This window comes from Diceros bicornis, chromosome 20 (assembly GCF_020826845.1).
Source record: "Diceros bicornis minor isolate mBicDic1 chromosome 20, mDicBic1.mat.cur, whole genome shotgun sequence".
NCBI lineage: Eukaryota > Metazoa > Chordata > Mammalia > Perissodactyla > Rhinocerotidae > Diceros > Diceros bicornis.
In genome coordinates, this window is record NC_080759.1 from 33,106,263 (window position 1) to 33,178,351 (window position 72,089).

The following is a 72,089-nucleotide window of genomic DNA, read 5'->3' on the forward strand; positions in this document are numbered from 1 at the left end:
TAGATTGTTTGGTTTTTGCTATTGAATTGTATGAGTTCTTCATATATTTTCGACATTCACGCCTTAACAGGTACATGATTTGCAACTATTTTCTCCCATTTGGTAGGTTGCCTTTTGATTTTGTTGATGTTTTATTTCTACGAGCAGAAACTTTTTAGTTGATGAGTCTCGTTTATTTTTACTTTTGTTGCCTTTCCTTTTGCTGTCAAGTCTGAAAAATCATCACCAAGACCAATTTGAAGGAGCTTACCACTTATATTTTCTTCTAGGAGTTTTATGGTTTCAGGTCTTAAATTCAAGTCTTTTCTCTGCCTGTTTTAGAGTTTCACTGAAAACCTTTACTACAGCCAGTCTTGTGCTGAGGATAGAAAATGCCAAGATGATTTTTGGGGTTTGCATGCCATGTGCTTTGCAGGGCTGACATTACAAGGGGGCAGAATTGTAATGTGTTCTCACCTTGTGCCTAAGGAAACTGTCAAAAGATCCCCAGTCCTATGTTATGATGCTCATTTAGAATTACAGACTTGGCTTTAGACATGCAGTCCTCTGGGTAAAGACATGAACTTCCATAGTTAGGATCCTGGCACCTCTATATGAACAAATTACCTTTTTAATTGGCCTTCAGCTTTTGTACACTGCAACTTTACTGTATTTGTTAATTATTTTTAATAGCTTTTGGTAGATTCTTGAGAGTTTTCTATATAGAATTCTGCCATCAGCAAATAGTGACAGTTTTACTTCTTTTCCTATTTGGATCCCTTTTATTTCTTTTTCATGCCGAATTTCTCTGGCTAGGACTTCCAATAGTATGCTGAATAAGAGTGATGAGAGTGGGCATCCTTGTCTTGCTCTTGTTTTCAGTAGAATAGCTTTCAGTTTTTCACCATTGAATATGATGTTGGCTGTGCTTTTGTCAGATATAGCCTTTATTATGTTGAGGTACTTTGCTTCTATACCCACACTAGTGAGAGTTTTTAACATAAATGGATGTTGAATCTTGTCTAATTCTTTCCCTGCATCTATTGAGATGATCACATGATTTTTATTCTTCATATTTTCAATTTGGTGTATCACATTGATTGATTTGTGGATATTGAACCATCCTTGCATCCCTGGAATAAATCCCACTTGATCACGGTGTATAATACTTTTAATGTATTGTTGTATTGATTTGCTAATAATTTGTTGAGGGTTTTTGGAACTACGTTCATCAGCGATATTGGCCTGTAATTTTCCTTTTTGGGTTTTCATTGTCTGGTTTTGGTATCAGGATAATATTGGCCTTCTAAAATAAGTTAGGAAGTATCTCGTGGTCTCCAATTTTTTCAAGAGTTTGAGAGGATAGGTATTAAATCTTCTTTGAAGTTTGGTAGAATTCACCAGAGAAGCTGTCCGGTCTTGAACTTTTGTTTTTGGGGAGGTTTTGATTACTGTTTCAATCTCCTTCCTTGTGATTAGTCCAATCAGATTTTCTATTTCTTCTTGACTCAGTTTGTGAGGTTGTGTGATTCTAACAATTTATCCACTTCTTCTAGGTTATCCAATTTGTTGGCATTGAGCTTTTCATAGTATTCTGTTATAATCCTTTGTATTTCTGTGCTATTTGGTGTAATTTCTCCTCTTTGGTTTCTGATTTTATTTATTTGAGTCTTCTCTCTTTTTTTTTGTTAGTAATTCTGGCTAAGGGTTTGTCAATTTGGTTTATCTTTTCTAAGAACCAGCTCTTAGATTCATTGATCCTTTCTATTGTTTTTTTAGTCGCTATTTCATTTATTTCTGCTCTGATTTTTATTTTATTTTTTATTTATTTATTTTTTTAATTTTTTGTTTATTGCAGTAACATTGGTTTATAACATTGTAAAAATTTCAGGTGTACATCATTATACTTCTATTTCTGCATAGATTACATCATGTTCACCACCAAAATACTAATTATAACCCATCACCACACACATGTACCGAATTATCCCTTTCACCCTCCTCCCTCCCCCCTTCCCCTCTGGTAACCACCAATCCAATCTCTGTCCCTATGTGTTTGTTTATTGTTGTTATTATCTACTACTTAATGAAGGAAATCATACGGTATTTGACCTTCTCCCTCTGACTTATTTCACTTTGCATTATACCCTCAATGTCCATCCACGTTGTCACAAATGGCTGGATTTCATCGTTTCTTATGGCTGAGTATTATTCCATTGTGTATATATACCACATCTTCTTTATCCATTCGTCCCTTGATGGGCACTTAGGTTGCTTCCAAGTCTTGGCTATTGTGAATAACGCTGCAATGAACACAGGAGTGCATGTACCTTTACAAATTGGTGTTTTCAAGTTCTTTGGATAAATACCCAACAGTGGAATAGCTGGATCATATGGTAGTTCTATCCTTGATTTTTTGAGGAATCTCCATACTGTTTTCCATAGTGGCTGCACCAGTTTGCACTCCCACCAGCAGTGTATGAGAGTTCTCTTCTCTCCACAACCTCTCCAACACATGTTGTTTCCTGTCTTGTTAATTATAGCCATTCTGATGGGCGTGAGGTGATATCTCATTGTAGTTTTGATTTGCATTTCCCTGATAGTTAGTGATTTTGAACATCTTTTCATGTGTCTGTTGGCCATCTGTATATCTTCTTTGGAGAAATGTCTGTTCAGGTGTTTTGCCCATTTTTTAATTGGGTTGGTAGTTTTTTTGTTGTTGAGATGCATGAGTTCTTTATATATTTTGGAGATTAAGCCCTTATCAGATGTGTGGTTTGCAAATATCTTCTCCCAATTGTTAGGTTGTCTTTTCGTTTTGTTCATAGTTTCCTTTGCTGTGCAGAAGCTTTTTAGTTTGATGTAGTCCCATTTGTTTATTTTTTCTATTGTTTCTCTTGCCCGGTCAGACATGGTGTTGGAAAAGATGTTGCTAAGACCGATGTCGAAGAGCATACTGCCTATGTTTTCTTCTAGAAGTTTCATAGCTTCAGTTCTTATATTCAAGTCTTTAATCCATTTGGAGTTAATTTTTGTGTATGGTGTAAGGTAAGGGTCTACTTTCATTTTTTTGCATGTGGTTATCCAGTTTTCCCAACACCATTTGTTGAAGAGACTTTCTTTTCCCCATTGTATGTTCTTGGCCCCTTTGTCAAAGATTAGCTGTCCTTAGATGTGTGGGTTTATTTCTGGGCTTTCGATTCTATTCCATTGATTTGTGTGTCTGTTTTTGTGCCAGTACCATGCTGTTTTGGTTACTATAGCTTTGTAGTATATTTCGAAATCAGGGAGTGTGATACCTCCAGCTTTGTTCTTTTTTCTCAGGATTCCTTTAGCTATTCGGGGTCTTTTGTTGTTCCATATAAATTTTAGGATTCTTTGTTCTATTTCTGTGAAAAATGTTGTTGGAACTTTGATAGGGCTTGCATTGAATCTATAGATGGCTTTAGGAAGTATGGACATCTTAACTATGTTAATTCTTCCTATCCAAGAACACGGAATATCTTTCCATTTCTTTGTGTCTTCTTCAATTTCTTTCAGAAATGTTTTATAGTTTTCGGTGTACAGATCTTTCACCTCTTTGGTTAAGTTTATTCCTAGGTATTTTATTCTTTTTGTTGCAATTGTAAATGGGATGGTATTCTTAATTTCTCTTTCTGCTACTTCGTTGTTAGTGTACAGAAATGCAACTGATTTTTGTATGTTGATTTTGTATCCTGCAACTTTACCATATTCGTTTATTACTTCTAAAAGTTTTCTGGTGGATTCTTTAGGGTTTTCTATATATAAAATCATGTCATCTGCAAATAGTGACAGTTTCACTTCTTCCTTTCCAATTTGGATCCTTTTTATTTCTTTCTCTTGCCTGATTGCTCTGGCTAGGACTTCCAGTACTATGTTAAATAGGAGTGGTGACAGTGGGCATCCTTGTCTGGTTCCTGTTCTCAGAGGGATAGCTTTCAGTTCTTCACCATTGAGGATGATATTAGCTGTGGGTTTCTCATATATGGTCTTTATTATGTTGAGGTACTTTCCTTCTATACCCATTTTATTCAGAGTTTTTATCATAAATGGATGCTGTATCTTGTCAAATGCTTTCTCTGCATCTAATGAGATGATCATGTGATTTTTATTCTTCATTTTATTAATGTGGTGTATTACATTGATTGATTTGCGAATGTTAAACCATCCCTGCATCCCTGGAGTAAATCCCACTTGATCATGGTGTATAATCTTTTTAACGTATTGTTGTATGTAATTTGCTAGTATTTTGTTGAGGATTTTTGCATCGATGTTCATCAGTGATATTGGCCTGTAGTTTTCTTTTTCTGTGTTGTTCTTGTCTGGGTTTGGTATCAGGGTAATGTCAGTTTCGTAGAATGAGTTGGGGAGCCTCCCCTCCTCCTCAATTTTTTTGGAAGAGTTTGAGAAGGATAGGTATTAAGTCTTGTTTGAATGTTTGGTAGAATTCACCAGGGAAGCCGTCTGGTTCTGGACTTTTATTTTTGGGGAGGTTTGTGATTACTGTTTCGATCTCCTTACTGGTGATTGGTCTATTCAAATTCTCTACTTCTTCTTGATCCAGTTTTGGAAGGTTGTATGATTCTAAGAATTTATCCATTTCTTCCAGATTGTCGAATTGGTCGGCATATAGCTTTTCATAGTATTCTCTTATAATCTTTTGTATTTCTGAGGTGTCTGTTGTAACCTCTCTTTCATTTCTGATTTTACTTATTTGTGCCTTCTCTCTTCTTTTCTTCGTGAGTCTAGCTAAAGGTTTGCCAATTTTGTTGATCTTTTCAAAGAACCAGCTCTTGGTTTTATTAATTTTTTCTATTGTTTTTTTGGTCTCTATTTCATTTATTTCTGCTCTGATTTTTATTATTTCCCTTCTTCTACTGATTTGGGGCTTTGTTTATTCTTATTTTTCCAGTTCCTTTAGGTGCATTGTTAGATTGTTTATTTGAGATTTTTCTTGTTTGTGGAGATAGGCCTGTATCACTATAAACTTCCCTCTTAGAACTGCTTTTGCTGTATCCCATAAGTTCTGGCATGTCGTATTTTCATTCTCATTTGTCTCCAGGTATTTTTTGATTTCTTCTTTGATTACTTCATTAACCCAGTCGTTGTTCAGTAGCATTTTGTTTAATCTCCACGTATTTGTGGCTTTTCTGATTTTCCTCCTATAGTTGATTTCTAGTTTCATACCGTTGTGGTCCGAAAAGATGCTTGGTATTATTTCAACCTTCTTAAATTTATGGAGACTTGTTTTGTGGCCTAATATGTGATGAATCCTGGAGAATGTTCCATGTGCATTTGAAAAGAACGTGTATTCCTCGGTTGTTGGGTGGAATGCTCTGTATATATCTACTAGGTCCATCTGTTCTAGTATGTCATTTAAGGCCAATGTTTCCTTATTGATCTTTTGTTTGGATGATCTATCCGTTGGTGTAAGTGGAGTGTTAAAGTCCCCTACTATTATTGTGTTACTGTCTATTTCTCTTTTTATGTCTGTTAATAATTGCTTTATATATTTAGGTGCACCTACATTGGGTGCATAGATATTTACAAGTGTTATATCCTCTTGTTGGATTATTCCCTTGATCATTATGTAATGCCTTTCTTTGTCTCTTTTTACAGTTTTTGTTTTAAAGTCTATTTTGTCTGATATGAGTACTGCTACCCCAGCTTTCTTTTCATTGCCATTTGCGTGGAGTATCTTTTTCCATCCCTTCACTTTCAGTTTGTGAGTGTCTTTAGGTCTGAAGTGTGTCTCTTGTATGCAGCATATATACGGGTCTTGTTTTTTTTATCCAGTCAGCCGCCCTATGCCTTTTAATTGGAGCATTTAGTCCATTGACGTTTAAAGTAGCTATTGATAAGTATGTACTTACTGCCATTTTTTAACTTTTTTTTTTTCTCAGTGTTTTAGTAGTCCTTCTCTGTTCCTTTCTTCTTCTACACAGAATTGATGGTCACTTTAGTTTGACCTCTGTCTGAAAGCTGTACTCTTTAACTCCTCTCCTCCCTCCTTTTATGTTTTTGATATCATATCTAACCTCTTTTTTGTGCATTTGTATCCATTACACTCTTATCATGGAAATAGATAATTTTTCTTATTTGTGGTCTTCTCTTTTCTGCTTAAATCAGTCCCTTTAACATTTCTTGTAGGACTGGTTTCTTGGTGACAAACTCCTTTAATTTTTGCTTGTCTGGGAAAATTTTGATCTCTCCTTCCAGTTTGAATGATAACCTTGCTGAGTAGAGTATTCTTGGCTGTAAGTTTTTTCCTTTTAGCACTTTAAATATATCATGCCATTCTCTTCTAGCCTGTAAGGTTTCTGCTGAGAAGTCAGCTGATAGCCTTATGGGGTTTCCTTTGTATGTAACTTGACATTCTCTTGCGGCTTTTAGGATTCTCTCTTTATCTTTAATTCTGGACATTTTGATTATGATGTGTCTTGGTGTGGGCCTCTTTGGGTTTATCTTGTTTTGGGCTCTCTGTGCTTCCTGTACCTGGATGTCTGTTTCCTTCCTTAGGTTAGGGAAGTTTTCATCTATTATTTCTTGAAATAGATTCTCTGCCCCCTTGTCTTGCTCTACTCCTTCCGGGACACCTATAACACGGATGTTAGTGCGCTTGATGCTGTCCCAGAGGTCCCTTAGACTGTCCACACTCTTTTTAATTCTTTTCTCTTTTACCTGTTCAGCTTGGGTAATTTATTCTAGTCTTTCATCCAGCTCACAGATCCGTTCTTCTGTATCCTCTGCTCTGCTTTTGAGTCCCTGTAGTGAATTTTTAATTTCCAGTATTGTATTCTTCATTTCTGATTGGTTATTTTTTTATATCTTCCATTTCTTTGTTGACATTCTCACTGAGTTCATCTATTCTTCTCCCCAGATCAGTGAGCATCCTTAACACTCTTAGTTTGAACTCTCTGTCGGGTAGGTTGCTCATTTCTGTTTCACTTAGTTCCTTTTCTGGGGTTTTGTCCTGTTCCCTTACTTGGAATGTATTCTTTTGCCTCCTCATTTTGCCTCCTTCCCTGTGCTTGTGTCTATGTATTAGGTAGGTCAGCTACGTCTCCTGCTCTTGGATAGATGATGTTATGTAAGTGATGCCTTAGGAGGCTTCCAGTGTGTTTCCCTCAGTTCTCATTGTTCCAGGGGTGACCCCTATGTGGGCTACGTGTGTCCTTCTGTTGTGGCCTGTTTGCTCTCCCTGTATGCGCCCAGGGAGGCCAAGTTATGCTCCCGGGCAGCTGTTGTAATGCTCAGCTGCTTGTAGTTGTTGTGGGCCCTTCAGTCTCTTTATCAGGTGTGGGGAGCCCCAGCACAGTTGGCTGCAAGTTCTAATACCACATTTGTGTTGCAGTATTTCTTTTAAGTGAGTTGGCCCCCAGTGTGGAAGGTTGTTAGGCTCAGGGCCTTACAATTGCTGTAAGCCTCTAGCCTATTAGGTCTCTTGTCAGCTCTCTGAGGATTGCAGCTGGGTGGGGCTGGCCTCAGGCACGGGAGCACCCAATTGTTTCAGGCTTTGGAAGGTGGGGCAAACCCCCTATGTGGGTCTTTGAGAAGCACAAGTCTTCTGCAGCTGACAAACCCTGCCACCCACAGGTCCACACACACACAGTCAACACAGTCCTGCCCCCTGTGCGTGCCCCAACCTCCCCAAGCAGACCCAGTCTCTCCACGGCGGGAGCCCCACACACTCCGCCACTGCCCCACACTCTCAACCCGCTCCTTGTGCACACCCTGCCCCACTGAAGTCGGCTCAGTTGCCAGGCTGCAGAGAATCCAGTCTCCAATCTATGCAGGCTCACAAGTTGCCTGAGGGCTTGTTGTTGGGTGGGGCCAGTGTCTAGGGTGGGCTGCCTGCCTGGGCTGAGCTGGATTAAATCGGTGCTGTAGCGGGTGGGGCAGACCCTGGGCTAGCAGGCCTCAGGGAGAACTCCAATGGTGTCTGTGTCAGCACACCCACACCAGGCCATAACAATGGCCACCGCCAATGTCCCAGTCCCTGGAGAGGTCTCACCCCTCACCGAGATGCACTCAGGGCCTATTAGGTGAGTTTCTTTTCACCACAGCACTGTGCACCTTTCTTTCTGGTGATTTAAAGATGCTTTCTGAAATGGGTGAGTTTGTGCGCTGGCCCTGTAAGAGCCGGTTTTAGTTTCTTTGTGAACTGGGTTTTCTTGGGGTACTCCTCAATGTTTTAGTAGCAGGCAAAGTCAGATATTATGCTGCTGGTCTCGATTGTGTGGGTCCACAAAATGCCCACAGCGGGGGCGCTCCCGGCTCAGGGCCCCGCGCCTCCAGGGAGGCTGCGGACCTGTGAGCTGCTCCCGGCGGCCGTGAAGCTGGCGGCTTGTGAAGGCGGCGTTTTTCCTCTCCAGAAGGGAGTTTCTGCCTCTTCTATCTCAGTTAGGATTGTCCGTTGTTGCAGGAGTTCCTCTTATCCAGTTTTCAGTTCTGTCTCAGGGGTAATTTTTCCACGAGTCGTTGTAAATTGGCTGTGTCCACGGGAGGAGGTGAGTTCCGAGTCTGCTTACGCCACCATCTTGACTCGAGACCTCTCTGATTTTTATTATTTCCTTCCTTCTACTGCCTTTGGGCATTGTTCTTCTTTTTCTAGTTTTTTAGGCATATTCAATTGCATTTCTATACACTTACAAGGAACTAGCAGAAAGCAAAATAAGGAAAACAGTCCCATTTACAATCACAACAATAAGAATAAAATACCTAGGATTAAATTTAACTAAGGAGTTGATAGACCTATACACTGAAAACTGTAAGACATTATTGAAAGAATTTGTATAATACATAAAGAAATGGAAAGACATTCCACGTGCATGGATTGGAAGAATAAACATAGTTAAAATGTCCATACTAACTAAAGGAATCTACAGATTTAATGCAATCTCAATCAGAATTCCAAAGATATTTTTCACAGAAACAGAACAAAGAATTCCAAAATTTACATGGAACAACAAAATACCCCAAATAGCTAAAGCAATGCTGAGAAAAAAGAACAAAGCTGGAGTTATTGCACTCCCTGATTTCAAAATATGCTACAAAGATATGGTAACCAAAACAGCATGGTGCAGGCAGAAAAACAGACACATAGGTAAATGGAATAGAATTGAGAGCCCAGAAATAAACTCACACATCTATGGATAGCTAATCTTCAGCTATGGACCCAAGAACATATAATGGAGAAAGGAAGTCTCTTCAGTAAATGGTGTTGGGAAGTCTGGACAGCCACATGCAAAAGAATGAAAATAGATCATTATCTTACACTCTACACAAAAATGAACTCAAAATGGATTAAAGAATTTAGGACCTGAAACCATGAAACGCCTAGAAGAAAACATAGGCAGCACCTCTTTGACATGGGTCTTAGCAGTATCATTTTGAATACCATGTATCTTCAGGCAAGGGAGAGAAATGAAAAAATAAACAAATGGGACTACAGAAGACTAAAAATCTTCTGTACAGCAAAGGAAACCATCAACAAAACAAAAGGACCACCCACTAGCTGGGAGAAAATACTTGCAAATCATATATCTGACAAGCAATTAATTTCCAAAATTATATAAAGAACTCATACAACTGAAGAACAAAAAAATGGACAACTCACTCAAAAAATGGCAGAGGATATAAACAAATATTTTTCCAAAGAAGATATAGAGATGGCCAACAGACACACGAAAAGAGGTTTAAAAATCACTAATAATTAGGGAAATGCAAATCAAAACTACAAGAAGATATCACTTCATGCCCAACAGAATTGCTGTAAGTAACGAGACCAGAAATACCAAGTATTGGAGAGGATGTGGAGAAAAGGGAATCCTCATACACTGCTGGTAGGAGTGCAAACTGGTGTAGCAACTATATAAAGCAGTATGGAGATTTCTCAAAAAATTAATTTAGATATACCACATGATCCAGCTGTTCCAATTCTGGATATTTATGCAAAGCACATGAAAACCCTAAGTAGAGAGGATATATGCACCTCTCTGTTCATTGCAGCATTAATTCACAATAGCCAAGACTTGGAAGCAACCCAAGTGCCCACCACTGTATGAATGGGTAAAGAAGATGTGGTATATTTATACAACAGAATACTACTCAGCCTTAAAAAAGACAAAATCATGCCATTTATGACAAGATGGGTGGAGCTTCAGGGTATTATGCTCAGTGAAATTAGTCAGAGAGGGAGAGACAAATACTGTATGAGTTCACTTATATATGGAAGATAAACACAAAGAAAAGGAGAGCAGATTGGCGATTACAAAAGGGGAAGGGGTGGGATGAGGACAGAATGGGTAGGGGGCTTCATATGTATGGTGACAGATGGAAACTAGACTTTTGGCGGTGAACATGATGCAGTCTATACAGATGTCAAAATAAAATGAAATTATGTAATGTTATAAACCAATGTAACCTCAATAAAATAATAAAAAGTTAAAAAAATAAAACAAAAGAGGCCCTCAGAGATATAATCCAGGAATGGTAGATCGATTTGACTTGGGGATTTGCTCCCTGAGGGTAGAGACAAACTACTCCCTAGGAGTAGACACTACTTCCAGGGAGTAGTGTCCCTTGAGCTTGGGACACTAGAAGAGATTATAAGCAGGTCCCTGGGGAAATGGGGCGTGAGGATGGTGGTATAAGGTAATTAGAGCAGTTTGACTGGGGGTGGAGCACTGTAAGTTTGGAAAGGGTCAATGAAACTGAGATAGTTTGAGTCACTTTGAGGTGGAGCTGTCATCGACGTGATTTCCTAAGGTTTCTATCACTCCTGGTTCAGAGTATTTTCTATGTGGGGAATGTGGTGATTACCTGGACAGAGAGGGGTTAAGGTTCAGCTCACTAACCCCTCCTTCCCATTGCCCATGGATAGGAGGGTGAGGGCAGAATATCCAATGGAGCAGGAACCTAGGGAGGAGGGGGCAGAGGGCAAGTGGGGACAGAGAGAAGAGAGACAGGCAGGATCCATCTCTTACCACCTCCCAAGCTCCCAGTAAGCACCAATCCTTCAGTGCCTGCCTGCCACGTGTTTGGGGTGCACACAGTCCCTTTTCGTGGAGTAGGGCACACGGCTCCCAGCACAGGAGCAAGCATGGCAAGGCCATGGGCACTGCTTCTTATCTGCTTTCTTCTGCCTGGAATCCCGTTCTCAGAGGCTGCCAAAATCCTAACTCTGTCTTTGGTGGGTGAGTGCTTGGCCAAAGAATGCAGAGACAGGAGTGTCCTAGGCACGGGAGCCAGCGCTTAGGCAAATAACCCTAGATCAGAGGGTCATTCCGTGTGGTTTTCAGACTGGACATGTTTGTTTCCCTGGCTGGAGGATGAAGGGGTGGGTGCTGATTTGTGGAGGCAGAGAGGGGCCTCTACCACCACTGAGGTGAAGATAGTTGTGGAGAATACAGAAATACTCTTTCCTCTCTCTTCTTACCCAGAACCAGCTACCTATAACACAGGGCTGGGGCCAGAAGTTTAAGATCCAGCCCAGTGCAGGAGACCCAGGCCGCTTCCTCATGGCTGCTGGTTGGACATTCAGAGGCTCCACCTAAACACTGGGGGGTGCTTACCAGTTGGCAGTAGAGATTGTGGCTCCTGTTTGCAGGCTCATGGAGGCCCAGAGAAAGGTGCTCCTGGGGGCAGCAGCACTAATTTTCTCAGCTACATGGGAGCCCAAGGTGGAGAAGGGAAGATATTTCAATGACGATTAGGACATTGGCATGTTCTTCTCCAGGAGAAAACTGGAGAACTGACTGGGGTGAGGAGTGGACTCTGCACATTCCAGTCTCTCTGGGCCCCTCTTCCTTTCAACCCTGTTGCTGGAAGTGTTTGAAGGACTTGTGCAACTGTTAACTGTGCACGTTGTGGCCTTTGTTTTATTTCCTTTACTTTTGCACTGCTGGGAATAGAAGATGGAAGGGTAAAATACATCACAATGAAGTGGTTTTGATAGGAAGCAGTTTCCTAAAACTTTATTTCAATCCACAGTGGGCTCTCTTAGATCACTTTCAGATCACCGAGAATCAGGGGATCTTAGAGCTGGAAGGAACCATAAATCATCTAATTCAGCCTCCCCTGTGTTTTCCTCAGCAGGAAACTTAGGGTCAGGGAAGGGAGGCGCCTTTTACAAGAGCACACCAGAGCTCCATAACGGCGGACACCATGAATTTACTCAGCGTTTTTTACAGCAAGACCATCCTCTCCACAGCTCCCACTCTCACCCTTCTCTGTGGGGAGTTTTTATAATCACTCTTTAAGAAACCTGGTAACACCATTAGAAAGACTTTTCTTTTTTTCCTTTCTGATTGTTAGCAGTGATGAAGCAAAACAGCTTCTTCATCTCTTGAAAGTACTTTGTTCTCCAGCCTCAGGCTGAGAGGGAGCTGCTGTGGTTTGTGAGCTGCTGGAAGACCTTCTCTACCATTCTCTGCACTGGGGCTTATCAACACCCTCCGTGATTGGATGCTTGTATGGTCACCCCTTCTTTCTGGCTCCCAGGTCTAATATGGACTAAAATGTGGGTATGAGATGTAGGACATTTGTACTTTATACTTCCCTTGTTGCTTCAGACTGTGCAAGCCTGGTTGTAAAAAACTGAGAAACAGCTACACACCTTTTCTCTAGCACTACAGCCCTCTAACGCCCGTCTCCACACTCATGGAATTCCCCCTTCACTTCTCTCCTGTTCTGGATTTCTCTGCTCCTGAGACCCTTAGATTCAAGCAAAGGTCCCATGTTGGAGCAGGGTCTAAGAGAAGACATTAGTGTGATGGAACTGGTACCTCCCCACGATCAAGCTTCTCTCTCTTTAAGATCCCAGTATTGTCCTAGGATAAGTGATGTCTCAGTCTTCATGCGTATAGGATTCTGCTGACCCATTCCACAGGCCCCAGAATTATCCTGAATGTGCTAGTTTGATGTTCTGCAGAATTCAGGACACAAGTAGGAAAGTTCTGCCAAACACGTTTGCATCTCAAGGATTGGGGTCTAAGTGGTGGCTCCATGTCCTTATGCTTCAATGGCTGTTTCTTAGACTCATAGTTAAGCTTCTGTATTTCTGGATCCTAGAGTAGCATAAATTTCCAAAGTGAACGATTCCAGAAATGGCTGTGATTGATTGTTCATTAGGACCCTTCACACTCACATGTACAGCACTGTGCCAAAATTTCCTCCAGTGCATTTCTGTGTCTAGTACACCATGTCTCCATATGGCCCCAGCTAAAATGCAGCATGCAACTTAGGATCAGGAACTCTTTAAGGCCTAAGCACCAAGAAGCTCATCACATTGACATAGAGACCAGTGTCACAAGAAGGGATCTTTGATGGGGGTTTGCCACAGGAAACGGATTTGGGCCAGCAGGCTCTGGGTGAGTGGGCTAGGGTATAGCCAGATGCATATGGAGAGAGAGACTGATGAAGTCCATCTTTCTCTACTCACCATCAGCTTTCTGCTTCCTTATCCTTCCTCTTCTGGATTTATCACCCCATTGACCTCAGAATCTCTGTTCTCATCATTACAAAAATGAAGTTGTGCCTTGTTCCTAGGTGGAAGCCATTATCTCCTAATGGACCGAGTGACTCAGATACTTCAAGATCATGGTCATAACGTCACCATGCTTCTCCACAGAGCAAATTTATTGACATCAGGTATCTTTTCTCACTAATTCTTGGTTTCTTCTACTCCAGGCAAAGAGCAATGTCTTTTGCATAGAGAGGTTTTAAAAATAGTTTTAAAAATCTATTTGGATTGAAAGAGTGAAAAAGGTGAGTGTGTGTGTGTGTGTGTGTGTGTGTGTAAGTTGTTGGAAACCTTCTGGGCTCTGTCCACTAGGACTCCACACTCTGTCGTCCCGTATTCTCCTCCCTTACATGGACTTATACTCCATCCCAAGCAATCCTCCTCCCTTTAGTATGATTATTTTGTAAAAGCTTCTTCATAATGTGGCTTGAAAATATGTTGAAAAGAAACGTTCAGCTATAAATAAGGTTTCCAGTGGGTAAGATTCACTATTCCTCTTTTATAGCACTGATTAAGTTCTCCTCTTATGATATCTGAAATTTAAGGAAGCTTTCTCAGGCAGTTCTTTATTAATGCAGCTAAGATCAGGATCTATCTTTGAGACGATCTGCTTTTCTTGAAATATTAGTGACTTCCCATGTGTTTGTGCACAGTGATTCGAAGGTTCCTGAGTCATAGAATCCAAAGAAGTTTAGTTAAATGAGCTCATAAATGCTATCAACTCTTTTCTGCTGACGGACAAGGGAATGGAGGGTCAGAGAACTGAAATGATTTGCTCAGTGTCACATGAAGGCTGATAATAGCGTTGGGTGGACTTAAGACTTTAAGCTCTGGATTGCTCAATGTGAAGTATTGCTCAGGCTTTGATTTTTCAAAAAATAAAATCCAATATTAAGCTGCATTTTTGGGAAACAAAATTTTGAGAAATTATAAAACTTACAGGTGACTTCAGCCTTTGTTTTTTTTCAGATTTTTTTTTTATTGCCATAACATTGGTTTAAAACATTGTATAAATTTCAGGTGTACATCATTATACTTCTATTTCTGCATAGATTACACCATGTTCACTACCCAAATACTAATTACAATCCATCCCCCCACACACATGCCTAATCATTCCTTTCACCCTCCTCCCTTCCTCCTTCCCCTCTGGTTACCACCAATCCAATCTCTGTCTCTATGTATTTGTTTTTCTTGTTGTTTTTATCTTCTACTTATGAGTGAGATCATATGATATTTGACCTTCTCACTCTGACTTATTTCACTTAGTGTAACACCCTCAAGATCCATCCACGTTGTCACAAATGGCTGAATTTCATCGTTTCTTATGGCTAAGTAGTATTCCATTGTGCATATATGTCACATCTTCTTCATCCATTCGTCCCTTGATGGGCCCCTGGGTTGCTTCCAAGTCTCGGTTATCGTGAATAATGCTGCAATGAACACACGGATGCATGTATCTTTAAGCATTGGTGTTTTCATGTTCTTTGGATAAATACCCAACAGTGGAATAGCTGGATCGTATGGTAGTTCTATCCTTAACTTTTTAAGGAATCTCCATACTGTTTTCCATAGTGGCTGCACCAGTTTGCACTCCCACCAGCAGTGTATGAGAGTTCCCTTCTCTCCACATCCTCTCCAACACATGTTGTTTCCTGTCTTGTTAATTATAGCCATTCTGACGGGCGTGAGGTGATATCTCATTGTAGTTTTGATTTGCATTTCCCTGGTAGTTAATGATGTTGAACATCTTTTTATGTGCCTGTTGGCTGTCTATATGTCTTCTTTGTAGAAATGTCTGTTCAAGTCTTTTGTCCATATTTTAATTGGGTTGTTAGTTTTTTTGTTATTGAGCTGTATGAGTTCTTTATATATATTGGAGATTAACCCCTTATCAGATGTATGGTTTGCAAATATCTTCTCTCAATTGTTAGGTTGTCTTGTCATTTTGCTGATGGTTTCCTTTGCTGTGCAGAAGTTTTTTAGTTTGATGTAGTGCCACTTGTTTATTTTTTCTATTGTTTCTCTTGCCCAGTCAGACATGATGCTTGAAAATATGTTGCTAAGACTGATGTCGAAGAGCGTACTTCCTATGTTTTCTTCTAGAAGTTTCATGGTTTCAGGTCTTACATTCAAGTCTTTAATCCATTTGGAGTTAATTTTTGCGTATGGTGTAAGATAATGTTTTACTTTCATTCTTTTGCGTGTGGCTGTCCAGTTTTCGCAACACTATTTGTTGAAGAGACTTTCGTTTCTCCATCGTATGTTCTGGGCTCCTTTGTCAAAAATTAGCTATCCATACATGTGTGGGTTTATTTATGGGCTTTTGATTCTATTCCATTGATCTGTGTGTCTGTTTTTGTGCCAGTTCCATGTTGTTTTAGTTACTATAGCTTTGCAGTATATTTTGAAATCAGGGAGTGTGATACGTCCAGCTCTGTTCTCTTTTCTCAGGATTTCTTTGGCTATTCGGGGTCTTTTGTTGTTCCATACAAATTTTAGGATTCTTTCTTCTATTTCTGTGAAAAATGTTGTTGGAACTTTGATAGGGATTGTATTGAATCTATAGATTGCTTTAGGAAGCATGGTCCTCTTAACTTTGGTAATTCTTCCAATCCAGGATCACGGAAAGTCTTTCCGTTTCTTTGTGTCTTCTTCAATTTCTTTCAGCAATGTTTTATAGTTTTCAGTCTACAGATCTTTCACCTCTTTGGTTCAGTTTATTCCTAGGTATTTTATTCTTTTTATTACAACTGTAAATGGGATTGTATTCTTAATTTCTCTTTCTGCTGCCTCGTTGTTAGTGTATAGAAATGCAGCTGATTTTTGTATGTTGATTTTGTATCCTGCAACTTTACTGTACTCATTTATTGCTTCCCAAAGGTTTTTGGTGGAGTCTTTAGGGTTTTCTATACATAATATCACGTCATCTGCAAATAGTGACAGTTTCACTTCTTCTTTTCCAATTTGGATCCCTTTTATTTCTTTTTCTTGCCTGATTGTTCTTGCTAGGACTTCCAATACTATGTTAAATAGGAGTGGTGAGAGTGGGCATCCTTGTCTGTTGCCTGTTCTTAGAGGATAGCTTTCAGTTTTTCACCATTAAGGATGATATTAGCTGTGAGTTTGTCATATATGGCCTTTATTATGTTGAGGTACTTTCCTTCTATACCCATTTTATTCAGAGTTTTTATCATAAATGGATGCTGTATCTTGTCAAATGCTTTCTCTGCATCTAATGAGATGATCATGTGATTTTTATTCTTCATTTTATTAATGTGGTGTATCACGTTGATTGATTTGTGGATGTTGAACCATCCCTGCATCCCTGGCATGAATCCCACCTGATCATGGTGCATAATCTTTTTAATGTATTGTTGTATGCGATTTGCTAGTATTTTGTTGAGGATTTTTGCATCAATGTCCATCAGTGATATTGGCCTGTAATTTTCTTTTTCTGTGTTGTCCTTGTCTGGTTTTGGTATCAGGGTAATGTTGGCTTCGTAGAATGAGTTAGGGAGCTTCCCCTCCTCTTCAATATTTTGGAAGAGTTTGAGAAGGATAAGTATTAAGTCTTCTTTGATTGTTTGGTAGAATTCACCAGGGAAGCCGTCTGGTCTTGGACTTTTATTTTTGGGGAGATTTTTGATTACTGTTTCAATCTCCTTACTCATGATTGGTCTATTCAAATTCTCTATTTCTTCTTGATTCAGTTTTGGAAGGTTGTATGATTCTAAGAATTTATCCATTTTTTCTAGATTATCCAATTTGTTGGCAGATAGCTTTTCGTAGTATTCTCTTATAATCTTTTGTATTTCTGACGTTTCCATTGTTATTTCTCCTCTTTCATTTCTGATTTTACTCATTTGAGCCGTCTCTCTTTGTTCTTGATGAGTCTAGCTAACGGTTTGTCAATTTTTTTTATCTTTTCAAAGACCCAGCTATTGGTTTTATTAATTTTTTCTATAATTTTTTTTAGTCTCTATTTCATTTATTTCTGCTCTGATTTTTATTATTTCCCTTCTTCTACTCATTTTGGGCTTTGTTTGTTCTTCCTTTTCCAGTTCCTTTAGGTGCACTGTTAGATTGTTGCTTTGAGATTTTTCTTATTTGTTGAGATAGGCCTGCATTGCTATAAACTTCCCTCTTAGAACTGCTTTTGCTGTATCCCATAAATTCTGGCATGTCATATTTTCATTTTCATTTGTCTCTGGTATTTTTTGACGCCTCCTTTGATTTCTTCCTTGACCCAATTGTTGTTCAGTGGCATTTTGTTTAATCTCCAAGTATTTGAGGCTCTTCTGATTTTCTTCCTATAGTTGATTTCTAGTTTCATACTGTTTTGGTCAGAAAAGATGCTTGGTATTATTTCAATCTTCTTAAATATATGGAGACTTGTTTTGTGGCCTAATATGTGATCAATCCTGGAGAATGTCCATTTGCATTTGAAAAGAATGTGTATTCTTTGGTTTTTGGATGGAACGTTCTGCATATATCTACTAGGTTCATCTGTTCTAGTGTGTCGTTTAAGGCCAATGTCTCCTTATTGATCTTTTGTTTGGATGATCTATCCGTTGGTGTAAGTGGAGTGTTAAAGTCCCCTACTATTACTGTATTACTGTCTATTTCTCCTTTTATGTCTTTTAATAGTTGCCTTATATATTTAGGTGCTCCTATGTTGGATGCATAGATATTTACAAGTGTTATATTCTCTTGTTGGATTGTTCCCTTGATCATTATGTAGTGCCCTTCTGTGTCTCTTTTTACAGTTTTTGTTTTAAAGCCTATTTCATCTGATATGAGTATCGCTACCCCAGCTTTCTTTTCATTTCCATTTGAGTGGAGCATCTTTTTCCATCCCTTCACTTTCAGTTTGTGAGTGTCTTTAGGTCTGAAATGTGTTTCTTGTACGCAGCATATATATGGGTCTTGTTTTTTTTTTTTTTTTTTTTTTTTTTTGTGAGGAGATCAGCCCTGAGCTAACATCCGCCAATCCTCCTCTTTTTTTTGCTGAGGAAGACGGCCCTGGGCTAACATCGGTGCCTATCTTCCTCCACTTTATATGGGACGCCGCCACAGCATGGCTTACCAAGCAGTGCGTCGGTGCGCGCCCGGGATCCGAACCAGCGAACCCCGGGCCGCCGCAGCGGAGCGCGCGCACTTAACCGCTTGCGCCACCGGGCCGGCCCCATGGGTCTTGTTTTTTTATCCAATCAGCCACCCTATGCCCTTTAATTGGAGCATTTAGTCCATTGATGTTTAAAATAGCTGTTGATAAGTATATACTTACTGCAATTTTTTAACTTTTTTTCCTCAGTGTTTTAGTAGTTCTTCTCTGTTCCTTTCTTCTTCTCTTGCTCTCTTCCCTTGTGGTTTGATGGCTTTCTTTAACATTCTGTTTGGATTCCTTTCTCTTAGTTTTTTGTGTATTTATTATAGGTTTCTGGTTTGTGATTACCATGGGGTTCATATATAGTAACCTATGTATATAGCAATCTCTAGTAAGTTGATCGTATCTTTAGTTTGACCTCTATCTGAAAGCTCTAGTCTTTAACTCCCTCCTCCCACATTTTCTGTTTTTGATATCATATCTAACCTCTTTTTTGTGCATTTGTATCCGTTACCCTCTTATCATGGAAATAGATAATTTTTCCTAATTGTGATCGTCTCTTTCCCCCTTAAGTAACCCCTTTAGCATTTCTTGTAGGACTTGTTTCTTGGTGATAAACTCCTTTAATTTTTGCTTGTCTGGGAAACTCTTTATTTCTCTTTCCATTCTGAATGATAACCTTGCCTGTAGAGTATTCTTGGCTGTAGGTTTTTTCCTTTTAGCACTTTAAATATCATGCTACTCTCTTCTAGCCTGTAAGGTTTCTGCTCAGAAGTCAGCTGATAGCCTTATGGGGTTTCCCTTGTATGTAACTTGTTGTCTTTCTCTTGTGGCTTTTAGGATTCTCTCTTTATCTTTAATTCTGGGCATTTTAATTATGCTGTGTCTTGGTGTGGGCCTCTTCTGTTTTATCTTGTTTGGTGCTCTCTGTGCTTCCTGTACCTGGATGTTTGTTTCCTTCCTTAGGTTAGGGAAGTTTTCAGCTATTATTTCTTCAAATAGATTCTCTGCCACTTTGTCTCACTCTTCTCCTTCTGGGACACCTATAACAGGGATGTTAGTGCGCTTGATGTTGTCCCCAGAGGTCCCTTAGACTGTCCTCACTCTTCTTCTTTTTTCTTTTAACTGTTCAACTTGGGTGATTTTTTCTAGTCTTTCGTCCAGCTTGCTGATCCCTTCTTCTGTATCCTCTACTCTGTTTTTGAGTCCCTCTAGTGAATTTTTCATTTCCAGTATTGTATTCTTCATTTCTGATTGGTTCTTTTTTATATCTTCCATTTCTTTGTTGATGTTCTCACTGAGTTCATCCATTCTTCTCCCAACATCAGTGAGCATCCTTAACACTCTTTGTTTGAACTCTCTCTCAGGTAGGTTGCTCATTTCTGTTTCATTTAGTTCCTTTTCTGGAGTTTTGTCCTGTTCTCTTACTTGGAATGTATTCCTTTGCCTCCTCATTTTGCCTCTTTCCCTGTACTTGTGTCTAAGTATTAGGTAGGTCAGCTATGTCTTCTGATCTTGGAGAGGTGAAGTTATATAAGTGATGCTGCATGATGCTGTTTCATCACCAGTTTCAAATGTTCCAGGAGTGACCCCAGTGTGAGCTAGGTGTGTCCTGTTGTGGCGGGGTTGCTTTTGCCATAGGTGCCCAGAGAGGCTGAGCTATCCCTCTGGCAGCTGGTTGTAATGTTCAGCTGCATGTAGTTGTTGTGGGCCCTTCAGTGTCTTTATTGGGTGTGGGGAGCCCCAGCACAGTTGGCTGCAAGGTCTAATATCACATTCCTATTTCAGTTTTTCTAGAAAGTGAGTAGGCCCCCAGTGTGGAAGGTTGTTAGGCTCAGGGGCTTATAATTGCTATAAGCCTCTGGGCTAGAAGGCTCTTGTCAGCTTTCTGAGGATTGCAGCTGCGTGGGGCTGGCTTCAGGCATGGGAGCACCCAATTGTTTCAGGCTTTGGAAGGTGGGGCCAATCTCCTATGTGGCTCTTGGAGAAGCACAAATGTTCTGCAGCTGACAAGTCCCACTGCCCACAGGCCCACACACATAGTCAACACAGTCCTGCTCGTGCATGTGCCTTAACCCCCTGAAGTGCACCCAGTCTCTCCAAGGCAGGAGCCCCACACACTACACAAACACCCCACACTCTCCATCTGCTCCTTGCACACACCCTACCCCACAGAGGTGGACCCACTCACCAGGCTGCAGAGAATCCAGGCAGCTTACTTAGCAGGCCCACAAGTTGCCTAAGGGCTTGTTGTTGGGTGGGGCCACTCCCTAGGGTGGGCTGCCTGCTCTGGCTGAACTGGATTAAATCCATGCTCTAGTGGGTGGGGCAGGCCCTGTGCTAGCAGGCCACAGGGAGAACTCCAATGGTGTCTGCCAGCATCTGTGTCAACATGCCCATACCATGTCACAACAATGGCCACTGCTAATGTCCCAGTCCCTGGACAGTGTGAGAGGTCTCACCTCTCACCAAGATGTACTCAGAACCTTTGAGGTGAGTCTGTTTCACCAAAGGACTGTGTGTATTTCTTTCTGGGGATTTTAGGTTGCTTTCCAAGACGGGTGTACTTGTGCATGGGCCCTTTAAGAGCTGGCTTTAATTTCTTTGTGAACCAGCTTTTCCGGGGGTATTCTCTGTTGTTGTTAGTGGCCAGCAAAACCAGATATTATGTCACTCGTCTTGGTTGTGCTGGGTCTAAAAAGTGCACATAGCAGGTGCAGTCTCCGGCTCAGGGCCCCTCTCCTCCAGGGAGGGCTGCTTACCTTTGGGTTTCTCCTGGGTGACTGTGAAGCACTGTGGCTTGTGAAAGTGGCGTTTTTTCTCTCCAGAAGGGAGTTTCTACATGTTCCACCTCAATTAGGATTGTCATTTTTTGCAAAGGTTCCTCTTATCCAGTTTTCAGTTCTCTCTCAGGGGTAATTTTTCCCAGAGTAGATGTAAATCGGCTGTGTTCGTGAGAGGAGGTGAGTTCAGAGTCTGTCTATGCCGCCATCTTGACTTCTCTCCCAGATTTGTTTTGAAACAATTTTTTTCAGTGAAAATTTCTTTTACTTTTTTTACTGCGGTAAAATATACATAACATAAAATTGACTATTTTGATCATTTTTGCATGCAGTTTAGTGACTTTAGGTACATCCACATTGTTGTGCAACCATCAGGACCATTTTCTCCAGAACTTTTTCATCATCACAAACTGGAACTCTGTGCACTTTAAACAATAACAGTCCTTTATCCCTTTCCCCCAACCCATGATAACCACTATCTTCTTTACTTCTCTTATTATTTGACTAGTCTGGATACCTCCCGTAAGTGGAATTGTACAATATTTGTCCTTTTATGTGTGGCTTATTTCACTTTGCATAATGTCTTCAGGCTCATCCAGGTTGTAACATGTATTTTCCTTTTTAAGGCTGAATAGTATAAATATACATATGTACCACATTTTGTTAATCCATTCATCTGTCACTGGGCATTTGGGGTTTCCACCTTTTGGATATTGTGAATAATGTTGCTATGAACACTGGTGTACAAATATCTGCCTGATTCCCTACTTAAAACAATTTTAATCACCTTCTAGATTAGGTTTTCTATTCTACACTGAACATCATCTATATACATATTCTTTAGCATCTGCCTTGACTGCAGATCTGATTAAATAGATGTAGTGTATTAATTTTTAATGTAATTATTTTAATTTAAACAATTATAATAAAATTTAAATAAAATATTAAATTACATTAAGTTAAATTACAATTTTAGGTTAAAAAATAATTTTGGCAGTTCCCATGTACTTTCACAAACTACTGAAAACTACAGACCTTCTATCCCTTTAACAAATATGTGTATACCAAAATCTATAAACAATTCAAGGTGTTCATGGATCCCTTCAGTTTTATCCTCAGGTTCCTGGCTTAAGTGTCTACAGTTTCTTTCACTATTCCTTATTCATGGGCGTTTTTGAGACTTTGAAACAGCATGTTCACCCTTCACATCTGTAGTACAGCCTGGCTAAATGTCTGTAAATAAGGAAAACACAAGATTGGGTTAAGATTCCTGACTTGATACCTGTTTCAGTGTGTTGAAATATTTGAACCATTCACTAACTCCTTGTTTGGACACATTTCCCCATCTTGTTTATTCATTTACAACTTTAATAAATGAATGACCAGTAGCTCTGAAATAGCAAAAATCTCTAACGCTCACGTGTAGTAATGTTTCAACCAATATCTGGAATCACAATTTGGTTATAGGTAGAGGCTGATAGGAGATTGAGGAGCATGACAGAAGAAGCCTAGATTGCCTTGTACAGACTTAGTAGAAATATGAATATTAAGAACTGTGCTAATGAGGACTCAGAAGGAAGGGAGGAACGTGGTGGAGAAAATATATCTTGTCTTGGACAGTATATACATCATCCTAAACAGAATTCTGGTAGAAATATAGATGTTAAAGTCTTCTTGCTGCTGATAGTAAAATGTGAGATGAAAGACATAAATTGATGGAGGAACATAAACATAATGAAACCAGGACTTCATGATTTTGGAAATTCTCAGTCTATCCAGATTGCAACAGATTTTAAAATGAGGGCATTCGTTGTGAGGAAAGCAATGAATTCTTTTCTCTTATAGAGAAAACTAGAGTTGTGGCTGGATAAGCTTTTGCTACTGCCTCTGAAGGATTAAAAGGTCAGAATATTCAGTCTCACAGAGAGCTCTTTGAAGATTAGGTTTGTGACTTATGGATCCCTCCAGCCATATTGGCAGATGCCAAAAATAGAGATGAAATTACTTTGTAAAAATCTGTGGAGCAGCCTGTTGTCCAGTGGATTGAATTCCCATGACATACCCAGGAGACCCACAAGGTACTTGAGAATTTTATACTAGAAGAAACACAGCCATTTAGGACTGAAAAGACGGAAGATGACATGAAAGAAGGCTGTTCGACTCCCAAGAGTAGAAAGAGACTGACAAACTGTTCAACTGCAAATACATGATACTCTTTAATAAAAACAAAGAAGAAGTTGAGGGTGAAGCAGCGCACCCAGAGGGTAGATCTTCAAGCTCATGGTGCTGACTTTCAAATCACAGAGGATTATTTCCTGTCCTGAAAACCTAATATTGTTTGCCCAGTAGGATATCAAAATTTCACAGGACAGGAAACTCATTTTTTGCTTTCAATTTGTTCAATTTAGAGTGATAACATCAGTAACTTGTGTTTTATACCTGTCCCACTATTGTTTCTTGGGAGCAGATAACTTGTTTCTTAGTTTCATAGGTTCACAGATGGGGAGAAATTTTGTCCCTTGATGGATAATACCCAGACTTTTGCTGGTACTTGAATAATTCTTTGGATGATATAATTTGAGGCTTTTCAGCTGATGATATTTAGATGAGCTTTTGAACTAAGAGTTGATAGTGTACTGGTTTGAGACTCTTGGGGATGTTGGGATGGGATGAATGCATTTTCCATGTGCAACGTACATGAGAGTTTCAGGGGCAGAGAGCAGAACACAGTAGGATGATAATTTCCCCTCAAAGATATCCATGTCTTAATCCTTGGAACCAGTGAATATGCTACCTTAAGTTGCAAAGGGATTTTGCCAATGTGATTAATGTAAGGATCTTGAGATGGAGAGATTATCTAGATTATGCATGTGAGCCTAATATAATTTCAAGAGTCCTTCTATCAGAAAGAAGAGGACAGAAGAGTAAGAGAAGGAAACATGATTATGGAAGGAAAAGTCAGAGTGATGTGATTGCCAGTTGGAAGGAGGTCGTGAACATAGGAATGTAGGCAGCCACTAGAAGGTGGAAAAGACAAGGAAACAGATTGTCTTCTAGGGCTTGCAGAAGGAACACAGAGCTCCCTGTACCTTGCTTTTATCTCAGTGAGACTCCTTTTGGATTTCTGATCTGTAGAACTATAAGATAATAAATTTGTGTTGTTTTAAGCCCACGAGTCTATAGTAATTTTTCACAGCAGCAATAAGAAACTACACAGTTATCATAGGTGGTCAGGAGAACTCCAGGAGGCACACGATGAGGTTGTTATGGCCTATACAGTAAAGGCAACATTGGGGGCACTCGTGCCAGTGACTATTTTATTGCAAATTGGACAGACTCTAGAGTCTCTTGTTATGGAGGCCCTACTCAAATTAGGCTGATTTTTAATTAACAAGCATGAATGGACTTAAATAAAACCTATAAATGAGAAATATGCTGTCTCCAGAATGCAAAAATGCCGAAAGCTGTTGGCCTTGTTGAAATATTGTGATATCGTGAGTGGATAGTTTCTTCACAGTGTCATGGATAGAGAGGCGTTAGACTGACCACATAATTCCCAGGAATATAGCTGAAGTACTAGTCTTGGGCTGTGTGTGGGGGCAATAGCATATCCCTTTGTGTGAGCTCCTTTGTGAATGTTTCCATGTCTTGAATGAGTGTGGTAAATGAATCTCTTTGAGGAGGATGTCCTCAATGTAATGCCACACTTGTGCTCCTGGAGAAAGTTGGATGTGGTTACGATCTTGCTGACAAAGATTGTGACCAATGGTAGGGCAGTTGAAGTACCCCATGGGTAACCATTTAAAGGTATGTTCTTTCCCTTCCAAGGTAAAGGCAAACTTCAGTTAAAAGCCTGTTGAAATAGTTACTGAACAGAACATATTAGCCCAATCTATTTTGTAAAGTATTTGCCAGTAAATACTTGGGCAGAGTCAGTGGTTTCCCTAAGATTGGTATTCGAGCTTTCATGTGTAGGACCGTGAATTAATCTCTTCCCAATCCCTACACACGGTTAGGTTAGATGTCACATGATGAGGGCACACATGCATGAAGAGAGTATAAAAGGTTTCTTACTCAAATAATAAGGCTTTTTTAGGAAAAGCAGGACAGGATCCCAAGGAAATCTGAAAAATGGCTTTCCGGAGCAGCTAGGAATGTCTAGCTTGAGTGTTTCTTGTGGGTAGGGGCTTGGATGTGGTGAGGGTTCCTCCTGATTGGTCTGACTTTCATGGTTTGAAACTCCCATTAGGGTCAAAAGAGGGAGCATGGGGACTTTCTTAGTAGTTTGTCCAGATGATGCACAGAAGAGGGAGTGGGAGACAGGGCTTGAAACCTGTCAGCAGTCAAACATCAAAAACAGACTCAGACTTTGTATTACACGTGGGTGATGGGGGAGAAGCCAAGTAGGTAAGTAAAGGTGCAGAGGACTACTATTTCAATTAAGTCGTTGAGTACGTTTTACTGAATTAAAAAACAATTTGGATATATCTCTTTAAATAATGGAAAATAAATTTTTCTAAACCAGAAAGGGCAGAGGCTCTGGAATCAAAGAGATCCGTATTTAAATACAAACTGTACCACTTCCTATGTGTGTAACCTCGACAAATTATCTTAAACTCAATTAATTTTGTTTTCTCACCTATAAAGTGAGACCAATAGCTATGCCTTCAGTGAAAGCTTTAATGGAAGCTTCCATCACTTTAAATTGAAAAGCAATCCTGAAACTTTACAAATTTCTTAATCCATGTTTTCAGTTTTAAGACTGAATGAATGAGAAAGCAACCATCCAAAGAAAAACAGTTCAAAAGACAAACATTCAAATAAATATGAAATTATTGAAATAAACAAATGTTGCTATCATCATGCTACTGTAAATCCATACCGTGTGACATATTTAACATTTTTAACCTATTGGTATTTTCTTTGGTTTCAAAGAGGAGGAAAAATCCTATCAAGTTATCCCTTGGCTTCTACCTGAAGATCATTACAAAGAATTTATGAAGTTTTTTGATTTCTTTATGAAAGAAGCTTTGGCTGGCAGGTAAGTTCTTTTTATTATTGGAACCAAAGAGTCACTATTGTAGTTATAGAAATGAATGGATGGATATATGTACGCTTGGACTGAGATTCTGAGAAAGGGATGGATGGACGGATGGATGGATGGATGGAGGATGGATGGATGGATGGATGGATGGAGGATGGATTGATGAAGCGACAGATGACCAGTGGATGGTTGGGTAACCAAATTTTTCTCTCCAAATCATCCAGTCCCGTCACTGGAGATTCTCTTACATTCTACTGTCCCTCTTCCACTACAAGTGTGAATATGTTTGTGTAGAAATTGGGGGTTGTTCTTTCTGGGACCTCTTTGCAATTCTTCACTTACGATCTTTGTCTGTAATCTCCCCAACACGGAGGTATAGGCGCCTCAATCTGTCACTGTTGTTAAGGAAAGGAGAGCCACCTTTTTACACTTATTTTTCCTCCTTCTTGTCACATGTATTGATTAATGAAAGAAAGACTTACGAACATTGATTTTGTAGTACTTGAACACGTGGGCATGTAAAGTCCTTTTAAAGAGCAATCAACCTCGTGCTAAATATGACATCACCTTTTGCTTCATCTTGAAAGGAAAGGAATATGTAACTCCTTAACCTTAGACATAAAAGTGGGAAGACAGAAATCCATGTTTATCTTGGTTAATTACAATGGCCTTACCCCTTCCTTTTACCTTGAAAATTCTACTTATAGTCAAGGTCCTGCTCAGATATGACTTCTTCCATAAAGCCTTCTTTTCTCACTCAGATTGGAAGATCCCAGTCCCTCCTGTACAGACCTGATCTAACCTACTTATTTGACACTTACTGGTAGTGTATATCATCTTGCATTGCTCATTATATATTTTAAGTATATGCTTTGTCTCTTCTCTGCTAATTTAACATTTTTGAGGACAGGTGTAGATAACTGTACATTCTTGAAAATTTTACTATTTATTAGCTAAATGTTAAATGTGATTAGAGAACTATATTGTATTGGTGCTGGTCCAGTGGCGTAGTGGTTAAGTGTGCTGCACGCTCTTCGGCTGGCTGCCCGGGTTCAGATCCCGGGCACGTACTGACGCACCGCTTGTCAGGCCATGCTGTGGCGGGGTCCCACGTAAAGTGGAGGAAGATCGACATGGATGTTAGCTCAAGGCCAGTCTTCCTCAGCAAAAAGAGGAGGATTGACACGGATGTTAGCTCAGGGCTGATCTTCCTCAAAAAGAAAAAAAAAAAGAAAAAAACATAACTATATTGTAGAAATTTTACAGCATTATTGAAATTTTCTAAAATACTTGGCAACCACTCCTTTGGCAGGTGAAATCTTTAAAAATACACAGCAGAGGATGATTTCAGGCAGTAACTTCCCTTGTGTGCTTCTAAGTTGATCCTAAAGATCAGGCAGAGATCTGCATATTACTAATAAGTTCTCAGCCTCTGGGCCTTCTCTATCTGGGGTGCTGTTTTGCAGTTGTGTACAATTAAACATGTTCCAGGGTCTAAATTCTTTTGTCCTCCATGCAGCTGGCAGGCACCTGATGTCTTGAGCCCTTGCGCCTGTTGCCTCTGGCACCCTAAAGTACAGATAGACATCCTCATCTATTTCCCCATATGTTGTACAAACAGGAAACAGGATCATATTCTGTACAGGCACTGACGGGAAAGCATTGCTAGCAGTTGGTCCCTGAAATAATCTCATAGGCAGAGTCTTAATTTTATGTCAATAAGCTTTGCCATTATCTTCTCTGGATACATCAGCCTTTATTGAAGTGGAAGGGCTAATAATGTGTCTCAAAACCAAGCGGTTTTTTTTTTTTATTGCTTAACTCATGGGTGTAGAAAGGAGGAATTCCTATTTTTAGCTGAGATTTTGACTGCTAACATGATCAGAGTCCCCAGGTGACAAAGGTGTTCTATCATATGCCAAATACACAGTGATTAAAAAAAATGCCTATATGTCAATGTTTTTGGGACTGTATCATTAAGAAATTTCCACAGTTTGGCAGAGTAAACGAGAAAATCGCTTATGAAAAGTCTGTATGTAAATGAAAGTTAAGGTAACATCTAAGAATTTATCAAGTAGAAAGAGATCTATAAGGTCAGCTATGGTCATAGAAGGCTCCCAGAGCAGAAGCCCTAACAGTGGCAATTTGATTTCAGTTGGGCTAATTCAACTGTGCCCATGGATTTCAATAATTGACAGTTCCAAGATAAATTTTCTAATGAACTGGCTTAGAGAGTTCTTGGGATTTGGATTGGAGAGGAGATGGGATGGGCGGAAGGGAACACTCTCAGGAGCAGAATATCTGCCAGCATGAGTGAGAAGAGGGTATTCATGGACACGGTGAACAGGATGCTGCTGTTACATGTGGTCTTGCCCAGCTGGGAAATTTCTTTTCAGCCCAAGATTCTTTTATGTATTGTGAAATTAATATCTCCAAAGAATATTTACCGTTTATTTTCTTTCTTTCAGAGACAAATTTGAAAACTTTTTAAAAGCGATGGAACTAATGGGACTTCAGTGCAGTCATTTGCTAAAGAGAAATGATATCATGGCTTCCTTAAAGGATGAGAATTTTGACCTGATATTTGTTGATATGTTTGACTTGTGTTCTCTCCTCATTCCTGAGAAGCTTGGGAAGCCATTTGTGTCCATTATTTCCACCTCGTTTGGCTTTATGGACTTTGGACTACCAAGCCCCCTGTCTTATGTGCCAGTATTTGATTCCTTGCTAACCGACCATATGGACTTTTGGGGCAGAGTGAGGAACTTCTTGATGTTTTTTGATTTCTCCATAAGGCAATGGAGAATCCACTCTACATTTGACAACACCATCAAGGAGCATTTTCCCGAAGGCTCTAGACCAGTTTTGTCTCATCTGCTAAAGAAAGCAGAACTATCGTTTGTTAACTCTGACTTTGCCTTTGATTTTGCACGGCCTCTCCTTCCAAACACTGTGTATGTTGGAGGCTTAATGGCCAAACCTGTTAAAGCAGTACCACAAGTAAGTAAAACCTTAGCTGTCAATATGGTCTTCATGCAGAGGTCTTCAGTGCAGAACTGGTGGCTGCCCCTGCCAGTGGAACCCTGGGAGAGAAGTAGGGTGAGGCGAGTGAGGCACCTAGGATGCACTTTTTAAGGAAGTACTCACTTCCAGGGTCATGCAAGTAGAGTGATGGGACTTGCACAATCCGAAGACTCAGTACTTCCTTAAGTGGTACACCCAGGGTCCTCTCTTGCCTAGACCTGGCCCTAGTGGAATAAGCCATTTAATAAGTTCATATTTTCATTTGCATTTTGTATGATCATTTGTACAGTAAATATGCAATAATCATTTGTCACATGCCACATGCAAGAATTGTAAACGAGGTGAGTTAATGAAACACACAACACTGTGAGACAGGGTGTAACCAAGACAGGACTGCATGGGACTGACTGCAGGCATTTTCTCCAGTATCCCCAGCCTGTAGATCCATGGTACCTAACTCCACCTAGACCTTCTGATTTGGTTAATCTGGTGTCAGGGCTGGGCATTGTAAGTTGTGAACCTGCCTAGTCATTTTGAATGCATAGGCTCAGAACCACTGGTAGAAGTTTTCAAAATGGAGGGGAGCTGAAATTAGTTGGCTGCTTGTTGCCTATCAGCACTGGTTGCTATTTTATGGAATCTATCATATATATATATAGTATCCCAGAGGGAAGCATGATGGTCTCCATTTTTATAAATGAGAGACAGAGGCTCAGTTGGTGTAAATAATTTTCCCAACACCATTCACTTCAGAGTCAAGAAGAGCCCTGACTTGGCCTGGGCCTTGCAGGAACCAATGTATCTACCCTTTCTCTAGTGACCTTGCATTGAGTGAGCAGGAAGAGTTGAAGAATGATCCATGGGCTAGATGGGCTCTGAGTTGGTGGCAAGATTTTTAGGAATGAGCTGGGAGGGAAGACATTTCAGGTGGGGAGAACAGGGAGCCCCAAGTATGGAGGTGGAAGTCATATGGTCATGACTCTGGGTTCCCTGGGTGACTCTGGCTAGACTAGAAGGTGGAAGATTCAATACGCACATATAACCTGGCCAGATTGCAGGAGGTCTTACTTACGAGGGTGACTCAGGCCCTGGTCATAGTGCAGGGGGAGGGAATTGTTAAGCAGGAGCATAATGGGAACCCACAAAGGGTTGCAATGACTGTGAGATAACAGAGGATTTCTTCAAAAAATTTTCTTCTCTGTATTTTCCAATTTGTATGTAATGGACTTATGATGCTTTGGTAATTCTAAAAGGCTGTTTTAAAGTGGTCCTTCGAGATGTTAATCAGGCACTGTTATGCTGGATGGAATCAACCCAACAGGATGAGGGTCTAGGAGTTGAGAAGGAGCCACAGATGTCTAGAGAATGTCAGGATCCTGAGAAATATTGGAATTAAGAATTGACAAAACTGTGTTAAAGCCAAGATTGTAACCTTAGGTCACAACCCTCCTTAAGAATTGCCTGGGGGGGCCGGCCCCGTGGCGTAGCGGTTAAGTGCACGCGCTCCGCTGCTGGTGGCCTAGGGTTTGGATCCCACGCGCACAGCGAGGCACTGCTTGTCAGACCATGCTGTAGCGGTGTCCAATATAAAGTGGAGGAAGATAGACACAGATGTTAGCCCAGGGCCAGTCTTCCTCAGCAAAAAGAGGAGGATTGGCATGGATGTTAGCTCAGGGCTGATCTTCCTTACAAAAAAAAAAAAAAAAAAAAAGAACTGCCTGGGGAACTTTAAATATAAGGTGCCCAGGAGTGGAGTTTTGATTGGGCATTGCCATGTTTAAGAGTCTTCTCATGTGCATATAATTTGCAGTCATGTGAGTGAACCACTGAGGTAGGAGATGGACTACAAAGAACAGTGACTGAGAATATCATTGAATATTGGAGCAAAGCACACTACATGGTGCATTGGGTGTGGGTGGCCAGGTGCCTTCCCTATTCTGCCTCCACTTCTTCTTATGCCAGAGGCCTTCTCCCAGCTTCTCCTCTCTAGCCTCCAGAAGAACTACCTCCTCTGGTGGACCTTGATCCCCACGGGAATTCTTCCTTATGCTACCACCTCTGTTCTGGCTTTGGAAAACTCCCAAGAGACTGTGTCTCCATAAACCCATAATGAGTGGAGAGTCTAGAATGGCTCTGATACTAGGGTCAGGTTTTCAAAGAAGAAAGCTGTTCCCACCAACACAATGGGCGTGAGCACAATGCAGAGGATGCTGAGCTGTCCTAGGAGCTAAGATAATAGTTTCAGGACAGTGAGCTCTAGGAGTGACAGGAAGGTGTGTTCAGTAAATAGCTGACTTCCATTTCATGTCTGTCCTGGCTTTTGTGACAACTTTTTTCACCTTCTTTCCTTTCTTACCTTTCTCCAGGAATTTGAGAATTTCATTGCCAAGTTTGGAGACTCTGGTTTTGTCCTTGTGGCCCTGGGCTCCATGGTGAACATCTTTCAGTCCCCGGAGCTTCTCAAGGAGATGAACAGTGCCTTTGCTCATCTCCCTCAAGGGGTGATATGGAAGTGTAAGCCTTCTCATTGGCCCAAAGACATCAAATTGGCAGCAAATGTTAAAATTGTGGACTGGCTTCCTCAGAGTGACCTCCTGGGTAAGGACTACCCAGATCTTCTTCTCTCATCTTGTTTACATATCTTTAGGGCTCATCAGGTCTCTGACCTCTAGATGGGTAATCAATCCCAGGAACGTGAAACGGAGCTTCTGCTAGATAAGAGTAAGTCTCCAGAGGGCAGGAATGGAGCAGGCAGCTGGAGTTCTTGGGGAATCAGGCTATACTTTCAGTGAGATCAGATTCCATAACACCCTTCTGAAGTTTATTATTTCTTATCCCAGGCCAGATGTCAGCAGCCAGCAAAGTCACACTGACATAATGCATTTGTCTTGAACAAGGTCACTCAAACACAATCCCAAGTAACCTGTGAATTCTGAGAACACATACCAGGGGCACATTTCCACTGTATTTAGTGTCTTCATGTGCACCTGTTCTTCCGTGTATCCTTACACACACTCATACAGACACACAGACACACAGTTACATCCTGCTTAGCTCCTAAGCTGTGAGCATTCAAATCTTCACAACATTGATCCTCACAGCGTCTTTAGGATGTGCCAAAATCCTTGAGTGCCAAGCTAAGCAACCTTATAGCCAGTTCTTTGGTCCATTTAGTCTCTGGTTCCAGAGCATCCCCTCACTCCCCAACAAGTTTGCTCTGTGCCCCCTGATGCTTCTTAGAGTCTCCTCACTGCCATAGCCGCTCCCTGGATCAGACAGTCTTAACCAGGATAATGAGTCAATATCATTTGTGGAATTTAAGGATCATATTCCTGGTTCCACTTCTGCAAAAGTGTTCCTCTAAGTTTGGGCTGGGGCACATAATTCTCATTTCAAACTAGACACAAGGAGATTATGATGCACATCCCAGATGAGTGGCACAGGCTGAGATGAACTCTTTATTGTCAACAATCATTTTAGTTATCTGTAAGTAAGGGAGGGATGGAAACACTGGAACTGGAAATATTGAGGTGTAGGGTCTCATCTCTGCTTTCAATGGTATTCTCATAAATTTGGGAGACACACATACAGTATAGTTTTATGAGTGCCACATATGCTGTGATGTCAATGAATGTGTCAGGAATTCAGAGAAGAGGGAAATTAGTTGGCAGCTGAGAAAAGATTGCTCAAAACACAGAGAGAGACAGAGACAGAGACACAGGGAGATATAAGAAAAAGCAAATGAGAGAAACAAAGAAAGGCACTGGGAGGATAGACACAAGGATGGCTGGCTGGATGTATGGATGCAAAGCACTATTCTCTACAGAATTTGCTGGATTCTCAGTCTGAGTTGGGTACTGTCTTTGGCAAGGAGTCTATGTATAAAGGCAAGACTTGGAGTCCTGTATGTTGGAACATGCACCTTGAAGGTGTCCCAAGCAAAGTTATCTTTACTATGGTTCCAACACACTTTGAGAATCCATCGTTATTTTCTTCTGCACTTTCCACTTTGCCTGGTTTTCTGAAACTTTTCATCCTGAAATGTTCTGCTGTCTTTCTTATTTGCAACAGCTCACCCGCACATCCGTCTCTTTGTCACCCATGGTGGGATAAATAGCATCATGGAGGCCATCCAACATGGCGTGCCCATGGTGGGGATTCCCATCTTTGGAGACCAGCCTGACAACCTGCTCCGAGTAGAAGCCAAAAAGTTTGGTGTCTCTATCCAGGTAAAGCAGATCAAGGCTGAGACACTGGCTCTGAGGATGAAGCAAGTCATAGAAGACAAGAGGTATGCGGGTCTCTAGGCTTGTGGTCACATAGGGTGAATGAAGACTTCAGACATGAAGGACACTGTGTGGTCCTTTTTTGCAATGAAAACGGAAACTTACTGGATATGGAATAATTTGTGTGTGATGCTAACAGCTGCCCTCTTTAACTGAGGGCAATTTTAGGCAATTAAGTTTAGATGCTGAGAATAATTTTCCACTTTATGGGTTGTGAGGAACCCAAACTGTTTACCCAGGGTCTCTGAGAAGTTTTATACTTTGGGGTGCTTATAGTAGAATTCCAACTGAGCAGGAGGTAACCATTGTGTCCCCGGAAGGCCACACTGTTGTCTACCTCAGGACCTTTTTCTGTGCTGCTCTCAGGAACACCCCTTCACTCTTCTTCACAGGCTTGGCTCCTTCATCACATTTGCGTCTCATCTCCAGTGTCACCTCCTCAGAGAGGCCATCTTTTTTTGTCAGTCTTATTTGGACTCCTCTTCTGCTGACTCCAATAGTAGTTCATTATTTCCTTCTTAACACTTCTCAGGATCTGTATAACTCCATTTCTTTATGTTTTAATTTATTCTCTGTCCCCCACACTAGAAAGTAGAGAGTAAGCACTCCGCCCGGGAGAGCAGTGTGTGTCTTTTGTTTTCCACAATGTTCCCAGGGCCTAGCATAGGGCCTGCCACAAGGTAAGTCTGAAGGAATGTCTGTTAAGTGAGTTGATAAAAATTCCCATTGATCTCTTAGGTTACTTCCCATCCAGCACAACGATCTCATGTAAAGAGAAAAATATGTACATATTTTTCTTATAACTAAGAAGGACTTAATACTTGGAGTTCAAGGGCCCAAACCCAAATCAGACCTCAAGACCTAACATATTACGTTGCACATAAGAGCCCTGCAAGCAGTTCTTCTCAGGTGACTGAAAAACAGCCACATAGGTTGTGATTCTTGATCCTAGAAAATGTGTTAATCTCCAGGGGTCAGAAAACTCAGAAATTTTATATATATTTGGTATCTTATGTGTTGCAAATATTCACTCTCTGAAAAATGGTTTTATAACTTTCATTGGATTTTCACAGACAGACCCAAAATGGCCATGAACCACTGGCCCCTGTGAAGGAGTCATTGGGGCTGGGATGGTCCCCAGACCTCGTGCATCAGGGCCGGTGCATAACTTGTGGGGCCCGATGTTACAAGGAAATGTACAGCCCCTTGTTACAAGGTTTTAATGTTTCAAGAAGGTGACAGCAGAGAATTAAATCATCACAGGACCCGTGTAAGTGGGGCCCTGTGCAAATATGCAGGCCAGAGCCCATGGAGCAGGTGCTGGTGAACATGATGCTCTGAAGGGCAGGAAAGTGCAGGTGTCCTCCAGGGCCACAGTCTCCAGAGTCATATCTGTCACCTACCCAGACACCAGCACAAATTAGGTGCTCAATATATATATAATAATTACATCATATTAATTTCCTTTTTCTTTTTTTCTGGATTTTTTTTAATGGTATGGATGGTGATCATTTGTGCCACTTTTTTTTTTCCTTTTTCTATTGAGGTAACATTGGTTTATAACATTATATAAATTTCAGGTGTACATCATTTATATTTCAGTTTCTGTATAAACTGCATGATGTCCACCATCCAAAGACTAATTACCATCCATCACTGCACACATGTGCCCTTTTGCCCTTCTCCCTCTCCACTTCCCCTCTGGTAACCACCAAATTAATCCCTGTCTCTATGTGATTGTTTGCTGTTGCTTTTATCTTCTACATATGAGTGAGATCATACGGTATTTGACTTTCTCCCTCTGACTTATTTCACTTAGCATAATACCCTCAAGGTCCATACATGTTGTCGCAAATGGCAAGATTTCATTCTTTTTCAGCTCAGAAGTATTCCATTGTGTATGTATACCACACCTTCTTTATCCATTCATCTGTTGATGGGCACTTAAGTTGTTTCCAAGTCTTGGCTATTGTAAATAATGGTTGAATGAACAAAGCTGTGCATATATCTTTACGCATTCACCTTTCCATGTTCTTTGGATAAATACCCAGCAGTGAAATAGCTGGGTCATATGGTAGTTTTATTCCTAATTTTTTAAGGAATCTCCATACTTTTTTCCATAGTGGCTGCACGAGTTTGCATTTGCACCAGCAGCACGTGAGGGTTCTCGTCTCTCCACATCCTCTCCAAGACTTATTTCTTGACTTGTTAATTATAGCCATTCTGATGGGTGTGAGGTGATATGTCATTGTAGTTTTGGTTTGCATTTCCTTAAAAATTAGTGATGTTGAACATCTTTTCATGTATCTGTTGCCCATCTGTATATCCTATTTGGAAAAATGTCTATTCAGGTCCTTTGCCCATTTTTTAATTGGCTTATTTGTTTCTTTGTTGTTGAGTTGCATGAGTTCCTTATATATTTTGGGTATTAACTCTTTTTCAGATATATGGTTTGCAAATATCTTCTCCCAATTGTTAGGTTGTCTTTTTCTCTTGCTGAGGGTATCTTTGTTGTACAGAAGCTTTTTAGTTTGATGTAGTCTCATTTGTTTATTTTTTCTTCTCTTTCTCTTGCCTGGTGAGATATGATCTTTGAAAAGATACTGCTAAGACTGATGTCGAAGAGCGTACTGCCTATGTTTTCTTCTGTGTTATGGTTTCATGTCTTACATTCAAGTCTTTAATCCATTTTGAGTTAATTTTTGTGTATGGTGTAAGATAATGGTCTACTTTCATTCTTTTGCGTGTGGCTATCCGGTTTTCCCAACATCATTTATTGATGAGGCTATACTTTCTCCATTGTATGTTCTTGGCTCTCTTGTCAAAAATTAGCTGTCTATAGATGCATGGGTTTATTTCTGGGATCTTGATTCTGTTCCATTGATCTATTTGTCTGTCTTTCTGCCAGTAGCCTGCTGTTTTGATTACTATAGGTTTGTAGTATATTTTGAAATCAGGGAGTGTGACACCTCCAGCTTTGTTCTTTTTTCTCAAGATTGCTTTGGCCATTTGGGGTCTTTTTTTGTTCCATATAAATTTTAAGATTCTTTGTTCTATATCTGCGAAAAATGTTGTTGGGACTTTGATAGCAATTGCATTGAATCTGTAGATTGCTGTAGAAAGTATGGACATTTTAACTATGTTAATTCTTCCAATCCATGAGCATGGAATATCTTTCCATTTTTTGTGTCGTCTTCAATTTCTTTCAACAATGATTTACAGTTTTCAGTGTAGAGGTCTTTCACGCTTTTGTTTAAATTTATTCCTGGGTATTTTATTCTTTTTGTTACCATTGAATATGCGATTGTATTCTTAATTTCTCTTTCTGTTACTTCATTGTTAGCATATAGAAATGCAACTGATTTTTGTATGTGTATTTTATATCCTGCAACTTTACTTTATTCATTTGTTATTTCTAATAGTTTTTTGGTATATTCTTTAGGGTTTTCTGTATATAAAATCATATTATCTGCAAATAGTGGCAGTTTTGCTTCTTCCTTTCCAGTTTGGATCCCCCGTACTTCTTTTTCTTGCCTGATTGCTCTGGCTAGGACTTCCAATATTATGTTAAATAAGAGTGGTGCAAGTAGGCCTCCTTGTCTAGTTCCTGTTCTTAAAGGGATAGCTTTCAGTTTTTCCCCATTGAGTATGATATTAGCTGTGGGTTTGTCATATATGGCCGTTATTATGTTGAGATACTTTCCTTCTATACCTATTTTATTCAGAGTTTTTATCATAAATGGATGCCGTATCTTGTCAAATGCTTTCTCTGCGTCTATTGAGATTATCCTGTGATTTTCATTCTTCATTTTGTTAATGTGGTGTATCACGTCGATTGATTTGTGGATGTTGAACAATCCCTGCATCCCTGGACTAAATCTCACTTGATCATGGTGTATGATCTTTTAAACATATTGTTGTGCTCAATTTGCTAGCATTTTGTTGAGGATTTTTGCATCTGGGTTCATCAGTGATATTGGCCTGCAATTTTCTTTTTTGCGTTCACCTTGTCTGCTTTTCAGATCAGGGTAATTGTCTTCACAGAATGTTTTAGGAAGCTTTCCCTTCTCTTTGACCTTTTGGAAGAGTTTGAGAAGGATAGATATTAAGTCTTCTTTGAATGTTTGGTAGAATTCACTGGGGAATCTGTCTGGTCCTGGAATTTTGTTTTTTGGGAGGTTTTTGATTACTGTTTCAGTCTCATTACTGGTGATCTGTCTATTCAAATTCTCTATCTCTTCTAGATTCAGTTTTAGAAGTTTGTATGATTCCAAGAATTTATCCATTTCTTCCAGATTATCCAATTTGTTGGCATTTAGCTTTGCATAGTAGTCTCGTCTAATCTTTTGTATGTCTCTGCTATCTGTTGTAATTTCTCCTCTTTGGTTTCTGATTTTATTTATTTGAGCCTTCTCTCTTTTTTTCTTAGTCTGGCTAAAGGTTTGTCAATTTTGTTTATCTTTTCATAGCGCTAGCTCTTAATTTCATTGATTTTTTTCTGTTATTTTTGAGTCTCTGTTTCAGTTATTTCTGCTCTGATTTTATTATTTCCTTCCTTGTACTGATTCTGGGCTCTGTTTGCTCTTCTTTTTCTAGTTCCTTTAGGTGTACTGTTAGAAGGTTTATTTGAGATTTTTCTGGCTTTTTTGAATTTCTTATAGTATATCATAAGCCTCTTTGGGGTAGAGACAAGTCCATACAAATGAGTCACTTTTTTATACTTTAGCACTTTTACCACTAAGCATGGATGGTTGCATGCATGCACCAGTTGTAACTTTTCAAGGGGACCTAGTAAGACAATGGCTAGGCCAGGCCAAAAACTATGCCTTCAAGCAGAGCCTTTTGTGCATATGGTGGAAAGTATATGTGTGGGATAGAAAGTTTTTAAGGCTCCTAAGACCACATGAGTTTTACCCCACTCCCCTGTGTCTCTGCCAACAGGTACAAATCTGCAGCAGTGGCAGCCAGCATCATCACGCGCTCCCACCCCCTGACCCCTGCCCAGAGGCTGGTGGGCTGGACCAACCACATCCTCCAGACAAGAGGTGCTGCACACCTCAAGCCCCACGCCTTCCAGCAGCTGTGGTATGAGCAGTACTTGCTCGACGTCTTCTTGTTCCTGCTGGTGGTGACTGTGGGCACCGTGTGGCTCTGTGGGAAGCTGTTCGGCGTGGCGGCCAGGTGGCTGTGTTGGCCCAGGAAGCTGAAGAAGGCTTGATGCCAAGGGTATCCTGGGGGGCTGTATTTGAGGGAGAGCGACCATTTCATGGGAGCTTCCCACCTGATCTCCACATCATATCCACTTGCTAATTTTGCTACAAATTACTGCTCACTGGCTGCTCCCTATGATCAGATTTCTTTACTCAGCACTTGTGGTCTTCTATATTTGCCAGTCAGTAAGGGCTGTTCTGTGATTCTGTCCCTGAGTCATTTAGACCAGTGACTCTCAGACTTTAAGCCTTGAAACCCACCTTCCTTATCACACCCCTCTTCCAGACACTGAGCCTGAACCATTCCAGCCTCCATGGCTAGTATCTGCTGAGCCTCTTTCTCTCTCTCCCGCCTCCACCACTTGTCATGGAATAAGACCTAAGATGCGTGCTTTCCTAAATGTTGCATTTTTTATTTGCTACTTCTGCAAATTCTCTTAAATTAAGGAAACCTGTCCTGCACATATGCCTTCAGAGCCAAACCACCCTTGCAGGACAATGTGTATCTCCTGTCTTGGTTCCCACAGAGAGCTCCTTCTCGTCTGGTCAGGCATGGAGCCTGCAGGTTCATCATGGGCTGAAGCGGCCTTGGTCTCCACGTTTCATAGCAGTCAGCTCTCTTTCAATTTTCCTGTTAAGCACTTAAAGTCATGAGAAAGAGGTTATTTATTTTTAATCTAAGGGTGCGTTTGTGCCTCTTGAAGGTTGAGCCTTTCTATATGTGATATATTCTTGGGAATTGCATCCACTTAATAGTAATAGAAACCAGGAAAAAAGGGGATATGACAGCTTTAGAGTTTTCTTCTCTTTTCTTTCTTTCTTTTTTTTTTTTCTCATGTAAAAGACATCTGCAGGTAGGCAGGCAGTGCATGATTGCCATTGTTGCTCCATGATGTATTCAAGAGTTCAGATTTCCTCTTTGGTTGATCTGTCTTCCTTAATATATGGTTTTCATCCTCAAGGTCACCCTAGATTTTCATGATGGTCTTTTTTTATCCAGCTGGCACGTGGTAATTTGGGCAAGACAAGTGGAAATTGAGGAAAGTGAATAAAGCAGGTCTCTGCCAGCTGAGTTGCCTTCTTTAAAGAGATTTCCCAGACTCTCCAGCTACCCAAAGACTCCACTTAAACCCCTTTGACCAGACCTGAGTTGTATGAGCACTCCCAGCTGCACAAAAAGTCTTAGAAATGCCTCCCACCCCCAGCTGCTGGGGTGGGGTTCTTAGAAAGAAAAACAAAGGACAATGAATGATGGGAGGAAACTAGAGCCTTGACTACATGTGGAGTGCAGGCAGGGAGGGGCTGGATTGGAGGTTTTGTTCCACCTGTGACCCTGTGACTCAGTGACCTCAGGGATAGTCTTACAACCACTGTAACTGCCTGTGGGTGGAAAGCAGGCCTTTCAGAGTGGTGAACATGCAAAATAGGAACAGCAGTCATTTACCGTGGTGATGTGTATTACCCTATCCAAGTCCTTTCCTCTCATTTCTGCCGTGTAGTGGGGTAGATGTGTCTAATCAGCCCAACCCAAAGAAGCAGGCACCAGCAGGGGCGATCACAGATGGAGAGGGAGCCGTTGTGCAAATGGAGGCAACAGCAACAAAACCTGCTGCCTCCAACCCAGGCACAGGGCTTGGGGAGTGGAGATGGGCTGGTTTTAGCCCCCACTGGTCCTCCCTGTGAGCATGTCCTTGCAAGAATAACCTGCCCTAGCACATGGTGGTCCTGGCTGTTGGACCCTCCCACCCAGGGTGATTCTATGCCCATGCAGGCAGAGGGGGGTTTGATCGCTAAGGTATTCTCTTGGGATATTTTGTTTTACGGGCATTTTTTCTTGCCCCTAAGACCTAGGGAGGCTCCTTTCTCTATGCCAGCCTTTAAGTTAGTTAATCATTTATTTTTTATAAGTATTCAAATGAAATATTCAGAACTTTAGACACACATATGTCCAGAGTGGATTTTCTACAAATTTCATCTCAAGATAACAGTAAATAATAATCAGATAACACTTGCACTAGAGATTTAGGGTTTTTCTTTTTCCTGATTAAAAATTCAAGATGAATTTTGAGAGATCTTTTTGTGTTAGGACAAATGCAAAGAAGAGAAGCTTCCACAAACAAGGGCTGTGGACACCTCCAGGTGATGGGGCCCCCTCCCTCATCTGTAAATGAGATCCTTGAGAGGGATGGCTCCCAGTGACCACTCTTCCTTTCTCATTTATGGTATTGAGAGGTGAGCTTGGTCCTCTACAGAGATTTTACAAACGAGCAAGCCTACAAAATATAACAGGAAAGGGTGCCAGAAAAGATGGAAAGACCAAATGATAGTTTATTTCACATCACTCTTTCCCCTTGTTATAATTTGTCTCCAGGAATTTTACTGAGCTGGGCTTTATTGTTCCATATTCCTTTAGTGACGATTTATGTACTTCATATTGTCTTAGAACACAGATATTGTCATTGGGAAATCAACTAGCGACAAGGAACAGAAAGTCTCAGTGGAGGGACTTAAGTCAGTGGCCTTCCACCTGGGCTCTCTGTACCTTCATGTGTGTGTGAAGACTTCTCCAGAGCTGCATGGTACAGAGTATCTGGAGGTGATAAGTCTCTAACTGCGCGTACTCTAGTTTCGTAACAGTGGTCTGCCTAACAATGTATGGTGTTTGGTTGGTGGAGTCTCTTTCCTGCCACACTTTTCACAATTTCCTGACTCTTATTCTACAAAGAAATGTATACATTTTACCCATCCCTACTCTCACTGTGGTGCATTGCCCCAGGGTGGAAAAACAGGGGTACCAAATGCAGAGTCTGAAATCTAGTGACTGAGCAAGAAACCTTTTGTCATTAAAATGATTTACAATTGTTTGTTTTTAACAAAATTCAAGAATAAACTGTGATTTTTCAGCTGCTTGTCCGTTAAAAGTAACTTTTGATGATGGATTGCTCTGAGATTTTTGGCATAATATTCTGAAGGTTTTCAAAGAATTGATGCACTTCATTTTCAAGATGCTCATAACAAAACTTCTCTATTGTGCTACTTACTGATGTGAATAATTATTTCAATGTTTACATAATGAAGAGATATAGATATAAACTGTCTCATTCCAGAAGTATAGAATATTTGTCTATGAGTTAATTTGAAAAGAATTGAAAAATAGCCCCTTATCTCATTGTGAGATGTGTATTTTGTGTTTGGTAATCATTAATCAAATTAGAAATATGTTTATGTTTCTTTGACTAATTTGATGCAATTATTAAAACTTAGAATGAGAACTTGGTGAACACCTGCAACTCTTAGAGCCTTATTGTTATAGGAAATAAGAATATTAATTTTAATTAGAATACGTATTTTTGATGCTTAAGCGTATGATAGAATACTCACTACAATTCTTTCAAGCATAAACATACATAGAGTAGAATTAAATTCTCTGGGCAAAGTGGAATAGAAACAAATTGAAGAAGAAAATGGAATGATGTATGATTTGCCACTGATAATTTGAAGCTTATTTATCTATGTCAAGAATGGATGATGGTATCAAACTGCTGAGACATTTATGACACTCCATCTATTGAACAGAGTGATGTGTTTACTTTAAAATCACAATATTTCAATGCATCAGAAAACATCCTACTCAGTTATTTAAGTTTTGATGAGAAATTTTAAAAGTCAATTGAAAAATTTATTCTTACTAAAGTATTGTTAGGTATAGTTGATAAAAAAAATTGGAAATCACAATTTTTTTGTCATTGACTTACACAAAAGGAGGATTATTTTTCCTACATAAAAGGAGATGGGAAGTAGGCGACTGCTGGCATTGTTTTAATAGCTGTACAATGTCAAAAAGAGTGTGTTTACAATTCTTGCCCATTAACTCATGGTTGCAAGATGGCTGCCTAGCTCCAGATGTCATATCCATGTTCCAAGGAGAAGAGGCCATGTGAGCTACATGTACCCCTTTGATCATGAAAGGAAATGTTTTCGCATAATTACATTCCCCCCTCCACCCAGCCACGAGACTTCTGTCCTCATTGCCCAGAATTCTGTCACCTGGCTACTCAAGGCTATAAGAGAAGCTGGGAAAATCTCTGCATTGGCAGGTGGGGAGGACAAACAGAGCAGGAAGGGGGTTTGGGTTAACCAACCTGTAATGTCTGAAGCACAGGAAAATGGCTAAAAACCCTCCACAATGCTTGACAATTCATAGCACAATATTTTGTGTTCTGATGTTTTGTCCTGGTCTATATCTATACACGGAAGCAGCCTGCAATCTTGGACATGATAGAAAGTAAAACCTTCTGTCTCTTGGTTATAGTCTCTGGCAGGGCCTGAGGAAACATCCGGCCCAGAGTTGGCCTCAATGACTTTCTAAGTGCGATGGGGACCACAGGCAGAGAGAGGGAGGGGATGATCTCCATCATGGAGCCCCAGCCCTCGATTCCTGTGCAGATGAGAAGGGGGAACAGAATTGTGGCTGTTGATTCCAAGGACAGCACAGAGAGTGCTGTGTGCTGTCCTTCAGGGACTATTGCCACAATCCAGTGGGCACTAAGCCTTAAGTGGTATAAGAACAGTGAAAGTCACCCAATTTGGTGTTCTGTAGAACATATGATTTGCAAATGGACTCTCTTTTCAATGAGCAGGGCTCTGAAATCTTCTGTGCTAAAGACTTTGTACTAGTGACCAGGGGGTGAGTATTAACATCAAAATGTCCCCACACGTGCAGGAGAATGGGGACTTTAGACTTCTTAATAGGTGCTAGAATCAACCTGAGCATTCATGCATACTGGCCTTTTATTAAACCTACCCCACTCTTTGCCAACCTCCTCCCCTTTATCTGGCATTAAGGTTTATAAAATACTCGAGTAGATATCAGGATGGAGAAATGGAGCATGCCACAGGACCTTTTCTCCCTGCATGGCCCTTATGAACTACATGTAAATCAATGCCATACACACTATAAAGATCAACAAAAAGAGCAAATAAAGCCCACATCTTCCCACAAGTAGAAAACTCAACATCAGATTTTAGCAGAGCTATCTCCTGAACTCATGCTAGAAGAGGAGAGCTAGGGAGTCCAGAAAAACAGTCCAGAAAAGAGAAAAGGTCCACAGAGGGCCCCAAAATGACCAAAGATGTTGCCCCAAAACAGAAAATCTACATTACTTATCATAATTCTGAAAAACAGTTCTTGTAGATCAAAGCTTTGAAAACAGGAAAGGGACCCAAAAGCATGAGGGACCCAAGGTAGCTGTCTTGGAAAGACCTCACATGTGAAGGGGATGAGGGTAAAGGGAAGGAGGGAAGCACTCTTTGGATATTGGTGATGAAAAAAAAAAAAACCACTGGGAAAATGTGGGGTCCTGCAGGACAACAGGAAAGTATAAAGTCAGATAATGCAAACCTCTAAGTCCATTGCCAAACACAAAAGCCATACACTACGGAGTCTGCCGTTGCATTTATTAGTATAAAATTCTGCATATCTGTAGATATCTACACCTGTCTCTCATTGGATATGTATATCATTCACTATGCTATGAATGGGAGCATGATAGAAAGCGTGACCCTTTTTCCACAATTCTATATACATAGGTACAGTGTACGTACAGACTCATTTGTCTGACCTGGTTCATTCTTATCAAAACTTAGCAAATGTAGAATATTTTTCCTTACTCACAATTTATTTTTGATCAAATACAAAATGGCATATTGAAGTTGTGTGAAATGACTTCATTAATTAGTCACAAAATAGATTGGGATTATGAAAACTAAGATATTATAGAAATTATGGAAATTGACCCTTAAGGAAATGAATGGACCAAATATCTCTTTTTTTCTTTCTTGTTTTTTTTTTCTTTGCTGAGGAAGATTAGCCCTGAGCTAACATCTGTGTCAATCTTCCTCTACTTTATATGTGAATCACCACCACAGTGTGGCTGATGAGTGGTGTAGGTCTGCATCCAGGATCCAAACCAGTGAACCTGGGCCACCAAAGCAGCACGTGCTGAATTTAACCACTATGCTAGGGGGCCAGCCCCTCTCTTTTTTTCTTAACAACCATATCTGTTCATTAGTTGAGTAGATAGTTGATCCTTATCTAGTGCAATGGACTTGATTAAAAACATCAAGTTGTTTGCTGTTTCAAGAGACTTATCTAAAAAATGAGGATACAGAAAGGTTGAATGTGAAGCGATAGAAAAAGAGGGTCATGCAACACCAATGGAAAATAAAACCTGAGTAGTTAGGAATAATATCAGACAAAATAGACTTTGGGTGAAAGTATTACTAGAGACAAAATTGGAACTTTCATAATGAAGATTAATTGTTTCACTGGGAAGGTATGGTACTTGAAACTGTAATTGTAAATGTGTGTGCATCTACTGATGTGGCCTCAAAGTGTATAGAGCAAAAAGTGAAATAATGAGATGGAAAATTAGAATCATAGTGGGAGAGTTTAAACAACTTTTTTATGAAAAATGTCTAACATTCACAAAAGTGGAACTTCCCACATACAACACATAGCTTCTACGATTACTAACTCCTGACATATTTTTTCCTTTACATTCTCACCCACTCTCAACCTCACCTCCATCTCCCACCCCGCAATACTTTGAAACCAACCCCAGACATCATCACAATTCATCTGTAAACGTTTCAGGATGTATCTTAAGAGACAAGCAATCTTGTTAAAAATAACCACAATAACATTGTAACACTCTCCAAATAGACAGTAACTAGTAAATATCATCACATATTGTGCTCCTACTTCTCTGATATTCATAAATTTTTAGAGTTTGTTTGAATAATGCCACCTAAGCTTTTAGTATTCCTGATACCAGACCCTTCACATCTCCTTCTCTGTTGGATTTTACCTAGTAGCTTTCACCATTAACATACTATATATTCTATTTGTTATTGTGTTTAGCATCTGTCTGCTCAGCAGACCAGTACCTGGAATACAATTAGCTATTACTATAATTGTTGAATAAATACATAAATTTGGAGTTAGCTAAAAAATCCTTTTTTTGCTAGTACATTATGAGAGATATAAGAATAATATATGGGCTGGAGCCTTGTGATGCCTGGTAAAGGCCCTCTTCTCTCTCTCTCACCAGAATGGGCATGGCTATGTGAAGGATGGATACATGGATGAGAATGTAACGCCTTAAATTCAGATGGAAAAATAAGACCTGTAGACAGAAGGCGGTAATAGTACAAACAGAATTCAAGGATATAGTTCATCCTGTAGATAAGGAATACATTGAAAGCCTTTCTCTACCTTTTAAAAAAAATTTTAATTTAAATTTTTTTAATTGAGGTATAATTGAAATATAACATATTACTTTCAGGTGTACAACATAATGATTTGATATTTGTATACATTGTGAAATGATCACCACAATAAATCTAGTTAACATCAGTTACCAAAATAATTACAAATTTTTTTTCTTGAGATGAGAACTTTTAAGAGCTACTCTCTTAGCAACTTTCAAATATGCAATACAGTGTTATTATGATAACCATCATGCTGTACATTACATCCCATGACTTATTTATTTTATACCTGTAAGATTCTACCTTTTGACTCCCTTCACCCGTTTTACCCATCTCCTATCCTCCACCTCTGGCAACCACCAATCTCTTCTCTGTGTGGATGAGCTCAGTTTGTTTATTTTTGGTTTAGATTTCACATATGAGTGAGATCATGCAGTATTTGTCTTTCTCTGCCTGACTTATTATACTTAACGTGATGCCCTTAAGGTCCATCCATGTTGTCACAATTAGCAAGTTTTCATTTTTTTATGGCTAATATTCCATTCTACATATACCAGAATTTTTTATCTATTCACCCATCAGTGGACACTTAGGTTGTTACCATATCTTGGCTACTGTGAAGAATGCTGCAATGAACATGGGGATGTATATGTTTGTTCAAGTTAATGTATTCATTTTCTTCAGGTAAAGACTCAGAAGTGGAATTGCTGGATCATATGGTAGTTCTAATTTTCATTTTTTAAGGAAACTCCATACCGCTGTGCCAATTTACATTCCCGCCAACAGTGCACAAGGGGCCACTTTTCTCGACATCCTCGCCAACACTTATTTCTTTTCTTTTCGATGATAGCCATTTTAGATATATGATTTGCAACTACTTTCTGCTGTTTTGTATGTCGCTTTTTCATTTTTTTAATGGTTTCCTTTGCTGTGCAGAAGCTTTTTAGGTTGATGTAATCCCACTTATTTATTTTTGTTTTTGTTGCCTTTGCTTTTAGTGCCAAATCCAAAAAATCATCATTAAAACCGACGTCAAGGAGCTTACCACCTACATTTTCTTCTAGGAGGTTTATGGTTTCAGGTCTTACATTCAAGTCTTTTCTCCGCCTCTTTTAGAGTTACACTGAAACCTTTACTAAAGCCAGTCATGTTTTGAGGATAGAAAACATACAGATGACTTCTGAGGTTTGTCAGCCCTTCCCAGGGCTGACATTACAAGGAAACAGAATTACAAGATGCCCTCAGCTTGTGCCTGAGGAGACTGTGGAAAGATTCCCAGTCCTATTGTATGACGCTCATGCAATATTACAGTCTCAGCTTTAGAGGTTCAGTCCTCTGGGTACAGACCTGGACTTCCAGAGTTAGGACTCTAGGGCCTCTTCATGAATAAATTCCCTCCTTAAGAGGCCTTAGAGATATAGTCCAGGACTGGTAGGTCGATTTCCTTTGGGGCTTTGTTTCAAGAGAGTAGAAACAAACTACTCCCCGGGAGTAGACACTGCTTCCAGTGAGTAGCGTCCCTTGATCTTGGGACACATTTTAAGCAAGTACGTGGGCAAATGGGGCATGAGGATGGCAGTATGAGGTAATTAGAGCAGTTAGACTGGAGGAGGAGTACCATAAATTCTGGAAAGATCTATAAAAGGAGACAGATTCGAATCACTTCGAGGTGGAGCTATCATCCAAATGATTTCCTAATGTCTCTACCATTCCTGGTTCTGAGTATTTTCCAAGGGGAGGAGAGTGGAGATTAGTGGACAGAGCCTGGTTAAGGATTAACTCACTAACCCCTCCTTCCTGCTGCCCATGGTTAGGGAGGGGGAGGACAGAATATCCAAAGGAGCACACACCAAGGGAGGAGGGGCAGAAGGGTGAAAGGGGACAAACAGAAGGTAAGATAGGCAGGATCTGTCTCTTACCTCTGCCCGGGGTCCCAGCCAGCACCTTTCCTTTGCTGCCTGTGGGCTGCGTGTCCTGGGCTCCACAGGTCGCTTTGCGGGGAGCAGGGCGCAGGGTGAGAAGCACAGGGCTGGGCTCCGCAGCTTCTACAAGAGCAAGCATGGTGGGGCAGCAGGCACTGCTTCTAGTGGGCTTCCTTCTGCCTGAGCTCGGGCTCTCAGATGCCACCCAAATCCTAACACTGTCCTTGGTGCGTGAGTATTTGGGAGGAGAATGCAGAAACCAAAGCACTCAGGTGCACCGAGGAAGCGCACTGGGACAGAGACTCATTCCCATTGTTTTCTGAGCTGGGCTTGGTCCCTGGCCTGGAAGGAGGAGAAAGGGGCAAGGGCTGCTAGGATAGCATAGAGAGGTTCTCTTCTATCCTGAGTGAAGATGATATTCCCGGAAAAAACTCCCCTCTTGTCTCCTATTCCTGCCCAGAAGGGACTTGCTTGTTCACCGAGCTGGAGCAGAATAGCTGGGAAACCTCTCCATGCTCTGTCCCCCCGGCTTGCAAGAGCTCACTCAAACCTCAGAGTTGTGGGTGGACTCCTGGCGACCCAGGGAAGATGTGCTTGGGGCTGGCCATAGAACTTTTTGAGGGTGCACTCAGACCGAAGACAGAGCAGGAAAGATGGTTTCATGACAATTGAAGGGTAGGGGTTTTCTTTGGTACAAAATCCATAGGCCTGACCAGATTAGAGATATGACCCAGGGAGCTACCGACCTCTTCCACCCCTCACTCTCCTTCCACTCAGTGTCGTAGATACTTTTGAAGGATACAAGACTATTAATTCTGCATCTCTTGTCTCCAGCTTTGAGGTACAACTATCTCTTCTTTTGCTTTTGTCTAAAAGAGAATGTGCAGAGGAAAAATTTGTTACCTAAACGATGTGTCCTGAGATGGAGTTTCTCCTAGGGTTTTATTCAATCCATCTTTGAAAAATAGTTTAGGAATTTTAGATCAACTCCAAGGAAAGATTTAAAGTTTAGAGATACCAGAGCTTAATGGCGCAGCCAAGGAATTTGCCCAGATTTTTGGACAGAAAGATTGTTTTCTCACACTCAGTGTTGTTGCAGTTTTTAGTAACTAGAAGAATCCCTGTCACTCAATTAGAAGCTGAACAGTTTGTTTTCTCTTGCTTGGTCCTCAGTATTAATATAATTAGTATAATAGAAAGGAAACAGAAAAGCTTTCACATCTCTCGAAATAGTGAATCTGCTTTCCTGGCACAAATTGCAAACTAGTAGCAAGATGACATGATTTGTGTATTTCTGAAAACCCTCGAAGAGGCTCTTGCTCATCTGTACCCACCCTGAATGTCAGTCTCAGGGCGCGTCTTCTTCCTGGAAGTCCATTCTTATGTGGATGAGACAAACAGCAAGAGCAGCTCAACTGACATGTGAGGCAGAGGCAGGGGCACGGAATGACCATGGGCTAAGAGTTTTACTTAACTCTCATTTACCTAAGCCCAAGGCAGATTGGAGGTTAAAATCTGAGTCATTCTACCAGCCTCAAATGATTTCTCTGGCTTTGCCTCCATCCACAATTGTGGACTGCCAGCCCTCAAACTACTCTCTTCTCAGACATTTGGCATTTGCCATTTCTGTTCTCTCCTGCTCTGGCCCCCTGTTGTCCAGGTACTGCGGATGAAACTCCCTTTTGAAGCAATAGCACTAGGCTTCCCCTTAAAATGTGGACAATGCCTCCTGGCATAAACTGTAGGATGACCCATGAAACAGACACTGACGTGAGGAGATTTGCACCTTCACCAACTCATGGCCTCTCTTTTTGGATATCAGTGCCCTCTTCCCAGAAGGCAGCTCAGATCCTAGAGATGCAAATAGGTTCTGGCAGGCTTGCCAATAGGCCAATGTCTGAGTTCTAAATTGAGCAAAACTCCTGCTCAAACTGAGAACTCTCATGACAAATGTATTTGAGCCTCAAGGAATTTTAGCACTAAGTGGAAGCTCCAACCTTGTCTTCCAAAGGCTGTGTCCTGTTGTCATCTATCCATCATGTTTCTGGTTCCTGTGAGGGAGCACAAACTTCCAAAGAGCAGAAACCCAGTGATAGACCTGATTTGTTATTCATTAGGAACACTGCACTTACACGTGCACCATCATGCCAGAATTTCCCGTGGTCTAGAGATTTCTTTAGTACGCCACGTCTCCACAAGACCTCTGCTAAAATTTAGCGTCTCTCTAGAATGAAGTTCACCTTAAGGACTAACCACAGAGAAGCTCATCAATTGACGTGAGGCCATGGCTCACAAGATAAAACTTTTCAGTGGAAGATGGCTATAAGTCAAGGATTTGGACACTCAGCCTCTGTCCTGGGTGCTTATGCTGGGTGTTACTCAGAGTGAGGTGGAGGAACTGACGATGCTTGTCTTCCTCTGCTCCCCATCCAATTTCCTCTTTCCCTTCTCTTCCTCTCCTGGATTTTCTCCCCACCACCCCATCAACGTCAGACCGTCTATTCTCATTTTCACAAAATTTAAGTTGTGTATTGTTTCTAGGTGGAAGCCATTATCTACTGATGGACCAGTTGTCTCAGAGTCTTCAAGATCGTGGTCATAATGCCACCACGCTTCATCTGAAAGGACTTACTTTTATGTCAGGTATCTTGTCATTAACTTTTGGATTCCTCTCTCCTAGGCAATGATTACAGTACCATGAATATCATAAAGCGTAATCAACAAGTTTTTGAGTCTAACTGGGTTGAAAAATTAAAACTATGTGTGACATAAAGGCATATCTTAGATCCTAAGTTTAGCAAAACAGAGTGTTGGGACATTTATCAGACTCTGCCTACTTACTTCTACCCTCTGTATATCCATATTTCATGCCTTACTTGATTCTTAACTCCAGCCCAGGCAAAACTTCCACTTAGTCCCCGCATGAACTTGCTGAATGGTGCTTTACATAAGGAGTGGAAGACATATTGGATAGATGCATTCTGGCATATTTAAGACTTCTTATATGTCAAGATCAGCTTTCGTCATAGATTCCTTTCTCCTGTTCTTAGTTTTGAAAATGAAGAAGCTCCATATTTCTGTAACTTAGATCATAGCCTGCCATTGAGATGACTTTGCACAGTCTGAGTTCAGAGGACACCACATGAGTTTGGGAATAGTGTTTGCAGAAGCTAGCTTACAGAAGCATTGAATCCAAAAAATTTTACCTGAAAAGAACTGCCTTGCCCAGATGTCTAATTTATCAGCCACAGGGCAATGGTTCTTACCTTTTTTCAGAGTCCCAGAGGCCTTTGAGAAACTACTGAAAGTTATATACCTTCAACTCCCTTAAAATGCATGCATGCAAAATTTTGCAAACAATTCAGGTGTTATTGTCCCCTGTCCCTCACTGTAGTTTATTTACAAGCCCAGATTTAAAACTGCTAGTCTAGACTATTCCATTGGGTTGATTTAGCCATCTCCTTCTAAGTGGGCATTTTTGAAGCTTTGGAAATAGCAAGATCATCCTTCTTTTCAGAGAAAAAGCAAGATAGAGGTCCAAGATAAACACAGAGTTGGATTATTGCTGATATGATTCTTGGCTCAGTGTAGTGAAATATTTAACCATTTATAAAATATATCTTTGGATATATTTTCATATCTCTTAAAATTTATTTACCACATTATTTATTTACCACTTTGCTTCATAATGTCACTTAAATGAATGACAGATGACAGTAAAGTAGCAAAGGTTTTAATCTACACATGTACTATCAGATCAAGTGACATGCAGAAACATAAGGACAAGAACACATCCTAAAAGAGACCTTAATCAATGGCAGTCTCATCTTGCTTCCTTTTCCTAAACCAACTATCCTCATGTCTCAGTCCACCAGGTAAATGTCACTTCATGCAAATGTTCCTCCTCTTAGAGTGACAGGTACCAAGGTTACACTTTGGGGAATTGTTTTAAGACTCTCAACTGCATATCCTGGCTTAAGAAAATTCTTCAACCAAACAGCCCTTACCTTTCCCAACAGGATCAGGTTCACCTCTTACAGACGAGGTTGGTGAGACAGCCTATTAGCAGCGTTGCTACTGGCCCGTAGCCCATTGTAAATGTAGGGGGACCACTCTTGAGCCCTAGCCAGGGTGAAACCCTGATTACATGTTGTGGTTTAGAGAGCGTAATAAAATATATTTCTAGTTCCTTCTGATTTCAGAATCCATAAGAGTCAGACAAAGAGATCAAAATGCCATCTTTACCACTGATATATCTGGTTGGAGAACATGACGTTTGATCTGAAGCCAAGTATGCTTCTAATATTTCCCCCTCTTTTGGGTTAGATGACTTCTCCACCTGATCTGCAACACTGGGCAACCACAGGACTCTCTCCACATTGGGGCCTGTCCTCTTTTCTTTTTTGGAATGGCATGAGTCCAGGAATCCTTTTATCTCACTGTGGGACATCTGTTGGCAAACACATTCGGCCTCTCTTCTTTATTTTCTAGACCCATCAGGTTGTCTAGAGCAGGCTATCTATTCTAGGCTGTCTAGAGCAGGATTTCTCAACCTTGGCACTATTGGCATTTTGGGCTAGATAATTCTTTGTGGTGGGGCCTGTCCTGAGTGTTGTCGATGTCTAGCAGTGTCCCTGGCCTCTATTAGATGCCAGTAGTGTTCCCCAGTTGTGACAATAAAATTTTCCCCAGATGTTGCCAAATGGCTCCTAGAGGGCAAAATTATCTCCAATTGACACCACCGGTTTAGGGTAAAGTCAGTGTGTAATATTCTCTGGGTCCAGAAGCTTGGGTCTGTGTCAAGCTATCTTGTGGACCATGGCCCCTGCACGGGAGCACAGGCTCTGCCATGCACCAGGGTACCAGGCTGAGGGTGAGAGTAGGGGCTGAATTCCAGCCAGTACTCCATTTGCCACTGGGGCTAAATCTACCCAGAGGATGGGATGCCTTTGTCAAATCCCCATAAAAATTGCTGAGATGTTATCTGTGTAGAGGGGGGCAGGCTTTTCCTAATTGGCACAAATATGCTGTATGCAACTCTATTTACAGGCATCCCTAAAAGAACCTGTCAAGTTATGTATGGGTTCCTCCTCCACTTTTTCTGTGACTCCATATCCTGGCTTGATCTGATATTTTATTTACTTGTTCAATCAGCTATTGAGTAATGTGTGTTAAACTCTCCCACAATGGTTATGAGTTTTTCTGTTTTTTCTTTTAGGTCTGTCAGTGTTTGCTTTGTATATTTTAAAGTTATACAGTGTGCACACAGATTGAGGATTGTAGACTGATCTCTTTATCGTAATAAATTGTCCTTTTTTATCTCTAGTAATACTGTTTGCTTTAAATTCTACTTTGTCGAATATAGGTATAGCTATAGAAGTTTATTTTCCTTTAATGTTTACGTGAAATATTTTTTACATCTTTTAAATTTCAAACCTTGAAATGTCTGCGTGCTTATATTTAAGTTATGTCTTTTGAAAGGAATAACAAATGTGCAATTTATAAAAATCTAGTGTGATAATCTTAGTCTTTTACTTTGACTACTTAATCCACTTACATTTCATGTAATTATTGATATAGTTAGAGCTACCATCTTACTATTTGTTTTCTATTTAACCCACCTATTTTATATTTCTTTTCCTCTTATTTTGGAGCATTTTTTTTATTATTTCAATTTCTCCTTCTATTAATTTGTTATTATAGTTTTTTTTCAACGATTATTTTATTCATTACCCTAGAGGTTACAATATGCATCCTTGATTTACTCCTCTCAATAAAAGGTTTTACTATTGCTATTTCCCAATTAGGATAGAGCCTTGGAACCTGTTAACTACACTAATTCTTCTTCCAACTTTTGCATTATTGTTGCCATACATCCTTATTCAACATATATTTTGAACTCCACATGACATTGCTAATATTTTGAAGATTTTGTTTACTCATTTATGCTTACTTACAAATGAATCTTTTTGTTGTTTTTTATTTCTTCCTAATTTTCTGTGTTTCCACTTGGGATTGTTTTTTTTTCTTTCTATGCCAGGTAGTCTTTTTTCCTGTTTCTTTTAGTGCATGCTTGCTGGATAATACTACTCTAAGCTTTTTGTTATTTTTTTTGTGTGTGTAAATGTCTTCTTAAAAAAATTTCTGTGGGGCCGGTCCCGTGGCTTAGTGGTTAAGTGCGTGCGCTCCTCTACTGGCAGCCCCGGGTTCGGATCCCAGGCACGCACCAACGCACCGCTTCTCCGGCCAAGCTGAGGCCGCATCCCACATACAGCAACTAGAGGGATGTGCAACTATGACATACAACTATCTACTGGGGCTTTGGGGAAAAAAAAAAGGAGGAGGATTGGCAATAGATGTTAGCTCAGAGCCGTCTTCCTCAGCAAAAAGAGGAGGATTAGCATGGATGTTAGCTCAGGACTGATCTTCCTCACACACACAAAAAAATCTCTCTGTTTCATTTTGACACAATATTCTACTATTGCCATCTCCCAGTACACTTAAATGTTACTTTACTCAATCACTTATACAATCAGGCAGCAAATATTATTTGAACACTGACTTTGTATCAAGCACAGTTCTAGGCCCCCTAAATACAGAAGGAAATATGATAGAGTTTGTATCTTATAGAAATTCACAGTCCCATGAAGGAGATGGATATATAATTAAAGCATTATAATATAAAGTGGTAGAGAGTTTACACTTCAGTATCTAATTAAAACTGATATTAAGTGTGAAACCTCTATTTACGGGTTCTCTAGTCTATTCTTTTTTTTTTTTTTGTGAGGAAGATCAGCCCTGAGGTAACATCCATGCTAATCCTCCTCTTTTTGCTGAGCCAGACCAGCTCTGAGCTAACATCTGTTGCCAATCCTCCTCCTTTTTTTCCCCCAAAGCCCCACTAGATAGTTGTATGTCATAGCTGCACATCCTTCTAGTTGCTGTATGTGGGACCCGGCCTCAGCATGGCCAGAGAAGCGGTGTATCGGTGCGCGCCCTGGATCTGAACCCAGGCCGCCAGTAGCAGAGCGCACGCACTTAACCGCTAAGCCACGGGGCCGGCCCTCTAGTCTATTCTAACGATCCATTTGTCTATGCATGTGGTAGGAATACACTGTCTTGATTACCATAGCTGTATAGTATGAATCTAGAAATTTGGTAGTATAGGTCCTTCAATTTTGTTCTTCACTTTCAGGATTGTTTTTACTATTCTAGATCCTTTGCATTTTCACATAAATTTCAGAATTAATTTGTAAAATTCTGTGACAAGGCCTACTTGGATATTGTTTGGAATTGCATTGAATCTACAGATCAATAGAGAAGGAATGGTCATCAATAAAAACAACATTGACTCTTACTGTGCATGAACATGCCTTCTCTTCATTTATTGAAATCATCTTTAATTTGTACCATCAATGTTTCCTAATTTTCAGTGAAGAATATTTTCACGTATTTTATCATTTTTATTATTCCTAGGAATTTGTTTTATTTTGATTCTATTGTAATTGCTGATTTTTTTTTTATTGATGTTTTAATGGTTTCTAACATTGTGAAATTTTGGGTTGTACATTTTTGTTTGTCCATCACCCCATATATGACTCCCTTCACCCCTTGTGCCCACCCCCCACCCCTACTTCCCGGGTAACCACAGTCCAGTTTTCTCTGTCCATGTGTTGGTTTATATTCCACATATGAGTGAGATCATACAGTGTTTGTCTTTCTCTTTCTGGCTTATTTCACTTAACATAATACGCTCCAGGCCCATCCATGTTGTTGCAAATGGGACGATTTTGTCTTTTTTTATGGCTGAGTAGTATTCCATTGTATATATATACCACATTTTCTTAATCCAATCGTCAGTCGAGGGACACTTAGGTTGCTTCCACTTCTTGGCTATGGTGAATAATGCTGCAATGAACATAGGGGTGCATAAGCCTCTTTGGATTGTTGATTTCAGGTGCGTTGGATAGATTCCCAGTAGTGGGATGGCTGGATCATAGGGCATCTCTATTTTTAATTCTTTGAGGAATCTCCATACCGTTTTCCATAGAGGCTGCACCAATTTGCATTCCCACCAGCTGTGTATGAGGGTTCCTGTTTCTCCACATCCTCTCCAACATTTGTTGTTTTTTGTCTTGGTGATTATAGCCATTCTAACAGGCGTGAGGTGGTATCTTAGTGTTGTTTTGATTTGCATTTCCCTGATGATTAGTGATGTTGAGCATCTTTTCATGTGCCTATTGGCCATCTGTATATCTTCCTTGGAGAAGTGTCTGTTCATTTCCTCTGCCCATTTTTTGATCGGGTTGTTTGTTTTTTTGTTGTTCAATTGTGTGAGTTCTTTATATATTATGGAGATCAACCCCTTGTCAGATGTATGTTTTGCAAATATTCTCTCCCAGCTGGTTGGTTGTTTGTTCATCTTGATTCTGGTTTCATTTGTCTTATAAAAGCTCTTTAGTCTGATAAAGTCCCACTTGTTTATTTTTTCTTTAGTTTCCCTAGTCTGGGTAGGCATGTCATCCGAAAAGATTCCTTTAAAACCAATGTCAAATAGTGTGTTGCCTATATTTTCTTCTATGAGTTTTATAGTTTCAGGTCTCACCTTCAGGTCTTTGATCCATTTTGAGTTAATTTTTGTGAATGGCGATAGCACATGGTCCACTTTCATTCTTTTGCATGTGGCTGTCCAGTTTTCCCAACACCATTTATTGAAGAGACTTTCCTTTCTCCATTGCATGTTCTTAGCACCTTTGTCGAAAATTAGCTGTCCGTATATGTGTGGTTTTATTTCTGGGCTTTCAATTCTGTTCCATTGATCTGTGTGTCTGTTTTTGTACCAGTACCATGCTGTTTTGATTACTATTGCTTTGTAGTATGTTTTGAAGTCAGGAATTGTGATGCCTCCTGCTTTGTTCTTTTTCTTTAGGATTTCTTTAGCTATTCGGGGTCTTTTGTTGCCCCATATAAATTTTAGTATTCTTTTTTCTATTTCTGTGAAGAATGTCATTGGGATTCTGATTGGGATTGCATTGAATCTGTAGATTGCTTTAGGTAATATAGACATTTTAACTATGTTTATTCTTCCAATCCACGTGCATGGGATATCTTTCCATTTCTTTATGTCATCGTGGATTTCCCTCAATAATGTCTTGTAGTTCTCATTGTATAGGTCCTTCACCTCCTTGGTAAGATTTATTCCTAGGTATTTTATTCTTTTTGATGCAATTGTAAATGGTATTATCTTTTTGAGCTCTCTTTCTGTTAGTTCATTATTAGCATATAGAAATGCAACTGATTTTTGTAGATTGATTTTGTACCCTGCAACTTTGCTGTAGTTGTTGATTGTTTCTAACAGTTTTCCAACAGATTCTTTAGGGTTTTCTATATATACAATCATGTCATCTGCAAATAGTGAGAGTTTCACTTCTTCGTTACCTATTTGGATTCCTTTTATTCCTTTTTCTTGCCTAATTGCTCTGGCCAAAACCTCCAGTACTATGTTGAACAGGAGTGGTGAGAGTGGGCAGCCCTGCCTCGTTCCTGTTCTCAGAGGAATGGCTTTCAGTCTTTCCCCGTTGAGTATGATGTTAGCTGTGGGTTTGTCATATATGGCCTTTATTATGTTGAGGTACTTTCCTTCTATTCCCATTTTATTGAGAGTTTTTATCATAAATGGATGTTGTATCTTGTCAAATGCCTTCTCTGCGTCTATTGAGACGATCATGTGGTTTTTATTCTTTGTTTTGTTGATGTGATGTATCACGTTGATTGATTTGCGGATGTTGAACCATCCCTGCGTCTCTGGTATAAATCCCACTTGATCATGGTGTATGATCTTTTTAATATATTGTTGTATTCGGTTTGCCAATATTTTGTTGAGGATTTTTGCATCAATGTTCATCAGCGATATTGGCCTGTAATTTTCTTTCTTTGTATTGTCTTTGTCTGGTTTTGGTATCAGGGTGATGTTGGCCTCATAGAATGATTCAGGAAGTGTTCCATCTTCCTCTATTTTTTGGAATAGTTTGAGGAGGATGGGTATTAAATCTTCTTTGAATGTTTGGTAAAATTCACTGGAGAAGCCATCTGGTCCTGGACTTTTATTTTTTGGGAGGTTTTTGATTACTATTTCAATCTCTTTACTTGTGATTGGTCTATTCAGATTCTCCATTTCTTCTTGGTTCAATTTTGGGAGGTTGTATAAGTCTAAGAATTTATCCATTTCTTCTAGATTGTCCAATTTGTTGGCATATAATTTCTCATAGTATTCTCTTATAATCCTCTGTATTTCCATGGTATCCGTTGTAATTTCTCCTCTTTCATTTCTAATTTTATTTACTTGAGCCTTTTCTCTTTTTTTCTTAGTTAGCCTGGCTAAGGGTTTGTCTATTTTGTTTATCTTCTCGAAGAACCAACTCTTTGTTTCATTAATCCTTTCTACTGTTTTTTTGGTCTCAATATCATTTATTTCTGCTCTGATTTTTATTATTTCTCTCCTTCTGCTGGCTTTGGGCTTTGTTTGTTCTTCTTTTTCTAGTTCTGTTAGGTGTAATTTAAGGTTGCCTATTAGGGCTTTTTCTTGTTTGGTAAGGTGGGCTTGTATCGCTATGAGTTTCCCTCTCAGGACCGCTTTTGCTGCATCCCATATGGTTTGATATGGCATGTTATCATTTTCGTTTGTTTCCAGATAGTTTTTGATTTCTCCTTTAATTTCATCAATGATCCATTGGTTGTTCAGCAGCATGTTGTTTAATCTCCACATTTTTGTCACTTTCCCAGTTTTTTTTTCCTGGTTCATTTCCAGTTTCATAGCCTTATGGTCTGAAAAGATGCTTGTGATGATTTCAATCTTCTTAAATTTATTGAGGCTTTTTTGTTTCCCAACATATGGTCTATCCTAGAGAATGTTCCATGTGCGCTTGAGAAGAATGTGTAGTCAGCTGTTTTTGGGTGGAGTGCTCTGTATATGTCTACTAGGTCCATCTCGTCCAGTTTTTCATTTAAGTCTAATATTTCTTTATTAACTTTTTGTCTGGATGATCTATCCATTGCTGTAAGTGGGGTGTTAAGATCCCCTACTATTATTGTGTTGTTGTTGATTTCTCCTTTTAGGTTTGTTAATAGTTGTTTTATGTACATTGGTGCTCCTATGTTGGGTGCATATATATTTATAAGTGATATGTCTTCTTGATGGAGTGTCCCTTTTATCATTATATATTTCCCTTCTTTGTCTTTCTTAACCTGTTTTATCTTGAAGTCTACTTTGTCTGATATGAGTATGGCAACACCTGCTTTCTTTTGTTTGCCATTAGCTTGGAGTATTGTCTTCCATCCTTTCACTCTGAGCCTGTGCTTGTCTTTAGTGCTAAGATGTGTTTCCTGAAGGCAGCATATTGTTGGGTGTTGCTTTTTAATCCATCCTGCCACTCTGTATCTTTTGATTGGAGAGTTCAATCCATTTACATTTAGGGTAATTATTGAAATATGAGGGCTGAATTTTGCTGTTTTGTCACTTATTTTCTGGTTCTTTTGCATTTCCTTTGTTTCTTGTCCCATTTGTTTTGGACTGCCAATTCAGTTTGGTTGTTCTGTCTTATGATTCTTCTAGTTTTCTCTTTGTTTATCATATGTGGTTTTAATTTGATTATTTGTTTAGTGGTTACCTTGAGGTTTGGGCAAAAAATCTTCTGTATGAGATAGTCCATTATCTGATAACCTCCTATTTCCTTATACTAAGTCAATTCAGTCACTTTCCTCTTCCCCTTCTAAGTTGCTCTTGTTATACCTTATTCTATCTTGTGTTGTGGCTGTGTGTTTACAGTGATGAGGTTAAATTTATTTTTGGTGAATTTCTTCCTTTGATCTTTGAGTTTAGTATTTAAGTGGTTGCTAACCTATTCCGGTAAAGATCTACTATTTCTCTGATTTTGTCTGCCTACTTTTCTCCTTACTCCAAGCTTTGTGTTCCCTTTCTCTTCTTGTTTTCAGGCCTGAGGGCCTTCTTGAGTATTTCTTGTAGTGGGGGTCTCATGGCCATGAACTCCCTTAGCTTTTGTTTATCTGGGAGAGTTACTATTTCTCCATCATATTTGAAGGATATTTTTGCTGGATAGAGTATTCTTGGCTGAAAGTTTTTGTCTTTTAGTATTTTGAATATATCATTCCAGTCTCTTCTAGCCTGAAAAGTTTCTGTTGAGAAATCCGCTGAGAGCCTGATGGGAGTTCCTTTGTACGTTATTTTTTGTTTTTGTCTAGCTGCCCTTAATATTGTTTCTTTGTCGTTGACCCTGGCTAGCCTTACCACTAGGTGTCGTGGTGAAGGCCTTTGTCTGTTAATATATATAGGCGTCCTGTTGGCTTCGCTTACTGGTATTTCCTGCTCCTTCCCCAGATTTGGGAAATTTTCAGCTATTATTTCCTTGAATAGGCTCTCTGTTCCTCTTTCCCTCTCCTCTCCCTCAGGAATACCTATAATTCTTATGTTACATTTTCTAATAGAGTCCGATATTTCTCGGAGTCTTTCTTCATTTCTTTTTAGTCTTAGTTCTCTCTCTTCTTCCATCTGGAGTATATCTGTATTCCTATCCTCTAAAGTACTAATTCTTTCCTCCATATTGTCAGCTCTGTTCTTTAAAGATTCCAGATTCTCCTTTATCTCCTCCATTGTGTTCTTCATCTCCATCAGCACTGATAGGTTTTTCTTTATGATTTCAATCTCTTTTGTGAAGAAACTCCTAATCTCATTTAATTGTTTGTCTGTGTTGTCTCGTATTTCGTTGAGTGTTTTTATGATAGCTATTTTGAAATCTCTGTCATTTAGTTTATGGATTTCTGTGTCTTCGGGGTTGATTTCTGGGTGCTTGTCATTTTGTTTCTGGTCTGGTGATTTCATATATTTTTGCATTGTGGTTCCTGTGTTGGTTTTGATTTTCCTCATCCTGGAAGTCTCTGGTTGCAATTTCCACCTGCCGCCACTGTCTGGTGGTAAAGGGCTGTGTAGTCTAAGCCCCCTGCGCTCTGCCCCAGTTTTTCTGCTGCGATCCGCAGTTTTGTTTTGTTTTGTTTTGTTTTTTTTCCCCACTGTGATCCACGGGTCCGGTCCAGTTTGTTCAGGTCTGCCTCGGATCGCTAGATCTGGTCGAGCTGCAGACTCCGGGTTGCGGGGAGGGGGGAGCTCTCTCTTTTGCCCTCTGGGTCCCTGACGTGGGAGGCTTCTCGTTTGCCCCTCTTTATCCGCTCTCTGGGGTGCTCAGATGTTGATGGTAGCCCTGTGGCTCCTCTGAGCCCTCTGTGCGGGAGTTTCCCACTGGCTGAGAGAGCCCGAAGAGCTACAGTTTCCCGCCGAGGGCCGCCCCTCCCCCCTCTCTGGGAGCCGCGCGGACCGGATCGCTGATCTGATGGGGAGGGAGCGGAGTTCTCCTTACCTCTCCCCACTTCCTCCGGGGGCCCAGCACGTTCCGCTCTCAGATGTGCGGCAGTGTGGATCCCTCTGCTCTAGCTTTTCACTGTCTGGGATTCCATTGTTGGTCTGTGGCTGTTGCTTTTATTGTATCTTGTGGGGGAAGAATTCACGGGAAAGCTCACTCCGCCATGATGCTGACGTCACTCTGATTTTTGTTTTTTTTGGTGAGGAGATCAGCCCTGTGCTAACATCTGCCAATCCTCCGCTTTTTTTTTTTCTGCTGAGGAAGACTGGCCCTGGGCTAACATCCGTGCCCATCTTCCTCCATTTTATATGGAATGCCACCACAACATGGCTTGCCAAGCAGTGCATCGGTGCACGCCCGGCATCCAAACCGGTGAACCCCGGGCCACCACAGTGGAGCACGCGCACTTAACTGCTTGCACCACAAGGCCGGCCCCCAGTAATTGATTATTTTTTTAAAACTCAGTTTCCCATTGTTTATTACATGTATATGGTAACACAGTTTATTTTTGTATTATGATCTTGTACCCTGTAACCTTGCTAAATTTACTTAGTAGGTCTTTTAGTTTTATATTTTAGATTATATAGAATTTTTTTGTACCTGCACAATGATCTAATCTGCAAATGACAACAGTCTTGCTTCTTTCCAATCTTTATGCCTTTTATTTTTTTCTTGCCTTATTGCATTGGATAGACTATCTAATGCAATGTTTAATAGAAGTGGTGAGATTAGACATTCCTGCCTTTTTCCCTGTCATAAAAGAAAAATGTTCCATGTTTCAACATTGAGTATTTTAGTTTTAGTTTTAGCATTGATGTTCTTTATCAGATTGAACAAGTTCCTTCATATTTTTAGTTTAACGAGAGCTTAGAGAGTTGTTTGCATGTTTGCTTTTGATCGTGAATAGATTTTGAATTTTGACAAATGTTCTCCTATTGAGATGATTTTGTTTTTCTTCCTTAGTTTATTATCTTGGTAATTAATAATGTGATTGTTGAACCTTGCATTCTCATGATAAATCTCATTTGACCATGATTTATTATACTTTTTATATATTATTAGATATAATTTTCTAGTACTTTGTTAATGATTTTTGCATCCATATTCATGGGTCATGTTTGTTTATAGTATGCCTTTTTGGGTAAATTCTTTGGTTTTGTGTCTCTTCATTCTGACTTGATCAAATGAGCTAGAAAGTGTACCTTCCACCTCTATATTCTGAAAGATTTTGTTTGTGATTGGTATGTTTTCTTCATTGGCTATTTGGTAGAATCCACCAATGAAACCACATGGGTCTAAAGTATTCTTGAGAGAAAGTTTTAATTATAGATTAAATTTATTTGTTAGATAACAGGCCAGAGATTTTCTGTTTCTCTTTTTTCCTCTCTTTTATTTGTGTGTTTTTCTTCTGTTTCTTTTTTTTGATCAGTTGTGGTTTTCTGTGTTTTTCAAGGGAATTGGTCTATTTCATCTAAGTTGTTGAATTTATTGTTTAAATATTTTTATAATACCCCTTTATTTTCCAGGTAAGGTCTGTAGGACCTGCAGTGATATCCTTCTCTCATTCCAACTAATATTGATTTGTGTTTTTTTTTCTTTCTCATATTTGCTCAAGCTTATAAATTTTATTAATCCTTTCAGAGAACCAACTTTTTATATATTTGATTTTCTCTGTTGTCTGTTTTATATTTTATTATCTTTCACTTTTATATTTCTCATTTCCCTTTTAAATTTATTTTTAGATTAATTTTCTTTTCCTCTTCTAGTTGATTAATGGGGAAGTTTAGATAATTGATTTTATACTGTTTTTATTTTTTAATATAGACATTCAAAGCCAAAATTTTTTCTATAATCTTTTAGCTGCATCCCATGAATTTTGATATGTTATGCTTTCACCTTGCTTGGTTTAACATTTTCTCTGTCATTTGTTCTTTGAGAGTGGAGTATATAGAATATTATTGCTTAATTTTCAAATAATTTGGAATTTTCAACATATTTTAGTGTTATTCATTTATAAGTTAATACGTTATGATAAAAGAACATTCTCCATACATAATTACTTCATTTGTAAGTCTTTTGAAAATAATTTTGATTTGCTTCATCATCCAGCATATGCTCTATCTTGTAAGTATTCCACATGTAAGAATGTGCATTCTGTATTGGCTGAAGGTAGTGCTACATAAACGCCAATTGGAGTAAATTGAGTAATAGTGTTTATTCCCATCATGTATGTTCTTGTGACTTTATCTGTTTATTTCTTTTATCAGTTACTGAGAGAGTATGTTAAAGTTTTCAACTATGATTGTGGATCTGTCTGTTTACTTTAGTTTTATCATTTATTGATTTAGATATTTTGATGCTACATTACTATTTACATACATGTTTAAGATTGCTATCCCTTCATGAGCAGATTCTTCTATCATTGTGAAATGTCCATCTTAAGTTTGATGATGATCTTTACCTTAGAATCTACTTTCCCTGATACTTATATAGCCATACTAGCTTTCTTTTGTTAAGTGTTTGCACTTAGCAACTTTTTCTACTCTTTTACCTTTAATCTGTCTGTGTCTTTACATTTAATGTTGGTTTCTTGTTAACAACATAATATTGGTTCTTCATTTTTTATTAGTCAGACAATCTTTTTCTTTTAATTTAGGTGTTTATTCCATTTGCATTTTAATGCAATCATTGATACAGTTGGGTTTAGGTATACCAACTTGGTTTTGTTTTTCATTAATCACATCTGTTATGGGTTCTTCAATTCCTCTTACTTTGCCTACTTTGGATGAATTGGGGATATGTTGTATGTATGCTGCTTTATTTTCTCTGTTGAGATTTATTTATACCTGTTTGCATGTGTGTACGTGTTTAGTGATTTCTCTAGGAATTATAATATGCATTTTTAATTTATTGATCTACATTCAAAACTTTATATCACAATACAGCTAGATATAGAAGGGATTGTCCTCATCTAATAAAGGGTATCTACAAATCCTAAATTAATATACTACTCAATGTTGAAAAAGGAATTCTCTCTTTTACCTAACACCAGGAACATGACAAGAAAGTCTACTCTTACCACTTTTCAGTATTATATTGGAGGTCTCAGCAGTGCAATAAGGCAAGAAAAAGAAATAAAAGACACATGGATTAAAATGGAGGAAGTAAAACCCTTTATTTGAATATGTCATATTTGTATACATAGAAAATCCAAAGGAATCACAAACAGTAATTAATAAATGAACATAACCAGGTCACAGGATACGAGGTCAATATACAAATATAAACTGTATTTCTGTATACCAGAAATAAACAATTGGGAATTAAAATAAAAAGTCACAGTGCTTTTTACAATAATATCAAAAAATAAAAATGCTTTGCAATAAATTAAATGACCTGTGCATTGAAAACTACAAAACATTGGTGGGAGAAATTAAAAAGATCTAATTAAGTGGAGATGTTCATAGATTGGAAGAATTAATATCATGAAGGTATAAATTCTGCCAAATTGCTCTCTAAATTCAATTCAATCCTAAGAAAAATACTAGAAATTGACAAATTGATTATAAAAGATATATTGAAATGTGAATGACATAGAAGTAGGACAACTTTGGAAAATTAGAATACCAGAGTTCAAGACTCACTTTAAAGCTTATGTCATGAAGGCAGGCTGGTATTGGAGTAAAGATGTTAAATCGATCAATAGAACAGACTAGAAGCATTCAAAAATAACTCCACACGTATGGTCTTTTGATATATGACCTAAACAGCAATGCAATTCAATGTAGAAAGAAAGGTTTTTAATTTTTTTTTCAATAAATGTTTGCTGGAGCAATGCATATCTATATGGGAAAAATGAACCCTGACTTCTACTCATCACTGTACACAGACTTAATTTAAGGTAAATCATAGACCTAAATATATAGATAAATCAATAAGGCTTCTTGAAGAAAACAAGGACTACCTTTTCAAACTTGGGGTAATCAAAAGTATTTTGTATTGGACACCCTAAAAAAGCACTAATATTAAAATAAAAGATGAATAAATTAGACTTAATAAAGAACTTCAATTCATCAAAAGATATCATTAAGAGAATAAAGGCTCAGGCAAATACTGGGAGAAGACATTCCCCAATGTATACCTGGCAAGGGACTCTGATCCAGAATATATATTCCTACAAAAAAATAAGAAAAAACAAATCAACCTAGTTTTAAAAATGGACAAAAGACTTGAACAGGCATTTTACAGACAAGGATATCAAAACTGTCAGCAAACATATGAAAAGATGTGCAACATCACTAGTCAGCAGGGAAATGCAAATTAAAACCACAAAGAAATATCACTTCACACCCATCAGAATGGCTAACATGAAAAAGAATGAGACCAACAATACCAGAGTTGGCAAGGTTGTAGAGTAACTGGAACTCTCATACATTTCTTGTAGGAGTGGAAATTGGTGCAACACTTTAGAAGAATTCTTAACCTACTCTGTGATCAAAAAATTCTGCTCCTAGAGGTATACCAAGAGAAATGAATGCATGTTTCCAAAAAAAGACGTGCATGAGAGTGTTCATAGTACCTTTATGATAATAAGAACTGGGAACACCCAGATGCCCATTAACAACAGAATGGATCAATTGTGGTTTCATATAAAGGAATATTACACAGCAATAAAAAATGAAATTCTGCTACATTCAACAATATAGTTGACTCTGATAGACATTATGTGAATTAAAGAAGCCAGATCCCCTCCACCTCCCAGAAAAGAGTCCATGATGTGTGAATCCATTTATATGAAGTGCAAGAACAGGCAGAATTAATTTGTGTAATAGAAGGCAAAATCTTTGGGCAGGTAAGTAATGACTGGAAAGTGGTATGAGGGAATTTTCTAGAGTGACAAATACGTTCTATATCTTGGTCTGAGTGGTGGTTACATGGTAGTATACATAGATTGGAAATCGTTGATCTCTATACATAAAATTTGTGCATTTTATTTTATGCAAATTGTACCTCAGGAAGTATTGGGAAAAAATAAAATTGATGAATCAAGTAATAATGATAGAAGCATAGTATTTAGTAAATGGAGGCAAATATCAGGTAAAACAGCTAAAAATTGTAAAATTGCACATGGGCAATGGGATGGGTGAGTGGTCTAATTTGGTAAATAATGAAGTAGGGGACTGGTTTTTTTTTCTTAAATTTTAAATTAGCCTTTTAGAATTTTTTGGCCTTTAAAATTATTTGCATATCAATTTGAAAGAGAAAATTTATTTTATAAAATAGAAAGAATGTGGGTTCTGGAATAATTCATATTTTATTAGATTTCAAAAATTTAATTAAGTGCAATAAGCCCACGTTTTCTTGTCAGTACAATGGGAAACAAATATTACCACAAAAAGAAAAGTAGAGAAAAAAGACAAAATTAGATACCACTACATTCCTGCTTATTGAGACCGTGTGAGATATTTAACTTCCTTTCCCCCTTAATTATTCCCTTAGGTTTCAGAAAGAGAGAAAAAACATACCAAATTATCAATTGGTTTCCACCTGAAGACCATGTAAAAGAAATGCTGGAGTTTTTAAAGATCCATGTGGAAAAATTTGTTCAGGGCAGGTAATGTCATTTTATTCTTTGAACTTAGGAGTTACTGTGATGGAAAGATAGATGAATGGAATAATGGATGGGTAGATGGATGGATGGATAGAATAGTCACACTATATTCTCAGTCATCCAGGCCATTCACTGGAGGCTTAGTAACTATGTAACGTTTCCAGCATGCCCAGCTTCCCCTATAGGCTTGAGGTTATGTCTTCACTTGCCTTCCTCTCTGCTAGAAAATTCTACTCGCCTCTCAAAGTCTTGCTCAGATCAAAACTATTCCACAAGTCTTCTTTACTTCCACAAGCTGAGAGACTTCATACCCTTTTCTGAAAAGATGTTAAGAGAGTATTACAGAATTTAGGAAGTACAGAGAGATCTGGGACATCTACTTTGGTTGGAGACTGCTCTCAGAGTAACAAAGAATTCATCTGGCATTGAAGGATGGCTTGGATATGGATCAATGGCAGAAAGGGAGAAGAATCAGTGTGAACATTCTAGGGAACATAAGCAACCAGACAGGAGTGATGGGGGCAGTGGACGCACGTGGGAAGGCAGTGGAATAGGCAGGCTGCTGCTAGGTAAGCTGCTGCTTTCCCCAGATTTTTTGTAAAATGGTGCCAAGATTCTTTTATGTACTCTGAAATGCACACCCCCTATAAATATTTATCGCATGTTTTTTCTCTCAGATACGCATTTGAATTCTGTTTAAAGATGATGGACTTCTTTGCTAAGAAGAGATATCATGGACTCCTTAAAGAAAGAAGACTTTGACCCGGTAGTGACTATTTTCATCGGGGCAGTTATTGAGAAGCTTGAGAAGGCTTTTGTGTTCTTTTGTGGCTCATTTTTTGCTGCAAACTTTGAGCTCCCTGGCCCCACGTCTTACGATCCAGCGACCTATTCCTTCCTAACTGACCTCATGGACTTCTGGGGCCAAGTGAAGGATTTTCTGATGTTCTTTGATTCTGTCTGGAAGAAATGGCAAATCTACTCTTGATATGACAACATCATCAGGGAGCACTGCCCAGAAGACAGTAATGAAATCAGAGCTGTGGTTTGTAAACTGACTTTGCCTTTGAATTTGCTCAGCCCCTTCTTCCCAACATGGTGTATGGGGCAGGCTTATTGGCAGAATCTGTCAAACCAGTACCTCAAGTAAGTAAAACATTGGTGCTCTAATCAGACCAGAGGAAACATACTTATGCTGGTGTCTTCTGTATAGAGAGGACAGCTGACCAGCCACCATTGGAACATATGCACTTTCATGCCAATTCTTGCATTTTTTTTGTGATGGAGAGTTAAGTATGTTTATCTGTTGAACAAGTCTATCGTGAGCACCCACAATATGTCAAGAATTGTTAAAGATACCAGTGAGAGACAACAGTGTGAAATAGTTATAACAAAGGGGAGGGTTGTGTAGGACTAACAGCAAGAGCTGCAGGCTTTAGTTATCTCATATCCCTTTCCTCTAGTGTCTTAGAGTTCAGGGTTTACCTAGATGGTCTGATTTGGTTGGCTTGGGGGTGGCGTCCCAAACAGAAAGTTGTAAAAGCTGCCCAGGTGAATCTAACACGTAGCCGGGGCTCAGAACTACTGCTAAAGATATTTTCTAATAGGAGAGAGCTAATATTAGTTGGTCTCCTGCAACTTATCATACTGCTAATTAATAGAAGTTATTTTATGTAACCTGGGATCTGGAGGGAGGCCTGATGGTCACCATTTTCACAAAAGAGGATAGAGAGGCTCAGTAGAATAAGGGACTTTCCATTGCTATTCAGCTCAGGGGCAGAGAGAGACAGGAATCAACCTGGGTCTTCAGGGGCTACAATGATCATGTACCGCTTTTAAGTTACAAAACAAGCAGACAAAAAAACCAAGACTGTTTTAAAGTGGTCCTTTGGGATATTGTAATTCCAGCAGAAAGGCTGAAAGTAGCCGCAAAATGTGGCGCTTTATTCACTTGATTTTGGTACCTATATCCAGAAATTTGAGAACTTAATCACTAAGTTTGGAGATGCAGGTTTTGTCCTTATGACTCTGGGCTCCATGATGAACATCACTAACTTCCAGGAGATGAATGCTGCCTTTGTCAACCTCCCTCAAGGGGTGATATGGAAGTGTACATGTTCTCATTGGCCCAAAGATGTCAAATTGGCAGCCAATGTGAAAATCGTGGACTGGCTTCCTCAGAGTGACCTCCCGGGTAAACGTTGCCCAGATGTGCTTTCTCCTTTCCATTTATATGTGTTTAGGTTCATCAGGACTCTCATCTCTGGTTGGGCAATCCCATCAGCAGAAGAAGGAGCAACTGACAGTTAATGACAAGTCTCCCAAGGGCAGGAAAGGAGCAGGCAGCTGGAGTTCTTGGGGAATCTGGCTGTACTTCCAATGAGATCAAATGCCCAAACAGCCATTTTCCTTTATTCCTTTCTAACTGCAGCCAAAAGAGATATTCAGCCAAGTTGTTTTGAGTCTACTGGTCTGGCAAATGACCAGGTCCACTTAAACACAATTCAAGACACTCTGGGAACTCTGAGACACACTTGGTGCATACAGAATAAAAGATACCACTGTCTACAGTGTCCTCCAGACCGTTAGTTCACCCATGAGGGCTTACTTACAGAAACATATTTTCTTTTTTTACTAAGAATGTGTGGAACTCATACTGTTAGGAAGTTGATACCAAGGTGGTCTTTATGATGTGCCAAAATATCTCAGTGCCTCATCTGAGAAATCTCGAAGCTGGCATTGGAGCTACAGAGTTCTCTATTACCATAGTGTCTTCAAGGGTTTCCTCTGGGCCCAGCAGCATTGCTTGTACTTCAGTACCAAGACCAGATCAGAGTTTCATAACAATTATATAAATTACAATCAACTGTGAACCTTGTAATAGATACCTGGTCTCACCCAAGGAAATATATTTCAATAGGTCTGGAGTGGAGCCTAGCAATTTCAGTTTCAAAAAAAGTCACACGGTGCTTGTGATGCATGGTCTAGTTGATGAGTCTGGTCCTGTTAAATTCAACAAACGTGTGAGTGTCCCATGGAAAGAACATATAAGCTTTAAAAAAATAACAATACAGAGTAGTTCATATTGAGGGCTACATAAATTATAAAGAGAGGTAGGTCAGAGGAGAAAAGACCAACTGATACAAGGAGGAGAGACAGAGAGAAAGAGCAAGAGAGAGCACAAAAGTAAAAAAATGAGAGAAGCCAAGAGCAAGAAAAAAGGAGAGAGAAAAGATGGATATCATGGATGGATGATGGAAAATGGTTGGATATATAAAGGAATTGAGGTGAGAGCCTTGTTTATCACTCTTCACTCTTCTGTTCCTGGGTTCTCAGCCTTAACTGGGCTGGGGTTGTGGGGAGAGGGCTCTATACAGTGGCAAGGCCCGGAACTTTGCATTTGTGAGGGCAGACACTTGGGTGTCTCCTAAATAAAAGTAATATTTACACTGGTGCCAATACACCTTGGAATTCCCTTGGCATCGATGCCTGCCCTAATGGCTTTACCTGGTATTTTGAAATCCTTTCTCTAGTAATGTTCTGCTATTTTGCTGTTTGTCCTATCTCCTCCCAGTATTTGGCTGTTTGTCACCCATGGTGGGGTATATAGCATAATGGAGGCCATCCAACATGGCGTGCCCATAGTGAAGATTTCCCTTTTTGCAGACAAGTTTGAAAACATGGTTCTAGTAGAAGCCAAAAACTTTGGTGTCTCTATCCAGATAAACTAGCTCAAGGAAAAGACTTTGGCTCTCAAAATGAAATAAGTCACAGAAGACAAGAGGTATGCAGCTCTCAGGGTATGTGGCAACTTAGGCTGAAAGATGCATTGCTTACAATACTAAGGGCACAGTTGTGATCTCCTTTATAATAATGGTTGAACCTTCCAGGTTATGGAATAATAAGATGTGTGCAATGATAACAGCTGACTTGTTTCTTCTGAGAGCAAGACTAGCACAATTTAAGTTACATGCTAAGAATAGTTTTCTACCTTAAGGGTTATGAAGATCCAACTATTTATGCAGGGCCTCTTTGAGATCCTTGTAGTAGGATCCTTATAACAGAATTCTAATTGAGGCAGGAGGTTACCTTTCTTTTTTCCAAATGCGCTAAAGTTTTTCCCCCTCTGGACATTTACCCTTGTTCCTCTCTGACATTCTCCTTCTCTTCTCGTCATGTGGGTGGCTCTTTCATGATATTAGCATCTCATCTTCAATGTCATCCTTTTAGAAAGGCCTTCCCTACCCGCCTTAAGTTTTAAGTCATTTCATTCTTCCTTCCCCAAATCATCTACATTATTTCCTTCATAAATCTTATCCCACTCTCTATTCATTCTGTTTATTTATGCTTTTATTGATTGATCACCTGTCTCCAACCACTAAAATGTAAGTTCAATGATGTCAGCAATATGTCTACTTGTTTACATTGTGTTTCTAGTGTCTGGCTCTGGACCATGACACCCAGTAAGTTGTTAAGTATTTATTAGTTGAATAAGTGGAAGTAGGACAGATAACTTCAAAATGTATCTGTATATTGAGAAGATTGTGCTGAGAGAAGAAATTGTGTTGTTTTTTTTTAACACTCAAATAGACTGGATACGGAACCCTAGGATAATGGCGGCTGCTGCCTAAATCTTAATCTCCACCCTTTTCTTTCAAAAAACTATACTTATTCACAAGAAGAGCAAATAATACCACAAAAATACCTTAGCATAGCTAGAAGACAGAAAATACTGCAAATTTTAAGTGACCTGTAAGTGGAGTAAGCACTGAATTCTAGCAGAGCTGTCACTTGAGATCGTGTCCAGAGTCTTGGTGGAGGGTGAGGGGAATCTGGAATAACTGCATGGAGAAGAGAAGAGGGTAGCGGAGG

The 72,089-nt window shown here is 39.6% G+C and overlaps 1 protein-coding gene and 1 pseudogene across 1 annotated transcript; both read left to right on the forward strand.

Annotated features, from left to right (window-relative positions):
* The first annotated feature begins 7,867 nt into the window (after positions 1-7,867).
* On the forward strand, positions 7,868-40,589 carry LOC131419243 (UDP-glucuronosyltransferase 3A1-like). The gene is made up of 7 exons (XM_058564241.1): positions 7,868-8,045; positions 13,552-13,653; positions 26,354-26,459; positions 28,931-29,462; positions 31,853-32,084; positions 33,558-33,777; positions 38,714-40,589. The coding sequence occupies exons 1-7, from the start codon at positions 7,988-7,990 to the stop codon at positions 38,988-38,990; spliced, it is 1,527 nt and encodes a 508-aa protein (XP_058420224.1). The 5' UTR covers positions 7,868-7,987; the 3' UTR covers positions 38,991-40,589.
* A 7,723-nt stretch (positions 40,590-48,312) lies between these two features.
* The window catches only part of LOC131419244 (UDP-glucuronosyltransferase 3A1-like), a 33,542-nt pseudogene continuing 9,765 nt past the window's right edge, over positions 48,313-72,089 (forward strand).

Coding starts and splice junctions, on each gene's coding strand:
- LOC131419243 (XM_058564241.1), top strand. CDS start 7,988: ATGTCCCAGTCCCTGGAGAGGTCTCACCCCTCACCGAGATGCACTCAG. Junction 26,460..28,930: donor AAAGAAGCTTTGGCTGGCAG/GTAAGTTCTTTT, acceptor TCTTTCTTTCAG/AGACAAATTTGAAAACTTTT. Junction 33,778..38,713: donor CAAGTCATAGAAGACAAGAG/GTATGCGGGTCT, acceptor CTCTGCCAACAG/GTACAAATCTGCAGCAGTGG.